The sequence below is a fragment of the Labeo rohita genome, chromosome 9, assembly GCF_022985175.1.
Source record: "Labeo rohita strain BAU-BD-2019 chromosome 9, IGBB_LRoh.1.0, whole genome shotgun sequence".
In the NCBI taxonomy this organism is placed as follows: Eukaryota; Metazoa; Chordata; class Actinopteri; order Cypriniformes; family Cyprinidae; genus Labeo; species Labeo rohita.
In genome coordinates, this window is record NC_066877.1 from 22297721 (window position 1) to 22359740 (window position 62020).

Genomic DNA, 62020 nt, shown 5'->3' on the forward strand with positions numbered 1-62020 from the left:
TATTTATTTTTTTTTTTTTAAACCTCTTTCAGTGTTTGCTCTTACACTAGTTCTTTCAGTTTTCCCTTGCAGATCTGACGTACAGGCCCACATTCCACACATGCTGACAGACTGTTGTGATGTTTTTCTCTGGTCCTTGCGAGAGATTGTAAAAAGTTTAGGGGTAAAATGCGAACGTCTTTCCCTGCTGTATTCAGCATGCTCTCTGATGTACATAAGCTATCATTAACACTGTTTATTTAAAAGTCAGCCAGTGATGAGACCGTTTATTTTATCAGGACGTGAACTTCTGTCATCAGGAAATAATTATGACATATTCATCAGTTTGAAGCTCTATAGAGATATAGCTGTAGTAAACAGACAAAATTCCTGTATTCTAAGTAGATTAAATCACAAAATGGAATTGTACTTATAGCAACTGTAACCTATTCTCAGTTTTAAGTTTGGATTTCATCAGATTTTGGCAGTGAGGACTTGCAAATGATTCCAGCTGAATCAGTGGTTGGTTGTAAATCCTGTAATCTTCAGCTGCCTGACCATGGCCAAAACCCTTAAACCTCCCATTTTGTCCACAGCTGAAGTATAAGAAGTGTCACAAAACTCTTCTCTCAGGTTTATCTCTTAACACTCCTCTGTTTGACAACTATAACTAGCAAGACCATTCCTGGGGTCAAGCCAAGCCTATAGCTAGAGTCAGGAAGTATATTTATTAGGTTGTTCGGCTCAAGCTGTGATCAGTGAACATGTTAAAAGGGCATTAGCTCAACAAATTATGTGAGCCACGTGTTGGAGATAAGGAACCGATAAACATTGCATGCTTATGACTGTATATTTTATGGCGGGAGACAGGAAGTTCATTACTGAACTGTTTAACCAAAATAAGTTGTGCTGTTTAAAACAATATACTTTGAAAAAAAAACAAGTGTTGATTTTCATACAGAATATGAGCAACACAATGCTTCCATTAGGTGAAGTATTTTTTCAATTAATTTTCTCTATGACATTAAATAAAATCAGTAAAGAGTTCAAAAACAGTCCATGGGCCAAATCAAGCAGGTAAGTAAAAATTGAAAATTAGAATAACATAACAGAGGTACAAAGACATTTGACGATGGATTACGGAATATATATACATAAAAAATAATATATTTTAAAATAATTTGAAAATATTATGATGGTCCTGAGCTTTTTACTACATTTTCATACAAACACATAGTCCTGTTCCAAACTCTTGCCATTAATTTATGTATCAGGATTCTTTTGGCTGTATCATGATGCGCAAACTAACAGAGCACCTCAGTGTTTTGGGAAACCAGGCCATGAGTTGTTTAGTTGCCTGCATATCAAGCTGGGATAGATGAAAGCGTATTATCATAAATCTTATCACATTTAAGCATTTGATTAAAAGGGCAATCATACAAGAGTGAAGTGGTGCAGTGATAAGAGCAACACAGATTATGTGAATGTGAGTCTGATAAGGAAGCAGTACCTTCTCACTGTCTACTGGTATGCCCTGGAAGCAACAGGAAATCACTGAGCTTCCATAACACTGAGTCACAATGCCTATGCAACCACACCTCAAGTCAGAAGAAGTGGCCAAAAGAGTGAAAGACTGAAGAATTAGACAGTGTTAAAAATCTTGGAGTTGGTTAGATGGTTTTTAAAGGCTGTTGTATTTTATTCCAAATAAAGTGCTCACATAGTTGCATTCTTTACAAAACAATGCCACATTTCTGCATTCATTTCCTTCCCAGATAAGCTCTGTTTTAGTTCTGACTTGACTTTCATTCATATGTGATGACATGCCTTTCCTAGTTCCAATTCTTCAAATGACTGAATTCCTCATCCTCTCACTGTTGCTGAGAGAAATATGTCTTTCCTTGCTTCTCCTTCTTCCATTCCATTCTTCTGTTGACGCAGTTTAAAAGTTATATGTCTGTGTGGTTAAAGACAATGATACTAGCAGTGGTTGCTAAGCTATGCCTTTACTTATGTGTAATTATGTTCAACTACTTCTTCTTTTCATTTTTCTTTAGGGCAGTGTTAGAGCCTCTCTTGTCCTTGACACCACCAGCTCACACTGTGTTTATTGCGGTTGATTCACTGGACTCGGGGTATTGTGGAGGTAATGGAGCTGGAGAAGGCTTAATATCAGGACCTGCGGCCACTCAGAGTTCCTCTATTGCAGAGCTCTTGCTCAAATACATACAACTCCTGCCCCCCTGGATCTTGCTGGTGTGCTCTGCACGCCGCCAGAACAAAGCCATTTGCAAGATGTTCTCAGGTACAATATTAAGCACAGTAAAATGTGAGATGATTAGCTATTGGTTTTTTGTAAGAGTTGTGCTTGTTCATCTTAAATAAAACTGTGTACAAGGACTTTATGTTCTGTGTTTAGAAACCCATTTAGAAAGAAATGAATAACATTGTATGGCCGCGCAAACATTTAGTATTCCCAAACATACAGCTTATTACTCATTTTTTCTGTGCTTTTTGTTCTTATATCAATATATTATGGCTTTGTAGTGCTTTGTTTTTTACTAGATGAAATGACCTGGTCTTATGAGATGAGGGTCCCACGCACTCGTTAGCTCTTGTGGATGACATCTGAAGTATAGCGTGAAGAGACTAAAATCTATTGTATGCTAGTTGTGTGTATATTTTTGACTTTATAAACACATTTGAATGCAAGGTCCTTAACTCTGGCTTGGAAAGCCTCGAGGACCATCATGGTTTACCTCTGCCCACGAGATGAAAAGACTGGAAAGAAACAACTATTGTAGGACTACACTGTTTGCTAAAAGCATGTTAAAATTATTATGACAAATGCTACTGTTGTTGACTTGTATAGTAATTTAAGAGTGGAGTATAGTAAAAAAATGTTTGGAATTACACAAATGTAAAAAAATACAGTGAACTTGAGTACTTCCCATGATGCTTATACATATTGTGAACCCACTCGGAGACACTGAAAACACTATAATGAAACTCACATACAGTTGCACAAACAGAACATGCTGCTGACTGCATATTTAACTAAAACCCATCTTTTTATTGCATAAGGCAATTTCGGTGGCAATTGTGCGGCCCTAACAAATCATGATGCTATAACCATTGTTTGTCACTCATTTTGTTGTGTACACTGCTCTGATTCTATCTCTTGCCTCTCTACCCTGCAGGTTTTAGGAGGTTGTGTCTGGATGATTTAAGAAAGCCTGCAACTGTACGAGATATACAGCAATATATCCTGCGGAGGCTTGACCAGGACGGGCCATTGAGAAGACAACTTACACCAGAGACGGCTGAAATGCTTAATCTTTTGCACATCAAAAGCGGTGGCTGCTTCTTGTTTCTTGAGCGAGTGCTAGATGGTGTTGCACATGGTCTAGTAGGACTTCGTGAGATTCGGGACATTCCTGGCACACTGAATGGCCTTTACCTTTGGCTCTGCCAGCGACTCTTTCCTCGAAGGCTGTTTGTCCATATTAGGCCTTTGCTGAATATCCTTTTGGCATCCCCACAACCACTAACAGCTGAGCAGCTCTACACTATTGCTAGAAGCCGTGACTTCTACCTTGGGATTGGAGACTTCCAAGCACAGATGGGAGCACTGGCATCTCTGTTTGTGGATGGCCCTGAGGGCAGTAAACTCCTCTTTCATAGCAGCTTCGCAGAATGGTTAACTGATGTTAAATATTGCACACAGAAGTTTCTGTGTTGTGTGAAGGATGGTCACCTTTCTTTGGCCATGTCTCTCTCTTTTCGAGCCTGTAGTTTGAGTACAGAGGAGACTTGCCAGCTGGCCCACCACCTCCTCAACAGTGGACTCCATGAAGGGGAACCAGCTCTCCTGGCACTGTGGTTGCTGTGGACTGGAGTTCCAGCTCTTAATGGTGCTAGAAAAGACTGTTCTCCTAGTCATACACCTGTATTAGTTCAGCAAGATGTCCTTCAACTCTTAATGAAAAGTGGAATTTACCCGGCAACCTGTTCCCCAGACAATAGCTCCAATGTCGGGGTTCACTGTGTTGGAGGAGGTGGCAGGATAGTTCGGCGAGCATTACAGAGGGAAGACTCTGTGAGAGCACTTCTTGACAGTGGAATCAGTGTGAACCGTACAGACCCATCAGATGGACGGACTTTACTAGCAGCTGCAGCCCATGCTGGACTTGAAGATGTAGCAGCATTGCTGTTATGCCGTGGAGCAGACCCTTTACTGAACGACAACCAGGGGCAGACTGCACTGACGCTTGCTGCCAGACAAGGCCACGTTGGTGTACTGCAGATGTTGCTAGAGTGGGTGCAGGAGCAAGGGAGCAAGAGTCCTGCAGGACAAGCCCTGCTGGAGCACGTGGACAGTGAGGGATGGACTGCTCTTCGCTCTGCCGCATGGGGTGGGCACAAGGAAGCTGTGCGTCTACTTCTGGAAGCGGGGACAGAGATTGATGGCTGTGATTCAGACGGCCGAACAGCCTTGCGAGCAGCAGCATGGGGTGGACATGAGGAAATTCTATTGACCCTCCTTGATCATGGTGCTGAAGTAGACCGCTCAGACCGCGAGGGACGTACTCCACTAATTGCTGCAGCCTACATGGGTCACAAAGAGGCAGTCGAGATCCTTTTGAATGCTGGGGCTGATTTGAATCTTGCAGATGGGGATGGACGTACTGCTCTCTCTGTTGCTGCATTGTGTGTGCCATCGGCAGCTGGAGGACGAGGGCATGGAGAGGTCGTAAGCCTTCTGTTGGAGCGAAGTGCTGATCCAGAACATAAGGACAGAGATGGCATGACGCCTTTACTATTAGCCTCTTATGAAGGGCACGAGGAAGTGGTTGAACTCCTCCTGGAAGCTGGAGCTGATGTAGATGAAAGTTCTGGATTTCATCCCTCTGCTATCACGCCTCTCCTTGCAGCTGCAGCTATGGGGCATGCTGGCACAGTTAACCGTCTGCTGTTTTGGGGGGCAGCGGTGGATGGCATTGATGGAGAAGGCCGCACTGCTCTCTGCTTGGCTTCAGCAAAGGGTAGTGTTGAAGTTGTAAGAGCACTGCTGGACAGGGGTTTGGATGAGAATCACAAAGACGACCTGGGCTGGACTCCATTGCATGCAGCGGCTTGTGAAGGTCACAAAAGTGTGTGTGCAATATTGACAGAGCAAGGTAGCATGGCACGTGTGGGCGAGCTTGATGTAGAGGGTCGTAGCCCTCTTATTTTAGCAGCACAAGAAGGGCACTGCAGTACAGTCAGGCTACTTCTGGAGCGGAAGTCGCCCATCGATCATCGTGCATACGATGGACACTCTGCACTCAGTGCAGCTGCTCTGCAGGGACATCGAGAGATTGTGGAGTTGCTCATGCGTAGAGGGGCTGACACTGATGTCCGTGATGCTGAAGGAAGACCTCTTCTTTATTTGCTGGTCATGGAGGGCCGTTTAGACATGGCCACTCGACTCATAGAAAAAGGTGGTGTCCCTCTGGAGTCAAAAGATGCAGAAGGGCGAACTGCACTCCATGTAGCAGCTTGGCGAGGAGACCTGGAAGGTATTGAACTGTTGCTGAAATATGGAGCTGACCCAAATGCTAGAGATCTTGATGGACGGCCTCCTTTGCACTCTGTAGCATGGAGAGGTCACGCAGCTGCTGGCAGGCTGCTCCTTAGGGCTAAAGGTCTTAATGTAGACCTGGCTTGCAAACAGCAGGGTGCCACAGCACTTAGCATTGCTGCTCAGGAGGGGCATGCTGAAATAGTCGCCATGCTTTTAGAGAAAGGTGCAGAATCAGACCACGTGGACCGTTATGGTCGCAGCCCAGTCAAGGTAGCAGGAAAACAAGGTCATTTCACAATAGTGCGGCTTCTGGAAAGCTATGGCGCAAAGCCCTTCTCAGGTCTTATACCGTTTACACCTAGTGGTGCTCCTAATCATTCTTACCTTTCAGCCATAGTCAAGACTCAAGCATCCATTAGTTCAGGAGAATTGGGTATTGATGGAATCCCAGCCACATCTTCTCCATCTTCAACCTCAGTTTCTGCCTCCTGTTCCCCAGCTTCCACTGCAGAGCGTTTCCACTCCATGCCTGCCTCACAGACTTCCTCCTCCACCTGCCACTCCCTGGCCACAGTGCAGACCGTGCCTGCTGACAGCCTAAATTTCATCCAGCAGATACAACAACATTCGCTTCCTCGTTGCCGCAGTCGGCCATCCACCTTGCCTCTACCTGGCTCCAATCCTGCCAGTCTTCAGGGCAGAGCTTCTAGGCACAATCAAAAGGCTGTTCTCAAGAGCAGTCCCACAAACGAACAGTGTACGTTCAATGAGCTGCTGGACTCAGACAAACCCTTAAAAGGGCTTGGATCATCGGGGGATGGCAACTGCCTCTTAAAATCTAAAACTCCTTACATTATAGAGGATGTGATGGAGAAGAACCTCAAACAAGCTGGAGGAGTAGATCTAAAGTGGAACAACGTCATGGCCTCCTTAGGGGTGATGCCGAACCAAGACGGCCCAATTCGACAAACAAATATTAGGGAAAGCCCCCCTTCGGGGTACCCACATTTTCACTTCCAATCCCATGTACAAAAAGAGGATTGGGGTGGAATTCAAAAGACATCTATGTCTCCAACCATTGACCTTTCAGCCATTTCCCCACATAGTGCCTTACATGATGAGTCTGCGTTTAACATGACAACTACTGACCCCCAGTTAAATCTCAAACAGGCAATTAAGCTGCAGTTTGAAGGGCCAACCAGTGCAGCACTTTACAAGCGGGAAACCCCTCTCTGAGGTGAGGCATTACGTTTCTCAAAGAATAGAACATTACATTTGTTGATTGTCTTGTAAAGTTAGTTAATTGATTTACGACATAGTCCATAGTGTCTGTCATGTAGGGATAGTTCAACCAAAAATAAAAATTATGTCGTTAACTACTCACACTTGTGTTGTTCCAAACTCGTAAAACCTTTGTTTTGATATTTTTGATGAAATCTGATAACTTTCTGACCCTGCATACTGTAGACAGCACTGCAACTGATACGTTCAAGGCCCAGAAAGGTAGTAAGGACATCTTTAAAATAGTCTATGTAACATCAGTGGATCTACATAAATTTTATGAAGCTACGAGAATACTTTTTATGTGCAAAGAAAACAAAAATAATGACTTTATTAAACAATTTTGTCTCTTCTGTGTCAGTCTTCGACACGCATTCATGACACAGACTGTTTTACTGATGTCCTTTCTACCTTTCTGAGCCTTGAACGTGGTAGTTACATAGGTTTTCCAAAGATGCACAAAGGTCTTACAGGTTTGGAATGACATGAGGGTAATTAATGACAGAATATTCATTTTTGGCTGAACTATCCCTTTATCATGCGGTTGTCAGATATGCCAGATGGAAGTGAACCCCATACTGTGCTTTCAGCTGCAGTCGTTATGATTGTGACTTGGAATGTCTGGAATTCTAATGACAACTTTGTCTGTTGTAGGCAAACCTGGACATTTAGGAGTTCAAGGAGGCGAGGGTTGTGTGGGTAATCACTGCACTGTGTGTGGGAGGTGTTGAGAGCAGAGTCGTAACACACTGACCTCCACCTCTCTTTAACCCATTGACCCCAAAGCACAAAAGAAGAGGGGAAGACATAGGGAGCCTAGAGGAACCTGAGTTCAAAGGCTCAAGCTGTGTACATTCCAGAGCTTTTCTTCCTCATCCCGTCACAATGGAGAGCAGCTGGCACTCTCTCATGCTCTGCCATACAATCACAGGAAAATATTTTTACATTAAGAGGGACACTCATGGATATTTGCTTTGCTGGTGTTGTGCATTTGCAAAAGTCAACATATACCCCGGGGATTTTTGTGCACATAACTCGGCATGAATGACACAACTTTTCATAGACAAAAGAGCTATTCACTCTTTCATTTTCATACACATTGTGGCTCAGCAGTGCCACCTTCATTTTATGTTGGTGAAATATAAGAGCTAATAAGAATTCTGTTGAAACTGAAGCACATCCTACATTCAATGTCATCTTTTCAGGTGACTTGCTGTACATTGACTCTTTGATACACCCAGACTTGGACTTGCTGAAACAAAAAGGGCTTTTTCAAAGCGCCACTGGCGCTTAGTGGCTTTATATTCCAGACATAACTTGTGTAAGTCATCAGCAATGTTTGTCTTTTAAAGATGTGCTACATTTGGCATACTATTTGTTTCAGAACATAAACTTGTCCATAGTTGCTACTCCTTATTTACCTTATTTTTTTAAATTACGCATTCTGAACCAGTTGACCTATCAACAAGGTAAACTAATATTTTAAAGCTTCATTCCAACTGAATTACAGAAAGAGATGGGAAAAAGAAAGTGAGAAGTTACTGTTCTACAAGCAGATTAGCAAGTTAGGGAGGATGATATGACCTCCTATACATGCTTATCAGAGGATGACTAGATTTGAATGGAAGGTCATTAAACCTTAAAGGAGGTGTGACAGCAGACAGATGTGAATTTTACACTTTGCCATAGGTAATTTATAATGTTTATACTGTTTTGTATGTGAAAATTTATTGAGATGCACTAATTAAAACTGTATATAATATTGTGTGTCTGTGTGAAAATTTGTCTGGAAACAAGGAGGAAGCAAACCCGTTTAGTTTGAATGCAACAGATCATTTAGCACATCTGTCCCTCATGTTTATATAGTACTTATACAGACAGTGAGAAAGAGCTAGTTTGTGTATGAGTTTGCTTGACCCTCTGGAAAATTGTGCATTAAAATATTACCAGCATTTGTTAGGCTATCATGTTGTATTATAGTGTCAAGAGGTGCACATGACACCATAGTTTTTTTTTTTTTTTTGGTCTGGTGAGTATTAAATAAACAGTTATAATCATAGTACACTTAAAAATACACTGCTTATATATGTATATGTCTGTGTGTGTGTGTGTGTATACATATGTATATGTATCAGATATGTATATGTATCAGAGGTTAAAAATTCCTTCATAATCTATTATTTCCCGTCATTTTAATTTTCATATTTTAATTAGAATAACACATTTATTTTTAAATAATGAACCTATCGGCCGACAGCGCAATATTTAAAAACTAAATATGCTAGGGCTGTGTAAACAAAACAAACAAACAAAAAAACGATTTCTCGTTTTAATAGATTCTCATTTTAATGAACCAATATCGATTCTTAAATCACAATCGATATTTTGGTCTATACTGTTTTTAGTGGATGAATGAACAGTAACTTAGTGCACTATTCTTCCAATAAATAGCAATAGACTAGACCAGTTACTTTTGATATGTAACAAAGTCTCAGATTTCAAATTCTGTCCATTTCATTAGGAAATTCAAGCAATAAATACCGCTCTTTAATGTGGCATGATAGATCGTTATAGCGCATAGGAAAACATTGGTGACAGTTTTGTTTTTGTTCTGAATCCCCTGCTGGGCTGCCAGACTGGAGCGCACTGTCACCACCTGGACAGGGGTGGGAGTTACAGCTACAATTTACAATAGAGCACCCTCAGTGCAATCTGTCAAAATGACGGAAGGCCTTCAGATTTTTCTGTCACTGTTAAAAAAATTCCCTCAATGACAGACAATTTTCGGTTAACGCGACCTCTGGTATGTATATATAAGCAGTGTTTCCTGGAAACTGTGAGCAAGGGGGTTTGAGATACGTTTTCTCTTGTTTGGTGGGTTATTTGGTCAAAAATATCAGCCCAATCAGCAGCAACATGTATATAAACCATGCGGTATTAAAGAGACACTGATTAATGTAACATAAAAATAGCATACATATTTATATATTTTGCTATTGTTTTGTGGAGTGACACTTTCATAAACTTTTCTACACTCTTTTTATTATATAATGGTAAATATTACAATATCATAGCACAACAACAGTGATCAGCAATAATGATAAGCCTAATACTCACAATAAAATAGATAATAACACAGTCTCGGAGGTAAGAAGTGCATTATCCTTCACCTGAAATGTTTGTCTTTTCATCCTGAAATGCGAGGCAAATGTTGGATCACAATAATTAGGAACCACAGGTTCCACAAATACCTTCACTCGATTTGGGATGTTCTCTTTTATTCTGGATGGCAAGGGCGTATGTCCCTGGTGAAAAAACCAGCATATGCTGGTAGGTATGTTTTGATGCTGGGATGCTGGTTAGGTATGTTTTGATGCTGGTTTAAGATGGTCCTTAGCTGGTTTATGCTGGTCCTTTGCTGGTTTATGCTGGTCATGTTGCTGGTCAAGGACCAGCATAAACCAGCAAAGGACAAGCATAGACCAGCAAAGGACCATCTTAAACCAGCATCCCAGCATCAAAACATAGCTACCAGCATATGCTGTTTTTTTCACCAGGGGTTGCAGTATTAAACACATATTTATACCAATTTCATCAGGCTCCGAAACTTCGTCAAAAAGAACATAAAGAATGGCCTTCTCAGCCATAGTTACAACTCTTGTGTCATCAGAACAGGATGTTCAACGCACCACCGTTTCCGTTTTAAAAAATGGTTTGCAATGCTTTGTCGGGGATGAACGCAAGGGTAGTTCCAGGCCAGTGTTGCCAAGATTTCCCGGTTATTAACTGTATTAGTTTGCTATCAATGGCTCAAGCATCTGTTACTAGATCTAAAATGACAATGAGGTGTGGTAACCATATATAAACGGAATAATTTGTCACCGAGGTGGTGATGCGTATTATTCCTTACATATACATTAATATGTGAATTTTCAAACCTTAAATCAGCAGGTTTTTATTTTGACGTCAAGTAAGTCTCCGCACTGCGGGTTTTAGTGCTGCTGAGTGAAATGCGTCAGTGAATAAAATGTCACAGTTTTGCACATAGATTTATGCTTGAATGGAAATCTTACTTGCTTGTTAAGTTTGATGTCACGGGTCACCTCTTCCGTGATTTCCGGGTCCAAACGCTCTATCAGATGACAGGAGAAAACAACAAATGGTGCTAACTATACACTCACAATGTGATATAATACTACCAAAAAATTATAATCTTACCCTTTAACTCCATACCGAAATCCCAGATAGCCAGACAATGAAAACATAAATAATTAATATAAAAATTATTTGTGTTTGGGATGCTGTGAGCACGGAGACTGTAGTGTACACCATAAATGTGAAAACGTTTAGTTTAAATATTTAATATAAATAAACAGCATAAAGGGCTGCTGAGATAGTATTCTCAAGAGAAATGAGTTGGGGCTTGAACCCAGAAACAGCATTCGTTGGACACATTACATCACCGCTTAACAAGCGGATAGTGTTTTCATGACACATCATCAATCGGCCAAATTGGCGCCACTGAATGTAAACAATGCCACTGAACCAAACGAAACTCACATATTTTGCTGAATATTGCTGCTGAAAATGGTCAAGTATTGTCATGTTTTGGGCTGTACTAATCAGTCTGACCGGGAAAAACATTTGGAGTGCAAGAGAGTGAAAAGAGTGCAAATATCTGTCTGAGGAACAAAAGGCGTTTGTGACTTGCCAAACTGAACTGGGATTTCCAGGGCAAGAATCTTGACAACATTGTGTTTGTTATGATTTCTGGTCAGGTAAAATATTAGGCTGATATCTTAATTAATACTGCTCGTATCTTTACCACCTATTAATTTTAGTTTGTCAAAATATTGGGCCCCTTCCTGCTTACGTTCTTCTCTATATGATTTAGCAGCTTTTACACAGTTTTCCATGGTTTAGACACCATAAATTAGCAAAACAACGTATTCAGTAGTACATTAACAGTGCAATCCATGCTGTTGTTTACATTTGAATATCGCCAATATGGCCATGCATCCGGGTAACTGACCAAATCATGACGTAAGTGCAAACCCTCTATACAGTAATAGAGTTTAGTCAAGCCTTTAAAAAAAAAAAAAAAAACAAGTTGATCTAAAACGTTGATTGTGTAGCAGCTGTCAACTATGTTGGTGTGCAAATGAGAGGTCTTAACTTATTTACATAGCGCACGTACCTGCGCACCACTTATGTGCACCTTTGACAATCTCACAGAAATCAAGCTTGATAATATATAGTTAACCCCAAAATATATAGTCACCATCATTTATTTGAAAAGAAGTATGGTTTTCTTTCTTCCATGGAACATGCAAGAAAATATTTAGCACAGTTAATTTTTTGTGTTTCACTGTAGTGTAGAGAAACGACTGCAAATGTGGTTGTCGTGTGTCGTGTCTTAAAGGCATGAGGAATTAATAATCTTTGAAAGAAAACATTTTCAGTTTCTAATGATTTAATCTTAGTCACTCTGACAGATACTTGCAGTGAAAAGAAAAGCTTGGTTTTGAAAAATATGAGGATGATGATAGACATTTTTAGGCTTTGGGCCCAAGAATTGTGATTTTTTTGTCTTTTTGAGTTAGTGAGTAGCATATATTTCTCCCATGCTCTGTGTACTAACGTTGCACACTCTTCATTGAGCTTTTCCTTATTTGTACATCCTCAATAATGGTTAACATTTGTTTCCCCACTCTCTTTCACTCTCTCTCTCTCTCTGTCTCTTTCTCTCACACACACACACACACTCATCTCTCCCTGGAAGGGGTATTTTTTATTGCCCCTCTAAAGTTTACTTGCTACTTCCATAAATCCCCTCAAAGCAAACAACTGTGGCAGTGTGTGCAACAACAAGCAAAATGCCACTCTTTTGGCACAGAGACAGACACTGTTCATACTGTAATACACACACAGTAACCATATACAGCACAAAACACCCACACTTGCCACCCATATTCACAAAGCTGTTACACACAAACACACACTGCAAGAAAATGTTTATTTATTCTTACATGGGGAAAAAAATTGTAATTTTTTTAAGACAAACACAACACAAACAATAGACACACACTGCTCCTCTAAAGTTAGTCATGTAGCATAAAGCTCCATATTAATAATTATTTTTTATCCATAAGTACATTATAGGTTGCATAAGGGATCTGAAATATGCAGCTACATACTGAGGCTTGTGGCAAAACTGTTACTGTCACAACAAGCTAGACCTCATAAACGCTGTATCAAAAAGTTGACTATGTCATTATCATCTATTTAAAAAATTCTCTGAGACATTTTAATGCCTCAGACTGCTGAGACATTTTAAAGCATATCATTTTCATTTTGAAAGTTGGTTATCTATGTTCTTTCTTTTTTATTTCAAGACATAACTAGTGTTTTCCCTATCTGGGCTGATGTGGTTTGGGGTTTGTAGACAAACTGCAAACTCAGGCATTCCTCTATAATGAAGGACAACTTGCACCCAGTTCTTTTATAGGTGGGATTTTTTTTCTAGAGTAGACACTGCAGGATACATTTTTATTTGAGAAATTTAAGAGCCATCCAACATTCCTTTCTGAATATCATTCTTTACTGGAAGACGTATTCATTGCAACCATTAAATGGGACCTCTCACATGAGAAGATGGTGGTGTAAAACCATGTCTTTCTGTCTTCAGTTGCAAAGAAATTAAGTTTTTTTTAAGGAAAACATTCCAGGATTTTTCTCCATATAGTGGACTTCATCCTTTAAGATGAAACTAACTTTACAAAAAATCCAAAGCGACTCAGGCTGCATTTAAAATACACATTTGATTAGTTCATTCATTCCCCTGTAAATCAAATCCATTACCTTGTTGTTGCTAAATATATGATTCACTGTTTTTAGCTACAGGCATTTTTATCTATTAAAATATTTATGGTTAAATATTCTATGTAAACGGCAGATAAATGTCACTTCCTAAAACAACTCTAGAATGGAACAGGTGGAACAGGTTTCTCTTTCTGGGAAGTTCATCTACCCGTGTTTTCTCACAGTTCCACATCGCACACTATTGTGATCTGACAAATAAACAGATTATCTGCTATAAACATGTTTAAACCACTGGTAAACATTATTCATTGCACATGAGGCAAAAAGGGATGTGTGGACTTGTGATGAAAACCTTAGTCGAATTAATTCCGGTTTCAGTCACACACAAAGTCAAAGACAAGGCTCCACTTCCTGACCGACAAGGAGACATCACATCCTCTGACAGTGTAAACAAGGGAGAGGAAAACCTTTCTATTGAATAACAAACCATTTTTAGAGCAAAGGAAGGATATCACAAAACTTGAAACATATTTCTATCAAGTTTTTTTTCTGTGGGAAATAAGGTTATTTAAGTGTGTGCATGTTTGTGTAGACCCTTCAAGAAGCGAGATATCATTTTTGATTAAAGTATAGCAATCCTGTTTTTTGCAAACAAGCCAAGAGACTGTGTTTAGCCTACATTCAAACTGAAAAGGAGTAGCAGACTGGGTGTGTTCGTTAGTCAACACATTCCCTGTTGAGCTCTGAGAGACTCTCAATCATGCAGCGAGTCATTCTGAGGATTCTAGAACTAGCAGGAAAAAATTCCAGAATTATTCAAAAGGTTCACTTTTTAAGATTTCACCATACCAAGAATATTTCACATTCATAAGTTACATTCCTGTTGCTATTCAAGGGCCAAGTATATCAGTGATGGACAGAAGCGCTCAAATAGATAAGTGTCTTTAATATTATATTTGAAGAACAAAGACATTTACACATATATAAATGTATATACTTATGACCCTGGACCACAAAACCAGTCATAAGGTTTAATTTTTTGAAAGCTGAATCTTTCCATTGATGTATGGTTTGTTAGGACAGGACAATATTTGGCTGAGATACAACTATTTGAAAATCTGGAATCTGAGGGTGCAAAAAAAAAAAAAAAAATCACCCTTAAAGTTGTCCAAATGAAGTACTTAGCAGTGCCTATTACTAATCAAAAATTAAGTTTTGATATATTTATGGTAGGAATTTTTGGCATAAAAGAAAAGTCAATAATTTTGACCCATACAGTGTACCGGTGCAACTTATGACTGGTTTTGTGGTCCAGGGTCACATTTTAGAAAGCATTTAATGTATATATATACACATCAAATCATCCTTTAAGATTTTTTTCCCCCAGTGAACATGAGCCTTATATGCTTATTTGGAGTCCATTATGCACTGGTGTTATGAATGTTTTTATTTAAGCATTTTTTAAATTTCATTCTTCAGTTCACTAAATGATCCTTTCCAAAGCCTTAAAGAAATACATTAACATGTCCATGCATCATTACTGCCTCCTACTGGCAAGGTTCTTCAGTATCAACAGCACATAGTGTAATCACAAAGTCAAAAGAGAGCAGTAGAAGAAAAAATCACCAGGGATTCAAAACAAATGTCAAAGCACAACACACAAACTCCCAGGTTAGTCAACCTGCATTCGATCTGACTTGTCTATAAAAAGTAAATACAGTTTTTCCAAGCCCTTTTGTGACTATGTGAAGTGTTTTGAGAAGCTGTACGTATACACACACACACGTACACACATACACACACACACTTATATATATAACCTCCACCACACGAAATATTACTTGGACTGCATCCCAAACTGATCTGTGCCTCACATTCATGGGTTGCACAAGTAAAACTATGCATACTGATGGGTAACTATAAGACTGTGACTGAGGATTAAATTTAATGGTTATTTGGCATGTATATTTGAGGAATTTCAATGTTTTTTTAAAAAATAAACAACTAAATAATACTCATCTCTGCCACTCTTCTTGCTTATTGTAGGTTGTCAACCATTGCTATAGACTATGCAATATGACACTGCACTAGAAGCAAACAGTAAATTAAAGGGGTAGTTCACCCAAAAATTAAAATTCTGTCATTAATTAGTCACCTTATTGTCGTTTCAAACCCGTAAATCCCAAAGTATACTTCACTTTTTACACGTATGCCAGGGATAGCATACAGTGCGCTGACAAGAATTTCGTCATCAGAATAGTATGTACATACTGTATACACACCACACAATTTTTGTAACCGTGAATACTTCGTACATGTAGGTCGCACACGTGCATCAAAATTATTTTACAGTAATCAGTTGTTCCACAAGATGGCAACACTGTCCCGGGTCGTTGTTTCACAGATGAAGCTTTCTAGAGTGCATGTGTCAACCACCCGTTTTCGCTCACAACATCAAATGGAGTATACTTTGAAAGGCTATGCGTTGTTTGATGAAATTCGAGAGCTTTCTGATCTGGCATAGACAGCAACGCAACTACCACGTTCAAGGCCCAGAAAAGTAGTAAGCACATCGATAATATAGTCCATGTGACATCAATGGTTCAACCGTAATTTTCTGAAGCTACAAGAATACTTTTTGTGCGCAAAGAAAACAAAAATAATGACTTCATTTAACAATTTCTTCACTTTGTGTCAGTTATTGACGCGCATTCACGAGAGTACCACAAAGCATGTGTGTGCATTCCTCTGCTTGTAAACAAGGCAAAGTTCATCCAGGTTCGGCTCCTATGTCAGCAGAATAAAGTCATTATTTTTGTTTTATTTGTGCACAAACAGTATTCTCGCAGTTTCATAAAATTACAGTTGAACCACTAATGTGACATGGACCATATTATCGATATCCTTACTAATTTATTGGGCCCTAAATGTGGTAGTTGTGTTGCTGTCAATGGAGGGTCAGAAAGCTCTGAGATTTTGTCAAAAATATCTTAAACGAAGGTCTTACAGGTTTGGAACAACATGAGAGTAAGTAATTAACAACAGAATTTTCATTTTTGGGTGAACTATCCCTTTAAATACTAAATATTAATTTAATTCAGTGACATTTTGCTTCTGAATTGTGAGCTTCATTTGTACTGAAAAATCTTAATGCAGTGGTGCATGCTGTCTGACACAACTAGGAGATCATTAGGTAAAAGCGCCAGTCCACGAGGGCTGCTCAGTCCCTCAGACACAATCACTCGTCCTGTCCCTTCAGAAGGATACAGAATCACCCGATGTTTTTCTCCCCAGTCTGCCACCAAAACAGACCCATCCTTATCGATGCAGAGGCCCCAAGGACAGGAAAGTACGGGCCCTAAGCTAGAACACACACCCAGGATTCGTAGGGTGTCCCATCCTGGTCCTAAGATCTTCACACAAGGCTCCTGCCCCATTTCACTGCCTCGCTCGGATACCGCAACCAGACCAGAGTGTAGGCATGCTGCGACCAGATAAGGCCTGTGGAAACCTGTCACCACAGTGCGCTCCAATCTGGAACCGGTTTTAGGTTCAAGTTTTAGCGCTGTAAGAGTACCCTTTCGTATATCTGCAACTAGGAATTCATCTCTTTGGGTCACTGTTACTCCCCTTGGTGCTTCCAGCTCATCTCGAGGTACTCCTGCAATGTAGGGTCCACCTCCAAATGTTTGGAGGAGGCGCCCATGCCGACTAAGGATCAGGAGAGCTCTTTCAGCTGCACAACTCAGAGCAATCAAACCCTTGGCGTTAACAGCCACATCAAAGTAATTGCGACAACGTCGCGAAGAGCCTCCCAAGTCACTACTTGGAGAAGTCACTTGTTGTAGGACATTGCCAAGGGCATCAGTTACCTGCACACGTGCATTCCCACAATCCACAAGAAACAGTTGACCTTGCGGTGTTGCGTGGACTCCACTGGGCAAAGTGAGATCAGCACGTCCTGAGCCTTGTTTACCAAACTGGCGGACAAGACGTACCTCCTCCGGTGCCAATGATTCGGCATCCTCCTCTAACTCTAGAAGGGCTGGCTCACTCCTCTCTCCACGCAGTCTGTTCTCGTTTAGAGAATTCTGCCGTCCTGATGTGAAGTGGTTCAGTCGTTTCTGAGATGAGTTATCAATAACAGACATAGAGAGCGAACGAGACACTCCACTGGAACAAGAAGCATAATGTTGGTTGTTCTTCTGAGAGAAGTTGCCATGACTTGGACAGGATTTAGTCCGTGATACATCATTTCGTTTGGAGGACATGTGGCTCTTAGTTACAGTCCACATGCTTGACTGGTGTGTTTTGGTTTCACTGAGGGGTCTGTTACAGTAGGAAAGGTCAGCAGCCGATCTGGAGAGGCGAGCTGTGGGACGCAAGGAGTTGGTAAAATCTCTGGGAGAGCTGACAATAAAAGTGTACCCAGAATCTACACTGTCTGCTGGGGATGGTGCACGGTTTTGCGGGTGGTCGTCCGAGGATGCACTTAATTGAGAACAAGACCTGCCACGAAGGAAGTGGTTGTTGTTGCCTTGACTAGAGATGATCTCTCTGGGGGTCTGTGGTGAGGAAGATCCAGTTCGTCTGGCATGATTTTTATGGTCGGACTGATGCAAGAACCAGCCATCTTGTTCTTGGTGACCTTGTTCTGGAGACAGAGAGAGTTCTCGTTGTCTTCTCACTCTCTGCGATGCAAACTGTGTGATTGGTCCATTTTGTATACGGGCTAAATCCTCACCCTCTGACTCACCATGACTAAGTGACGGCACAGCCAGAAAGAGCTCATCTGCTTTGCATTCAGATGAAGGAGATTCACACTCATCCTCCTGTGATGAATCACGTTCACATTGGACTTGTTTAGAAGATCTGTGACGCATTTGTGGTGACTGATGTTTCACCTCTTCTCCTGATTCCTCGTCACTTCGGGCTGACAAGCGGAGCTTCCGGACAACCCTCAAGTTCCCACTGCTAGTGGATGAGTGCCTTGGATTAGGTCCTGGAGATAGGACTTGGTTTTGTCCAGGACTTGTTCCATCAGGTGTGCTCTGGCCCTCTCCACTGGCATAAGCCACACCACGTACTTCATTGGCATGGATGGGACACATTTGCCCTTGCTGCCCACAGCCTCCAATGGGAAAATGGACATTGTGGTCTTGTATTTTGATGTCACCAAAAGTTACAGCGTTTGGTTGGGCACTTGGTTTAAAAGATACACGTTTGAGTGTAAGTGAGACCTCCCAAGGTTGGACTAGTTCTGCAACACCCTTAAGAAGCTGGTCCTTCTTCGTATCCCCCTCTTGATCTTTATTACCATCACGTCCACCACATATCTTTATTAGCTCTCGAAGTTTAATGACTTTATATAACCGCTGGTCAACCAGTCTTTGTCCAACCCTTACAGCTGCTCCATTGTCCCTCTGCACCTGTTCCAATCTTAGCTGTACGTCCCGGTGATCCTGTTCTACCCTTTCCAGTAGACGGCGCTCCTCTCTTTGTGCTCCAAGCAGTGCACGCTCTACGCCTCGACCCACTGTCTGTGCTTCAGTCACTTGTTGCTCCCGCAGTCGCCTGAGGTCTGTTTCACATCTTGCTAAATCACATAGGGCCTGGGTAGCCCAACATGGTAAGGGAAATGAAGAGGCTACAGGAGTAGGCTTTGGGTCCTCATGACCTTCTATGTCTGATTGTGCCAATGGGCTTAGAGGGGGCTGTGGAGATGTGCTAGGAGAAGTTTTGTTGCTCACTGGAGATCCTGCAGACATCTTTGCAGAGAATGTGTTGAGGCTATTTTAGGAGGCTTGTATCAAGGCCTATTTTAGATCTGTTATGAAAGGTACAGAGAAAGAGGGATTAATACTGAGGGTATTAGATAAATAAGTTGCATTGCACTAATTTGAATTTGATATTATGGCATGTTACCATGGTAATCAAATAAACGTAATTTCAATACGATTGAAATGTCTAATCATATTAATCATATTCATATAATCATATATTCATATAATCATATCATATAATCATATTCATAATATGAGATTAAAGGGATAGTTCACTCAAAAAAGAAAATTCTGTCATTACTCACCTTCATGTCGTTCCAAACCCGCAAGACCTTTATTCAACTTTGCTCAAAATAAATTAAGATATTTTTGATGAAATCTGAGAGCTGCATAGACAGCAACGGTACTACCACGTTCAAAGAGAACACATTTTGTGTGCAAAAAACTAAAATAACTTTATTCAACAATTCTTTTCCTCTTAGCTTCATAAAATTTAGTTTGAACCAGTGTTGTCACATGGACTGTTTTGTCAATCTTCTTGGTACCTTTCTGGACCTTCAACGTGGTAGGACCCTTGCTGTCTATGCAGAATCAGAAAGTTCTTGGATTTCATCAAAAATATCTTAATTTGTTTACAGAAGATGAACAAAGGTCCTACGGATTTGGAACGACATGAGGGTGAGTAATTAATGACAGAATATTCATTTTTGGGTAAACATGTTATGAAAACTTACCACAAGATCTTCTCTTAGGTAAAAATTTTAATCTTCATTTTGCAACACTTATTTTATTAATTTTACTGTCAAACAGATTTACATGCACTCAAATTAGCCCATAATTCTAAAAGATCTCAAGGGCAAAAGTAGATAAGAAATCCAGCCTGCAATCAATGTGCTGGGACACATGATCAACATTTCATGAAGCATGTCTACGGGCCGCTTTTGAAACTGACCTTTACAATATGTGGCACTGCTATTACTAATTTATACGTTATTAAGTATTCTTGTCATATTTGAGTCTCAAAGTGAAAAATAAAATGCAAGACCTACTTCAGTGACTTATGTGAATAAAACACCATAATGCGTTTTTCTGGTCAAGCAGTCATGCATTATCAATACTGTCTGTACTGTTTAGAGAAAAAGGAGATGTAGTTGCTTTGCTGCAACCTATGGCAACCACAGTCATAACAACAGCAGCTGTATTATAATTAGCATAACATAGAATTATATAGCAATAATGTGCAATATATTTTAAAATAAGTATTAAAGGGTTAGTTCACCCCAAAAATGGAAAGTCTGTCAATAATTACTCAGCCTTATGTCATTCCAAACCCTTAAGAGCTTTGTTCATCTTTGGAATACAAATTACAAATACAAATTTGGAATAAAAAAGTATTAAATTATTTTTTTAATAAGATCTGAGAGCTTTCTGACCTTGCATAGAAAGCATCAGAACTACCACGTTCAAGGTCCAGAAAGGTTGTAAGGACACTGATAAAATAATTCATGTGACATCTTAGGAAGCTACGAGAATACTTTGGGTTAGAATATTAATTTGTGTTTCGAAGATGAATGAAGGTCTTATAGGTTTAAAATGACATGAAAGTAAGCAATTAATGAAAGAATTTTAATTTTTTGGTGAACTATCCCTTTAAGGTCACAGTATGTGCAAGAGTAATGTAAGTTCTATCTGATTCAGCATTATCCAGTTTTTATAACAATGTTATACAATTAAACTTATAATTGTTAACACCAGTTATTACATCAAAATATCCTGTTTGGCATAATATCTTCAGAAATATTAAAACATTTAAACAAGTAAATCAAAGAAGCAAATAAATAAAACGCTTCTGAAATTTTTGAAAAAGTTGCTTCATCTTACCATTTTTTATTGTCATAGCTAAGATGTTTCTTGGAGATAACAACACAACACTCAACCCATTGTTTCCGGCTGTTGTACTGACTGAAAGTAGGAAACCTTAGGCGGCTTACTTTGGGAATTTGATATGATTTGCTATCTTGTGGAACAGTTGCTGTGCACATTTGAGAGGGCAAACAGTGAAAACAAGACGATGCACATTTTGTTTGTCTTTTCTGACTGCCTTTATATTACTGATGCAACTATATATGGAACATTATTGTGCTACTGATTATTTATTTGGCTTTTACTATAAGTTCTCTTTTATTACTTTACCTATTTAAGAGTTGCAAAAAACATATCTCTTTCCCACTGTACTGATGTGCATGTGATAAACAAAACTTTGACCTTGATTGACAGATGGAAGGCCGAGAAACTCTTGGCAGAACTGATGAATTGAGGGAACCAAGGAATGGCTAGAGATAGACTACTGGAAAACACACAGAGAAAGTGTGGCAGACAGACAAATGTGAGCAAAGGAGAGGGAGAGACAGATAGAAGAAAGCGAGTCAGAATATTTCTAGCACTGAGGAGATTATTAGCATTTCAAATTCAGGCAGGCAGGCAGTGAACGAAGGAGGACAGCATATATGTGGGAGGCAAAAGACAGACTAAAAAGAAAAAAAAAATGTCATCACAAAATTGAGAAGTGCACTTGCTCTCTTGCTCACTTGTATTCTCACTCTGCAGCCTTCTATCTCAGCTCTTCAGGTCCCTTCAGGCCCAGTGTGACATCAGGCTACACATCAGCACAACGCTCTAATACTTAATTCATGATGAGCTTTAAAGCAGTTGAGTCCAAAGTGTGCATGTGTAGTGGGAGGAAGAGATACTGCAAGTAAAGAAAATTAGGTTATTATCAGAGGACATGAATATTCATGCTGTGAATATACCGTCTGATAGCAAGTGCATACTTGAGATGCATGATAAACATAATGCAGCTGCTCTTAGATTAAAAAAAAAAAAGAAATGCGCACTATAAGTGGGAAAAATGGCAATACGATCGCCCCTGTGTAATGTAGTACAATGTTTCCCATTATTCCCATCTGACACAGTACCTACTTCATGTAATGCTATTTTATAGCACTAGTCCTGATTGGTTTTATTCAAGAGACAATATATTGTAAGGGATGAGGGACAAGGTAGAAATATAGATGTCAGCAAGACGTGCCAAGCAGGAGAAAATCTGAAATAATGGCATAAGGGACTGTTCCCAGTCACTCTATATGCCAAATCAGCAAAGTTTTCTCTCTGTGTAGTTTAAAAAAGAAGATTCAGTCTAAGAAGATTTATAAATTTTTGTCTGAGAACGCCAATGTTGTCTTTTCCGCAGTCGTGAACTTACGTCTTTTGTATGCTAATTTAGAAAACTGAAGATTAAACCATTGCATTGCAGTAGAAATGTGAAGAGTGAACAGTCCTTTGCATAATTGTAACACTGCATGCTAAGTCATCTGATACGGTGCATGTGTTTGTGTGTTCTCTTGTGTCTTTTCTGTAGGTATCTTCTCACATTACTTCTTACATTATCTATGAGGGGCTGCGGCAGATGAACTCTGCGTATTGGCTTTGTACAAGAAAGAACTAAAGCAATCAACTATTGTTTAGTGTGCAATAAACAGATAACAAACTAAATGTGTGTATATATGCAAAAGCAATTAACTATAAATATCACTCCACTAAACAAACTGCAAACTGGCAGTGTCAGATAACATTATGGATAACTGCCAACTACATTTTTACAACCAAATAAATGTAATTCACAATGATACTGCTCTGAAAAACCACTGTAAACCATTTAAAATACTGTATTTATTTAAACCACTTTTAATGCGCCAATAGAAGAAAACAAAAACATCAGCGTGTTTCGAAAGCAGTGTTCAACACAAAACTAACCAGAAACAAAAACTTGGTATTTGACTATATAATTCTAATCCAAAAATATTTCGTCTTTAATTATAAAAATTAAATAAAAGTTTAAAGTCTTACCTGTGGCTGTCACCTGCTCCTCTGTCACTGCCCTCCTCTCTCACAAGCTTTTTTTCTTGCTAGTTGTCCCACTGTTGCTAGGAAACGGTACAGAACTAATTCAATTAACTAGCAGTAACCTTGGTTTCTGAGATTATGAGCTGACCTGAAACAAAATTTCATGAAGAATTAGTTAAGAGAAAAATTAAAACCATGTTCTAAATTTAAAACTATTTATTTATCACAGCGTGAAATTAAAAGAATTTCAGGACCTGCGTGGAATTTGATTAGCCATCATTCAGTTCTTCTGCACATGCACGATTTGAGAAGTTGACGCTAGTAGTTGCCGAAAGTCAAAGGCAGTCTGCAGATTTGAGTTGACAAATTCCGCAAAAATAGTGTATTATGGTCACAGATTTCGTTTTTTTTGTCTTCAGACTTTCATTCCATCCAGTCGGTGGATATCAGACATTATTTTCTCCATCTTCTAGTAACAAGGCACATGTTCCTGCATGAGTTTGTTGTGATCGGAACAACTTTAAAGTCTGGTAGTGTGTGATCCTCAGTCCTGTAGTGTATGACGGTCAGTTTTCCATTGTCACTATTTACAAAGTCAGTAAGTGTATGATGCCCAGTGGTTTAAAAATCTGTTCAGATTTTAAAGGGGTCATTGGACGCAAAGTTAACTTTTTCATGTTGTTAATGTGTGTTGGCAGTGTATGTACAAATCAACCCTATAATGATAAAAATCCATGCAGTGGTTTTTAATTAATCTGCAAAAATAATATCCCCTTTTTCAAATCGAGCCATTCTCAGATGCCTGTTGGCCAACAGAGGCCGCTTCCATGATAACTTAGTTGATTGACATGAGCGTCTTACCTCAGACCCGCTGTCACAGTCCAACCTCCACTGTTTTTGATGCTGGAGCAGGGATGAAAGTTGGACAAGAATATCTCATTGAGCGATTGAGGTGTTGTGTTGCTGGATGTAATAATGAACATAGTGATCGTCATTTACTCTTAACATGCGCCTCCCGATCTAAACAATGCATCTATGTTCGTGCAAATCATTCGTGATCCAGCTTCACCTACAGCAGAAGTGAGTATAAGGTTTTTTTTTATGAATCTCTGCAATCACCTTTCCTAATAACGTGCTAGTTAGCAAATTTAGCGGCTAAACGAGGCTAAATGCAGCTAAAGTAAACAGGCTCGTCACTCCACAAAGAGAGGGGCGGGGCGAGCAGAGCTCATTAACATTTAAAGCAGCCTCGACCAGAACAGGATGCGTTTGGAAGAGCTGATTTTGGCAAAGTAAAAAGGGTGTTGTTTTACACAACCTTTAAGAATTTTTAACCAAAGTATATTGTAGACTTTTCATTAAGACCCTCAAGAATCATATCAACTTGTGAAAAATGGGCAGCCGATGATCCCTTTAAAAAATCGTGTAGTGTATTCCAGGCAGCTTATTTTTTTACACTAAAGTAAGCCGTTTTCTGTAAACGTGAGAGAGTTTCGGTTCATTTGCGGCTGTAGGAAAATAAAGAGAACAATAACAAAGTGCAGTAAATGGTAAAATTGTTTGCGCTGCAAACCAGTGTGTTCATAATTAAGATAATACATTAAAATAATATGGTAAGACACACCAGTTTGCAATATCAAGCAGCAAAATGAGCTGAAAAATAAGGTGGATACGTTAATTTCAATAGAGCAAACTTTGTGTTATTCTACATTATAATTTCCTGCAATCATTTCAAATATATCCATCCTCGTTATTTTCCTACGGCAGCTTATGAACCGGATGTCTCACACATTTAAAAAAACAGCTACTTCTGTATTCAAAAATAAGGTGGATAGCAGCTTAAAAAAAAACATAAGTCTCGCACATTCACAGCAAACGGCTTATTTCCGTGTTAAAAAAAAAAAAGGTAGAAAAACTCAATGCAGTAATAATTTCTTAGGTATGCCTATGTGTTTTATGTTTTATTAACTTTAAAAACTGTTTATACATTTATTTCCATTTTAAAAAATTAACAAGCAAGCACTTGCAAACCTCAAACATACAAATCTTGATAATGCTTTCAGCTTAATGACTGACAGAACAGACTGAGCTGTCAGAATAAGAAAAGAAAGCTCAGCTATTGGATAAGCAGCTCCATGAGTCATATGTCTAATCAACAAGATGGCAATCATGTGGGAGTTTGAGGACCTTCCACATAACACAGACAGTGGCTGTAGCTATATCAAAGTGTGCTCTTCACACTGTACATCTTTGAAGTGCATATAACTAATCAAGACATCTGATAAAGCCCAGAGACTGTAGAAGTCTGCATAGAAAAAACTGGTTGTAAAAAATGGCTTTTATGGCACCTCAGGAGGCTAAAGATTGCCAAAGTTAGGGTTCACGAGTTAAACTTCACAACATAAATCATGGAATAATCATGTGCTTGATTGATTGATACATCCCCATGAAATAATAGTGAATGAAGCCGAGGCCTAATCAAGTTCATACATGAATAATGGCTGTCTCAACTATTAAATGTACAAGTATGTAATTAACATTTCCGAATAAATTGACTCAGTTACAAACTATGTGAAGTGGCAAAGTGTATGACTTTGACCACAGTTAAAACAATTTAATTAAAGGGGGTGATTGCACAATGGTTAAGTAAATAATCTACCCTCCCTCAAGTCATTTAAGTCAGTATGAAACTCCAAATGTGTGAGAGAGCAAAAGTTGTGAAGGCGTGATGGTTCAAATGTTTCATTCAGATCAAGGCCAGTTTGCCACATCTTTGAATGAGAACCCATTTGATTCATGATTCTTCAGAGAACATTCTAATATGCTGAATTGGTGCTTAATGAACGTTTATTATCAATTTTAAAACCGTTTTTGCTGCTTAATGTTTCCCTTTATATAGAAAGACCAAAAGAACGTAATATTTATTTATTTAATAATGTTTTTTAATCTGGAGGTCTATTTGGAAATAATTTAATATGAAAAGCAAAAAGAATTTTATCATCACGGCACTTGCGACTTAAATATACCAACAAATTTTACTCTGTCCTTCACACAGCATGAAAAGACAAAAAAAAAAATGAAATACCTGAAAACAGCTCAAGTATATCAGATCTTGTGACTAGAATCTTTGAATATCTTAACTTTGTGGCGTGAGCTGACGTGTGAAAGACATGAAGTCTTTGTTCTTACAGAAGAATCCCCAGTTTCAGATCCTTTCTCCAGTGAAAACTTCTATCATAAGATGAGGAAGAGATGATAGAAATAGGGAGGAAGAAAATCTCAATGATGAGCATAATTGCTTGGAGTAAACTAGGTCATTTTTCTGACAAGCCAGTATTTAAGGTGTCATCTAATCTGCAGCTTAAAACCACTCTACGCACCAAACACAGTCAGTGTCATTTATTTTTAAAGACCTGATTCATCTAAGTCCAAGCAACTGATCAGTCCAAATTGTGTATTCAGTACATTCAGTATGCATTCTTTTAATCATTACATCTAATGTATTTGCAATCAACTACATCTTAATCAAAACAAAAATTATGACTGAGAAACTTCTGAGAAATAAAGACAAAGAAGCCAAAGGTATTGCCAGGTAAAACATTTATAAATTAATAAAAACATTCCCTTTTAGTGTTTGCCTTTGAAGGTTTTATCGTTGATTTAAATCTCCATTAAGTTCCACTTTCCTCCTTCATTTTACACATAGAAAAATATTTTGATAACATTCATCATTTTGCACAAGTTTCCATACAGTCCAGTACATCATTGAATCGATAAGGGGTAAGTAAATTATTGAAGAGTGGGGTTCCAGATTGCAAATTTAGTTTGTGTTTGCCCCCAAAAGTTTAACCATCTTCGCTTACTCAGAAACACAGAAACCAGTTTGCATAGATAACAAGCCGCAGAAGTCCTTGTCAACATCAACGTTTCAAACAAATGGACAGTGGGGAAAAAAAAAAGAGAAAACCAAATCAACGTAAAAATTGTGCAACGTATATTGATCAAACAAACACTTTTCATAAGCATACACAATCAATGAGCTCCTGATTTTTCTAAATCATATCAAACACTTATGTATAAAAAGAAAAACATGCTATCTGCACGACATCAGGCATATAAAGAAATGGGCGTTTCTTGTGCATTGGTATCTTACGACACACATAAATTGTATAAGCCTACTTGATTTCTAACTTAGAAACTGAACGGAAGTATAATAACCGCTGTCTCCATAGAGATAAACTGAACACTAACTTATATGTACCGTTTCATCATTCAACCTCTTGCTCTTTATCCATTTCATCTCTCACCCACACAGACATTAGAGCATGTTTCAGAGAAAGCACAACTTATTTTTCTTGACACTAACATGGTCTACCATTGTCCTTGAATGTGAAATTTTCATGCTAAACATTTCAGAGTTCAACTAACAAATGCAGAGAACCATCACGCTAATGCACCACACAAGACCTTCTGTGGATGGGTGGATAGATAATGAAGGGAAAATGGATGGATTGACAATTCAGCAGCTAGAGGTAACCAGAAAAAATATATAACTGTCTTTCAAATTGTCTACTCTTGCATCTAGAATGTATATATATAAAAAAAAAAAATGCCCTAAATGGTATTTGAGTGAACAGATTTTCTGAACAAACACGGAACGAAACAAGCATGGAACGAAAACTGAGGTAATGCACATATGGCTTATGCATGATTAAAAGTCTTGGATGGATGATTTCAGATCAGCAAGGGGCAAAAAAATGACATTGTAAAAACAAAAATTAAAAAAAAAATACATGCACGCTGTTGAAAACACTCACAAATCTCATAAATCCACATGCATGTTCTAACTTTCATTCTGAAAATTAAAGTGTCTAAAGTATTTTGGCAATAAACAAATTAAAAAGTGGCGCCTGAATTCACTCATACTCCATAACACTAGCAAAGTCATGAACAGAAAAAACACTTGGATTCAACACTAAGATGGCTTATGATTCACATAACTTGGCTCACTCCTTAAAGGGACAGGTCATTATTAGGCAAGCTTCTCTTTGCTCATACCACTCTAAATTTTAAGACATTAGCACCTAGTCAGACGCCAAAAGGGACGCTAACATCCAGTACAGAAGGAGATCTTTGTGGGCAGAAAAATCAGTGCCTTTCCCACCCCCCGAAAAACTGAAGAGGATATGTAATGACATGCTAAATGAATGTACCATTTGCATTTCCCTAAAACGGCCAGAAACCCTAAAATGAGAATGAAAACTAAAACTTTCCATCTATGCTAAATTTGTCAGGCTTTTATCAGGACGGAGGTTAAGAAAATGAACCCTCTTCCCTCTTTACGGGCTCTTAACGTCACTCTAGTTGTTGGACAAAAAGAGTGTGCTAGAGATTGGCAGAATTGGTCTTATTTTTTTTTCCAGAGATATCTCAGTTAAGGGGCAAATCCTGCTGCGATACCGAGGATTTATTGCCCAACGTGATTGGTAAACAGTATCTAACATCTCGTCTTTAAAAAAAAAAAGGGCCAGATGATTATTTCCGATATATCCTGGTGTGATCTCACAGACTTATATTTCTATAAAAGACAAAATAACCGTTTGACTAAAAATGTAAATGGCACTTGCGCACCCATAAAAGTTTAAAAGAAGTGTGTAGTGAGTCTACTTTAGCTAGTCTCTGACTTAGAAACATTGGGAGTGCAAGTTTACGGCCAAATTCCTCCAGCTTAAAGGATGCAAGTCTCTCTGAGTGTACAAAAATCATTATACACATAGATATTTTATATAGACTATATACAAGATTTATATGCACAATTTCCTAAAGCTTAATGGATAAGTGGTCCTGTACAATTAAAAAAAAAAAATTACATTATGAACATGAGTTTATTAACAAGAGATGACCTCTCTTTATCTTTATGATCAACTGATTTCTCCTGTCTATTGAGTGCATTATTTTTCCCTTGAAAAGACTGTATTTGCTTGAAAAAAAACTCAGGGATGTAATAGTCTACAGCTCAGTGCCAGGAACAGTGGATAAAGCAAGTTTAGAAGAAACTTTTGGCCTGGTGTTATTCCTCGGTGCCTTGACTAGGTGGGAAGGGCAGGGCTACGGCATGCTCCTGTGTGAGAGCTGCTAGCTCTTTGAGAAACTCTGAGAAAATAACAGCACAGTAGACTGCGTTTTTCACCCTTAGTGCCTCTGCCTGCTTTTCCAGGCCAGAGGCCCCACCGGCTGCACCACCCCGAAACAAAGCACTGTGCAGAGATTGCCCTCCGTCTCTCACGTGGGCAAAAGCCAACTGAGCTGCATGGCGAGCTCTCGTAGGACTGTTGGTGTGCCTCAGGATGAGATCGCCCAGAGATGGTTTTCGGCTTTTAACTGTGGGAGAGAAAAAGTGACAGAGAGAGAAAAAAGGAAAAACGGTAAGTTAAGATGACTTGCGCATTATTATTCCACCTTAGGGCATTTCAAAAATAAGTTGAAAGGCAAGCGAAATGTCTCCTTTAAATTGGCTGAAAATAGTGACAAAATTCACAGGGTATGTGAAGAATTTCTAAATCAAATGTAAGACTTTCTAACATCTGCACAAATAAAATTAATATTGTGTGTTTATACAGAACAAATACTACTCAATATACAGTATACACATGTACTGACACTGAAGTTGTATTATATTAATACATACACATTAGAAGTCGATCAAGAGATTTGACATTTAAGGAATGTTCTCCATATACTGGACTTCAATGGTGCCCCAAAGTTTGAACTTGCAAAATGCAGTGTAAATGCAGCTTCAAATGGCTCTAAATGATCCCAGCCAAAGAAGAACGGTCTTATCTAACGAAACGATCTGTCATTTTCGAAACTAACTGACAATATATATACTTTTTAACCTCAAACGGTCGTCTTGTCTATTCTCTGCAAAGTGCATGCGCAGTCTGTGTAATCCTGTCAATACAATTAGGGTTGATCAAAAAATTCCCATCTCATTTTCTTCTTCAACTTTAAAATCGTTCCACATGGCTAATATCGACCCAGTGTTTACAAAGTGAACATGCAAAGAACCTCAAATGCCCTTTACAAAAAAAAAAAGGTAAAACAGTGATGCAGGACGATTTTGAAGTTGCATTTTGTAAGTTCAAACTTGGGGGCACCATTGAAGTCCACTATATGGAGAACATTCCTGAAATGTCTTCCTTAAAAACATAATTTCTTTACTACTGAAGACAGACATGAACAATTCGGATGACAAAAGGGTTAACAAATTATCTGTAAATTTTTGCTCTGGAAGTGAACTTCTTTAATGTGTCTTCCTGTGACAGGGTGGCCCAGAGAGAAGCCATAAGAGCTTATGTTGAATTAAATGCCAGATATAGTTTGTGTAACCAAAATACCAAAAATATCCAGGTAAAAATGCATGCATAATGCAGGAGTTTTAATTATAAACAAGCCTGAAATACACAGGACTCCTATTTTAAATGTCTATTTTTTTTACTACTTCCAGTTCACGAGAGCACGACGACAGAGACTAACACTCTCGTAGCTTCATAACATTATGGTTGAACCACTGATGTCACATGGACTGTTGTAATGATGTCCTTACTACCTTTCCGGGCCGTTTGAACATTTCAGTTGTGTTGCTGTCTATAAAGGGTCAGAAAGCTTTCGGATTTCATCAAAAAAATCTTAATTTGTGTTCTGAAGATGAACAAAGGTCTTACGGGTTTGGAACGACATAAGGGTAATTAATTAATGACAGAATTTCCATTTTTGGGTGATCCCTTTAAAATTTCTGGCCTTTTTTAAAGCAGCCTTCAAGGTTTATTTTGTGATATGCCAAACTGTGCAAGTGTATTTTATCCTTTATAAAGGCAAATGTCAGAGAAACGTCTCATCAAAACATCTTGTATTCAAATGACTTTTACAAGTAGGCACAATAAACCATCTCTCGTTTTTGTTCCTGAGAAAATTAATTTCTTTTCATCCACCTACTTAATGAGTCTGATCGCCGGAGGCTGGGCACTCCCATGGGTGAGTCAGACCAGTCTAACTTTCCTCTTGCAACTAGAAAGCGGCGAGCCTTTCTTAACATGGCAGGAAAATCCTCGTGTGCTGCTGCAAATGCTTCAATTCGGTTTTTTTACTGATCCCAGCACCTGAAAAATAAAAAGAGAAGAGTCAAAGTAAAAAATGCAATGCATTTATGTTAAAGTCTCAGTCAAATTTTAAATTTATTGCATACTTCAACTTTACTCCTAAACAGTTTTTTAACCATAAACGTAAGAGACACTCAAGTCAGAAATAAAATAAACAGTTTTTGAGCAATCAAATTAATTTAAATCAAAATAAATTCTGATTTAATATTTCTCATCAGAAAATGTACTAACCAATATAAAGAGCAACTGAAAATGATTCAGTCTTTGCATATTTCGTATTAAAGGGATAGTACACCCCAAAAAATTGTGTCATTAATTATTCACCCTCGTTGGTCCAAATCCGTAAGACCTTCATTCATCTTTGAGACAAAAATGAAGATATTTTTGATGAAATCTGAGAGCTTTCTGACCCTGCATAGACAGCAACGCAACTGGCAAGTTCAATGCCCAGAAAGGTACTAAGGACATTGTTAAAGTAGTCCATGTGACATCTGGGGAGTCAATCTTAATTTTATGATTTTCGAATATAGTTACACTGCTGTCTATACAGGGTCAGAAAGCTCTTGGATTTCATGAAAAAAATCTTCAATTGTGTTCAAAGTATGAACAAAGGTCTTACAGGTTTGGAACAAGAGGGTGAGTAATTTCATTTTATAACTTCAGCAGTCATGCTGATGGATTTGTCATATTTCTTCTTAATGCATTACCTGTATGAGTGATTTAACACTGGGCTGAAACACCATGTTGGCGTTGAGGAGGAAAGAGCGAAGGAGAGGCTGAGGGTAACAGGCCAGCTGGAACACAACACCCGTCAGCAAAATGTTCACATATAGGGAGTTCTGCATCATACTCTCCAGTTTACTGAACAGGACTGTTATAAATGGACCTACACAGAGGGAGAAGCGGAACCAGTGACTTATGGTTAGCACTTGCTGAATTTGCACAAGCAACATAAGCACTCAAATCTTTAATTTGGTCATCTCTACAACGAGAACCTGTGTACGGTTGAGCTAGAGGTTGTCCGAGGGGTCGTGCGGGGCTAAATACCCCAGCGGCAGAGCTGTCAGGCTTCGTTTCACTGGAGCGCTGCTCAGTCTCCACTGGAAGACATTCCTCATCCGTCAGGCTGGGAGCAGGAGCAGGAGCAGTGCGAATCTCCCGAGAGGACTCCTCCGAGCTGCGTGAAAGAACCCTCCTCTCTCTTACACGTTCCTCCAGCTCCCTCAGCTCTTGGTGAAAAGCCTCAATGCTGATTCCCTGGCACTTTGTGTCTCCAGACAATGGCTCCGATGGCGCCCGCTCCAGCAGCTCCTCAATCAGACGCTCAACGGACTCCGGACCCCGAACTGTGGAAGTCTCGGTCAAGGCAGGAACAGGAGACAATCTCTGACTCTCACTTTGTAGACACTCTTGGGTAGAAGAGGGCACGGAGGTTTGATGTTGCAGATGTGGCTTCACCTGCACCTGAGATGATTTCATTGCCGATCCTACGTGGAAATCATTGTAGTCGACTGGACCCACTGACCCGTTCATCCCTGACTCCACCACGCTGTTATTTACATCAGAGTCCCTTTTCACTTTCTTAACCTCCATTCTCTCATCCACACTATCTGTGAGCTCAACCTGCCCCATCCCATTATAGAGCGCTGGATGAGGTGCAGATTGGGATACGGTTTCCAAAGCACCTGTTATTTCTGTAGAGACGGATGCAGAAGATGAAGATTGTAGAGGTATGGAGCTGGGAAGAAGGCTGCGTTTTTTACTGCGGGGTGTGAGACTGATACAGTTCTTGCTGATGGTAACATCCCACTCTCCACTATCCCGATCTGAACTGCTCCACTCGGCACGTGCTGCAGCCACCACTGCCGCCCTCTGCTGAGCAGGGTCCATTATGGAGAAATGCTCTTGTACCATACTGAGGGAGGGGTTGGATGTAGGAGGAGGAGGTGGAGGAGGAGCAGAGTTTGGAGAGGGATTTTCTCCATCGTAAGGGGCTGACCAGTCTCGACAGGCCCAGGAGCAGAGTTCAATTCCCTTCCGAGCATCGCGCAGATACTCCAGGTAGCCAGTCTCTCCTTCTGAAGTGTCTGGGAGTTGGTGCATGGGGCTGTCAGGAGACAGAGGGGAGGAAACGCTACCGCGAGGAGAAGAGGGGGCGTTCTCCGAACCAGACGAGGGGGGGTTGGCTTGGCCTCCAGAGCTTTGCTGTCGAATAAAGAGAGCGAGGCGGGACGGAGTGTTGGGTCTGGGGTGAACCGGTGACTCTGCAGTGGGACTACCTAACACTGTAGAAAAACAGAGAGAAATGCGTTTTGTAGACATGAACAGCATCAAAGTTTTTGCAGCACAGTCTAAAAGCACATGTCTGTAAATGTGCCTGACACTGGCTTACCCTTTCCCCAAAAGGCAGGTTCATCATCCCGCTCACTAGAGGGTGCTGCAGTGATTCGGCAGCATTCTGGTATGAGGGAAAGGAACTTGTCAGCTGATTTGCCATAGAGGTCTGTTTCTCTGACTGCCCTTCGCTGACTCAGCATTACATGTGTGCATGGCAACAGATACCTGCAGACAAAAATTACATAAACAGTTTTATTTTTCACACACAAATAATAATTCTTTTAATCTCTTTCCCAAAGTATGAGCAATGCCAAATTCCTAATAAAACCACTTATAATAATTTTATTACATATGATACACTTATATAATTTACATTACTACTAGTTGCAAAAAAAAGGGTAAATATGTTTAAAGTTTTTGTAAGAAGTGTCTCATGCACACCAGGCCTGCATTTATTTGATCAAAAACACAGTAAAAACTGTAATATTGAGAAAAAAATTATTAGTTTAATATGCTGTCAAATGTAATTTATTCCTGTGATGGCAAGGCTGAACTTTCAGCAGCCATTAAATCAGTCTTCAGTGTCACATGACCCCTAAATTACTGTAATATGTTGTTTTAATAAAGTGGTCTGTTACAGATATGAGATATATGTTGTTGTTTTTTTGGTGTTATAAAACAAAGTATTTTTTTGTGCTTGTCCTTGTTTGTAATGTCCTGCAGTTTGCAAAGTGGTTTGTCCAAATCCATCTATAAACAGCTAAAGCTTATTTTCTGTCTGCTTTCTTGATTGCAAATTGAGTCCCACACCCAAGCACACAAAATACCTGAGAACAAGCTGGAGCATGAGGTCTTCACAGTTGAGACTGAGCAATGTCTTGAACAGACTCAGAGAGACCATGCACAGCTTCAAAGAGAGGGAAAGAAAAAAAAAAAATCCAACTTTAGCCACATCACTCCACATTCCCAAGAATATACTGTCTTCAATGACCACCCTACAGCACTGACAAAACAGTGTCTTTTCTATCTATACATGGACCCCAACTATAGCGTGTGTCAAACTAACCCGTGAATTGCTGCTGATGCGTGTGAGTAGTGTATCAAGGATGGTGTCGTTGTCATGGCGATGCAACAGAACGAAGCGCAGGAAGGTTTTAAGGAGGGAAGTTTCTGTGATACTGCGTAAAAACAACTCCAGGTATGCCGTGCTTGCTATCATCTCATCCACTGACGACTGACAGAGGAACCATGAAAGAGAAAGAAAAAGAGAGCAAAGAGATCAAAACAAGTGAAAACAAATACTATTCCAAACATTGTTTTTTAATGAATGAATATGGAAACCATCTATGCCAAATATGGCTCACATCTGCAGCCCAAGTTCAGTGTGGTTCACCTTGTGCAGAGCGGGGCCCATGACTGGAACCAGGAAGCCGTTGTGGAGGTAGTCAAGGAGTTGGCAGCGCACAAGAGGGTGTGCCACCTGTACTACAGCGTTGCAGAATTCAAGACTGTTCATGAAAAGCACTAGAGAGGAGACGCCTATCCAGTCCTCCCTCCGCAGGGCGTGCCAGTCATCGCCCCGTACCTCAATCTTCCGTGGCAGGGATGAATACAATGCACTCAGCCCTGTCGCTAGCACCTGAGAAACAGAAAAATAGATGGCACAATTATTTCATCGAGTTTACCATGCAAATTCTGCATTTTAAACACAGGAATGGCTGTAAAACCGAACTGGATGTAAAAACATTTCCTTCATGCACATCTGAAAACACAAAGGAAATGAAGCCTATTAATTTGACAAGTTGCAACAAATCTATTTGACTAATGAACTGCATTAGTTACATAAAAACTTATACATAAAAACCACTGCTTCACCCCGTGTATTAACACACTATGGAAAATATCACAGTAACACACAGGATCTTCATTTTTTTTGACTACACTCTAACAAAAATTATGGCTATTATTCCAAGCACAGTTATTGTTATTCCTATATTTTAGTAAGGAATAATGATACACTCACATTAGTCATTTCTGCAAAAAATGTCAGTTAGTCAGTAATGACTAAAGGGCCCTATGATTTCCGCAATGCGGAAAACGTGGATGGACTTGCAGAATCCAGTCATAAAAATGTCATGGAATTTGCCAAATTTTGGATTAATAAATCAAAACTAGGTCAGCAAGATTAAAACGAATGCCTGTGAATATTAAGCTGCAAAAATACTATTTAAATATGAATCCTGCAAGTTGTGCATTTCTCTTTATGAATGAATGGTGCAGAAATATGGTTTTGTTTACTACACACATACTGGAAGTACTACTAAAATTATCAACATTTTTTAAGGAATATTTACCAGAATTTATTTCCCAGAAAATGCAAATACACAACAGTATTTCTTAAAAATAACTAAATAAATAAATAAATTCATTTAACAAAATAAATAAAAAATTAGAAATACTTTTAACATTTAATAAAACCATTAAAATCTAGAGAAAAATAAAACATTTCAAAGGGATTAAAATGTAATTATTGCTAAATTTTTAATAAACTGCTGTTAAATTGTGTACGTTTCATGATTTTAGTTAATTAGACATGCTTTTTGATTAATATTTTTTAATTTAACCATTAAATCAGAGTCTAGAAAAAATTAAATCCCCCCCCAAAAAAACAACAACAACAAAATAAATCCAGAAAAATTAAAGCGGAAAAAAATGAATTTGGGTAAAAATAAGGGCCATAATAGTGTAGCACTGTATGAAGCACAGCTCACACAGGTTACTTTCAAACAAAGGAGCATTCTCTTGGTCAATATGCTATATTCACATGACCAAACTGAACCCCATGCCAATTTCCCAACCATAACGATTCCTACTGAAATGCATGGATTGTCAAACATGGACATTTTAAGAATAATGGTAAATAACTTAATTCTCAATTATGTTGAAGAACATGGCTCATTGCCAGGGCTTATTTTTATATGTGGAACTTCACCATGCTTTCTAGAACCACAAAACAGGCCACCAAAGAAACTGCCTATGCATCTCTAGCATAAAAATAGATATTTGTGACACAAAGTAAAAAAAATAAAATATTGAGAGACTGAGGCACTGCAGCAGCATGGAGTCCTAGATGAGACCTCCAGTCGCATGTGTTAAGTGGGTCAGATAAAGGCTCATATATTATTCTCAAGAGAAAAGAGGACAGAGGAGAGGAAAGCAGCACATCCACTGAACCCAACTCTGTAGCACAACTGCAGATGACAAATGGCCTTTTCATTCCACAGCAGCCAGAGAAAATACTACAAGACTTTATATCTCCACTGAAACTGCTCCAAAAGGCACTTACGAAATACTCAAGTGACATTTAAAATTGCATGGCACTGACATCATAACAAGAACAGAAAGGATATTCATGAAGACATGCTAACAGTAAGGAAAGAAAAAGAGGAATAAATATATAAGACTGAATCTTCTCTCTCCTCCATCCTTCTAATCATCATCTAAGATATAAGCACATTTTCAAAAGCAAGAACAGAAACAACATCAGGTAAGCGCACAAACATCAACACACTCATGCTTACTGGGCAAAAGTAGGAGTTCTCTGCGATGTGACGTGCAACAGCGTGGTTGCTGGCAGAGGTTGCCATGACGAGCAGCAGTGCGTCACGGGCCTGCTGCCCCAGAGAGCCATCTCGATGAATAAACGGCACCAACAAGGAGAAGATCAGCAGGTTAGTGGGTCCCTGCTGTACCGGTCCACACCTAAATATCAACTCCAAAACTGCAGTTTCCTTCGCCATGCACACACATACCTGACACAAAAAAAACATTATTTATTTACAAATAAGAAAAACACTTATTAATATTTAATATTAACACAAAACGACTAAACATTACAACTGTATGCACCCTTTGTTTAAACTCATTTGAAATTTTTGGATTGCTATGTCAGATAACTAATAAGAGGATTTCCACAACACACACACAAACCAACTGCACTAAACTAACCCTTAAAGGAGAAGTCCACTTCCAGAACAAAAATGGACAGATAATGTACTCACCCCTTGTCATCCAAGATGTTCATGTCTTTCTTTCTTCAGCCGTAAAGAAATTGTGTTTTTTGAAGAAAACATTTCAGGATTTTTCTCCATATAATGGACTGCTATGGTGCCCCGATTTTGAACTTCCAAAATGCAGCTTAAATGCGGCTTCAAACGGTTGTAAATGATCCCAGCTGAGGAAGAAAGGTCTTATCTAGCGAAACGATTCGTTATTTTCATAAAAATAATACAAATTATATACCTTTTAATGTCAAATACTCGTCTTGTCTCGCCCTGCCTGAACTGTTTTTGTTCTGGTTCATGACAGTTAGGGTATGTCGAAAAACTCCCATTTTATGTTCTCCCTCAACTTCCAAATCGCCTTATATCGCTGTTTTACCTTTTTCGTTAAGGGTGTTTGATCTTCTTTGCAAAGAATGGGACGGTACTTCTGCAGCGATGTAGGATGATTTTAAAATGATTTTTAAGGGTTAAGTTAAGGGAGAAAATACGATTGGAGTTTTTCAACATACCCTAACTGTCTTGAGTCAGAAAACACAGAGTTCAGAGAGAGCAAGACAAGAAATGTTTCCCTCAAAAAACAATTTCTGTACGGCTGAAGAAAGAAAGACATGAACATCGCAAATGATGAGTCCGCAGAACAGGTTTTGTGCAGGCCTGGTCATGACTAACAATAAATGGTTCAAACAGGTGTCAGCATCTGACTGTCAAACACCTGATTTAGCAGCAATACGAGGCTGGACTCTAGGGCAGGAGGGCAGCCCAGCTGGGGATCCACACATGCTCCCAGCAGGATTAGCAGCGGTTGCAGCACTGCACTGTGGAGGAGCAGGGGCTGATGTGACTGTCCGATTAGCATCTCAAACAATTTCAACAGCTCCAGCTGGCTGTCTGCATCCATACCACGGCGCACATGCCACTGTACCAATTCATCCAGAATGTTTTCTGCCACCACCATCTCCAGAATAGGACCCTTTGCTGCAGACACAATTGTCACATAATCAGCCTCTTATATATTACACTAAACTTTGCAACAGTACAAATGTATGCTCCATGGAGCGCACAAGAGAGTGTTTTAACCTGGTGATTCAATGTCTCCACCTGCTGGTCTCTCTTCAGCAAGCAGGCACAGCATCTGATCTGTGTGATTGCGAACTGCAGTGAGATCATCGGCATAACCGCCCACTGAAGACTCCCTCTGTTTCAACACCCCTGACACCTGACAAAGAGACAAGAAAGAGTTAAATTCTATTTGTAGTAAGGTCAAAGAATAGGTGTCTATGTTGATGCAGTGGAAGACAATCCAAATAAGAGAGCACTGATGTACACTAAGGAGGAAAACCTGTTGACGTGTGGGTGTACCTACTGTATGTATTATATTTGAGCATAAAAGGTTACTGACATGCCCTATAGACATAAAAGCATAAAGGCAATTGTTTTCACATAAAACACTTTATAAATCAAGCAAATAAACCAAGTATTTATGACTTAGTATTATGGAAAGACAACTATAAACCTTTTAGTCAAAGCAGCATGCAGAATATTCATTTTAACCCTATAAAGCCCACATTATCATGTTTGATACATGAATTTACAAGCTCTCTGTATTATCAACATGATCAAAAATTGCTGAAAAACCTGTTGTACACTATCTACTACATGCCTGCTACCCTCTGACTGACAGTATAATTAAAAAAATGTTGACCTTCAAGTCGCAGGACACATCTTTTTTGCCATGAAATCTTTAATGATTTTTTTTTTATAAAGAATAACTTTTATATTGTAAATAATATTTCAAGATGAACATGGACTGAGCAACTTTACTTAATTATCCATACATCTGTAAGTTTTTCCATCCTTGAATGTGAGCTCCATATTCTCATTATATCATAATACAAGAGCCATAAAATCCTGTATCAAATATGAAGCAAAACATATATGCAAGCTTTTTTAGTTTTTATTAACAAATATTTTGTCTAAGCATTTAATAAACTCTTTTAGTTATAAAAAAAGAAAAAACAGACTATTATTTCATGTCAGGTTTTGCAGGGTAAAAGTAGTATTTACAAGAAAAGTTAGGTTCCAAGATGCTAAATAAACCAAGAAATGCTTCCAAAACACAAAAACAAAAAGGGAAGATGTGCTCTGTTTTTACATTATACATGTTGTTTTGTCTATAAATGCTAAAGAGAAAGACAAAGACATACGTATGGTTTGCCAACAAATTAAGAAACTTTAACAGGATCCCTCATGCTTTATATCAGGGATAGGTAACATCAGTCCTGGAGAGAAGTAGTCCTGCAGAGGACTTAATAAAACACCTTACCTGCCTATAGCCCTAGTAATTCTGAAGACCTTGATTAGCTTGTTCAGGTGTGTTTGATTAGGGTTGAAGCTAAACTCTGCAGGACAGCGGAACTCCAGGACCAATGTTGCCTATCCCTGCTTTATATGCTCATGTTTTATTTAAATAAATCAACAATTACTATGTATTATAGGCACGTAATGTAGGATGCTCTGATTAAAATAACTAAAAACCAAAAACAGTGTTACATATTTTGTTGACTTGTCCTTTGTGTACCAAGAATGTTTAAACTCAAAGAAATAAGCAATATTAACTAGTGTCTCGTCCCCTTGATATCACACACCCTTGATTTTTTTTATTTTGTGGAAAACGTGGAAACACCAAGACACTTTAATATGCTTTGCATTTTATTAGACAGGTGACAAATGCATTATAACAGAACTCAGCCCATTCAAATGTATCTAGCAAGGATGTAACGATATCAAAATCTCATGATACAATAATATTGTGGTATGAAGTCTACAATATATTTACTGCGACATTTAAAAAAAGACAAATGAAGAATTGAAAATGAAAACATTTAAAATTTTTAAAAGTTAAATTATTCTATTTAATGCACTCTGATAGTTCAAAATTAAGAGTTCCAACCCATGTTCTTAACTAAGAATACTTGATTAATTAGAAAAAAGTCTGAATTCATACTGAACTTTAAAGGGCTTTTACTACACTTTTAAGCTTTTATTTTGACAGAAACAGCAGTATAGCTTTTATTTTAAAGGAAAACACCAGCATCAGTGAAAACGTGTCTCACTACAAATCTAGTGAAACGCTGTAATCATCTGTCGTGAAAATAAAGCTTAACTGGTGGCCACTGCATTCCCAAAAGCATGCTAAACTCACAGCATATGCAATAAAGGAGTTCACTGCATTCATTCACAGTGAACAGATTTGTTCTGAAAACACCAGATCACAAGCTGATCGCCTGAACGAAGTGCACGCTCTGCTTTGAAACATGCAGCGAAAACAGGCTTGATGAAGGGATTAAGCCATATTGTGCTTTCGGTTTTAGTTCGTTTGACAGATACTGAGCCAAAGCATAATGGCCTAATACACAACTTTCAAGACCTTTTATGTTAGAACAAAAAGGTTGAATATATTTTTAAAAGTACACTTTTTGCCCAGAAGACCTATCGTTTCATATCATCATGTGACCACGATAATAACGAGATGTTAGCGATACTGACAATATATTTCGTGCCTAGTATCGGGTATGATAAATAGGGATGGGTATAGTTTACATTTTATCAATACTGATACCGATACTGATACTGCTTATTGATACTCTTTGGTGCAAAAAGATATCGTTGAAGAGTCGTTGAAAATTTCAAGTTATTTTATTACTGCTGAACTTTAGCAACTGTATTAAAGTTCTTCCATCAAGAGCAGGGAGTTATTTTCCTCCTTGTCTTTTATTTTAACATTAAAGGAATAGTTTTTTGACAGTATTCGTACAGTCAAAGAATAACTAAGAAGTAATTCATGTGATAGTTTCACCAGCCTTTTAGTGTACACACACTTCAGGTGTAAATGCTCTGAAAAAGAGCATGTTAGAACGGCACGCGAATGAAACGTTTAACTGACAAGGCTAACGCAAATAATGTACTTTTGTGACTGCAAATAAGTGCAGTGTCTTGTGAGTGCAACTCTACCACTGAATTGATATTTGATTTGAATGTATGTCGCGAGTAGATGTTGAAGCTGGAGCCGGGAGACAATGTAAATACAGCGCATTGCATGAGATAGATGTGTTTTGTTAGTAAATGTTTCTTTATATTACAAGTGTTGCCTCCTTTATTCACTATTACACTACTGCATATATTGCATCTGACATTGGTGTCACTTAGTTTTGTAACGTGAGCCCACACTTTCGAACTTTTCACTCTTGCCGGCGTGACTGATTGTCTGCATGCAAATGCACACCACATGTGCATGGATATCAAACGCACGTCGAGCAAACATCGGCCACATCACTCAGTGAAGGAAAATGACAAGCAGCGACTTCTAATTCCACGTTAACATTGAAGTATACGGAGATAAAACAAAGTCCTGAAGCTTATCAGTAATCCGGTACTGACCTAATAATGTACAGGTCCAAAAAAAAATACCTAATGATAAAACAGCGCTGCTTTACCCCACATACGCATGACTGGAAGGAGTGGAAGCAGTTGAATGTGGCATAATAAACGCCCTGCTTATTTCAAGCCATGTGTCGTGCTTGTTTCGTGCCTTATTTTGCTTCCACGGCTTTCAGCCCCACCCTGCTTTATACTACAGTGACGTTAATAAATCTTAAATGCATTAGCTCATCCATGAACATAATTTCTACCCAAGTCCCATCGGACTGCATCGGCTGTGGGGAGATGACAACTCCCATGATTCCACACTCAATTGCGACGTCATTAAACTACACCTTTATTTCTTTGTTTGTTTTGAATGTATGCCCTCTACCGGCGGAAATTACATACTGAGCCTTTAATACAACAATTTTCTAAACACATTATCAAAAAGACAACCATTTCTTTGAACGACATAAAAAGTCACAAACACTGCATACAGTGATAATTTATAGTCAGTGGACAAAATTTAATTTATATTAATATATTAAATTTAAGTTGCACTTTATTTGCACAATCAGTATGAAGGAAAATAAGCCTGGTCTGTGTCTCACCTGTCTCCAGTGGTTTTCAAACACCATAAGACAAGTCTCGGGGTCGGCAGTGCATGGGCTGGATGGGGCTGCATGTCGACCGGTCCGAGTGCCTGGACCTCTTGGATTTAAACGACTCAGCCAACTCATCTTTGATCCAAATTTGATCAAAAGGTCAACAGGGAAAGTAAAAGGGGGAAGAGAGGGAGGAGAAGTGTGGAGAGGGAGAGAAAAGGGAAAAGGGGAAGGGGGGGGTAAGGCGGCTTACAAAAGGCGTCCAAAAATCAAGAAGTAAAGAGTCCAGCTTAAAGAAATACGAGGTAAAATCATAGAAAGGATGGAATCCTGTTGATGTCTGCAGCAACAGTCACTGTACGCCAGTGATCAGTGTGTGAGCATGTGAGGCTTGTTTGCACTCCCTGTCATCCAGTTTGCTGTCGGCACTATACTCCATACCGATACATAGACTCCTCCACACACACCTGCAGGGACAGAAAGAGACCGAGAGGTCACTGATGACACATTCACACCTGCAAGTAAAAACAAAAACAGTACAGACACTCAGTATAAAGGTTACTTTCTGTGGGAGACTGAAAGGACAAGGCACATAACATAAAAAATTCTAACAGGGCTGCAACTACTTTAAGAATCGATTAACATACATGTTAATATTATTAATATATACACTATACTTTTCAAAGGTTTGGGGTGAGCAAGTCTGTTTTTTTCCTGGCAAGGACATATTTAATTGATCAAAAGTGAAAGGAGTAATGAATGCTGAAAATTCAGCTTTGCCATCACAAGAATAAATAGCATTTTTAAATATGCTATAGAAAATAGCCATTTTAAATTACATTTTTTTTACAGTATTGATCAAATAAATGACCCCAGACCCCAAACTTTTGCACTGCAGCGCAATTTTTTTCTTTCATTTAATTAAAAAGACATCTTTTACATCAGGATTTTATTAAAAATAAACTGTATTACTCATCTTGCCCAACGCTCACATTTGCAAAAGTGAAAACATTAAGGCTCCTGGCAGCTGGTTCATTCCATTGTGTAACATTTAGCCGTTTCTGAGAAAAACACATCATGCATGTATGTCTGAAGCCAAATTATGGTACAGTGTGTGAATATTAATTGAGTCGTGCAGATGTTGCTTGGTAAACTTCCTGGAGCAGCCAGTCAAGTAATTTAATAAATATTCATAATTCAAGCATTCCCCATTATAGGATTCATCATCTGATTAACGCACATTTAACATCTGCCTGCATTTAATACATGTGGGCTACTGGGCAAATGTACTTATTCATAAGCAAAAGCTTCACTTTATAAGATCTTCCATATAAAAAAAAAAAAAAAAAATCAAAAATCACTATTAAAGGACCAGTAGGGTTAAGTGCTCCTTAACCAAAATTTGCACCCTGAGATAAAGAATTAATGCTTGAAAGCAGAAAGGAATGAAAGGTTTAGTCATAAATAAAGCACACTAGCAGAGTTCAGCACACAAGTGGATCTCCATATCAGATTCTCCATCTAATCAATATGGTGTCTGGTGAAACAACTGCAGCCATAATACCACAGGCTAGGGATGGACGATATGAGCTTAAAAATTTATCACGATAATTTCTGGTATTTATTGCGATAATGATATCAATGACGATAATTCAGGGAAATCCTGTTTCTTTAGAGAAAAGTATTATCTTTCCTATTTTTACCCAAAATAGGGTGTTGTGAGCATTACTGAGTACACACGTAATGTAATGACCGTTTAATTCACTGGAATTAAGATAACATTAAGATGAATTCCTTGTGTGTCAAACACACATGGCCAATAAAGCTCTTTCTGATTCGGAAGCCAGAGGGCGTCCTTGTTCAGAAAATCCACATATGCTTTATAGCAGAAGTAAACGTACTGACAATGACGCTTCAGGAATCTCTAATCCAGTTATCACTTTAGCTGAATAAAACACAGATAGAGGAATTTTAACTGAGGAAACATACAACTGCTTAAATATATGGTTTGTCTGTGTTCTTCAAGCAGTCTTGGGTATTTGTATAAGGATTAAGTATATTTATAATACAATGCTAATCGGCATAGCCTTTACAATACTGTAAAATAGAATGATTTCAGCCTCATTCTGTGATATGAAACCACGGCTGCTCACAAAAGGTTATTTCAAGTTAATTTGGAGAAAAAGCATGCCAGTATATGATATCTTTGTTGGACAACAGGTTCGTAAACAGGCTCATACACATGCAAAACTGCATCGCACACTTGCTACTAGTAGAGTTAACGTTATTCAAGGCTCAGACCGATTTCAGTCGCACTGCATGGTTTTGACCAAACAAGCTCCAGTTTGGAGCTCCTCCTTTAGCGATATACTAGGTTCAAGCTCGCCTTCAGCATGTCCCTCCATCCGCACTGTCACACACAGAAATGTGTCAACAACTACACATTATCGTTATTGCAGGAAGACTAATTCTTATCGTGGGGAAAATTTTTACCAGTATATCGCAAAGGATAAGATATCGCCCATCCCTAAGGCACTCACAACACTAAATAGTGCAAGTGGTAGCCTACCGTATTTTAATCTATGCATTCAGCTGGCATTTCTGAAAACCCACCTGCAAACTGCATCTGTATCAGTAGGTTTCCTGTGATGGTACACACTCCCACAACTCTTCCTGTGGTCTTAACTAATGCAACAACACTTCCTGTTTTATTATCAACAACAGTGACTCTTCATATTGTCTTAGCATTCTTTTGAGACTTTAATTTCAGTACAAGCAACAAGGAGGACAAAATGGGTCAAAAAAAATTTCAAGGAAACACCGAACACATACAGACACTCCACCCTGCCATTCACTAAAAACTTCCTTGACCGTGACAAGAAGTAAAGCTTCCTTCCCTACAAGAACTCCCTCATCCCAAGAAAGACCATTCACAATTCCAATGACATAATGCTATAGAGGCTGTCTCTTGAGGAAATGCCCCATACCAGGGAGGAACCATGTGTCACAAACTCAAGGGGATACAAAGGATTCTTGGTACTGTAGACTGGATACTATGAGTCACAGGCAAATTCAACTACAGCAGGGTCCAATGTTCCAGACCAAGTTAAACAACATCTACTTACAACTGTACAATTTCTAGCCAGCAACTAAGCGGTATGATAGCTTGGCGCAGTTTCTCCTTTAATTAGTTTAGTGCCTTTCAGAGTGCACACAGCCCAGCTGAACACTACTCCTCTGACACTGTCTATCTCCCTCACAGTTACTCCCTCACCTTAAGTCAGTTACTCACTAGTAATGTCACAGCCAAATCATACTGTGTGGCAGCTGCAATTACTAAGTTACCATCAACAACACACACATACTGTATTATATTCAGCGCAATACAACTGAATCTGTAGGAATATGTAAAAACAACACTACCATGACATTTACAGTCTATAATAAACAAGGTTAAATTTAGGATCAGAAGTTTCCTAGGTTCTAGCATAAACAAATAAGACACTCAGTCTTTCTGCTCAAGAATATCATGAAGCAGTTTCACAATAAAAAACATGAGATTTCATATATATGGTTTCTGCATGTTAATAATGTAAAAATTTGACTTTTAAAGACCTTTTAAGACCAAGTGAAGCTCAAAGTTTGAAATACATCTTCCAACAGATGTCCATTACTTTTCAAATCATTTTACAATAGAAAAAAAAAAGCTGAAGGCTTGAATACATCTGCTCTCAACCACGATAACATGGAAATAACTTGTACTGTACCTTCTGATCACACTGCAAAAAGTGTTCTTTATCAGTGTTTTTGTCTTTTTTCTTATTTCAAATGTCTAAAGATTCCTAAATCAAGATACATTTATCTGACAAGTAAAATAAAAAAACATTAGAAGTCTTGTTTTACGGGAAACTGATCAAAATGAAGTGGATTTGATTAAAACAAGAAATATCAAATATCTGCCAACTAAATTTCAGTTTTTCATACTCCATTAACAGATGTTTATTCTTCTTGTAAGAACAAACTCACATTTTGTTACATTTCTCAGAAAATAAGATTTCATATGTTCAAATGTCATCTGAAGTAAATGTGTTTTGATTTAAGGATGTTCAGATATTTGTGCTTGGAAACAAAACAAAAACACAGAAGAAGAGTTGTTTTTTTTCCATTTCTTTTTGAATAAGACTGCTAAGATTAAGGCCTTAATTTCTAAAAGATAAGTATGTGACGAGATCTCGTGGCACAAGATCTCGCGAGAATGTGATGATATCCTCCAAAACGTTCAGCAGTGTTTACACGATTAATCGTTAAATGATCTATTTAAATACCAACGCGATCTTATTCCTGAATGACAACGATTCAGCAGTCTATTACGACTGTTTTACATCGCGCTGCTCACGCTCCAATGGCACTTACAATGTGAAACACGTGTTAAAGACATTCAAATCTGCATTCATGCTGCTGCTGATCCAGAAAGAACAACACATAATGATCATTATTTCAATGTTACAGAAATAACATTTTATTTCTATAATAACATTTAAATAACAGAAGTACTGGGATAAAAGTTTATAGTTTGGGTATAAACATGTATTGTCTACAGTAGCGATCAAAACGACAGTACCTTAACAATTGCATGTATTGTATCCTCTTCCACCAGGTAAGTATATCACTGAATCGTTCATTCAGGAGGTTCCAACAGTGAAGTCTTTATTAACTGAGACACTGACTTCCTTTTTTGTTTTTTTTTTTTTTTTTTTTACATTTTCTTCAAATATATTTTTAAAAAAGGCTAAAGCAATGAACATTTTGTCCAAAATGTTCTAATCATTTTTCTTCAGAATCGTGAAAAAAAAAATAAAAAATTTAAGTTTATCCAAAATCATTCAGCTTTAGTTTACTTGTTTATTACTGCATATACTTCATTAAAATAGAAGTTTAATTTCATAAAGTACAAGTTTATTTCAAAATGCACCTATATTTTTATGCATTTTGTGTTTTTCGGTTGAATAAAATACTATTTTTCTCTATATTTCATCATTGAGGATTTCTTCTGAAAAAAAGTTTAAAAATCCCGTCTCGTCTCATTCTCTTGTCTTGTCTCGTCTTGTGAGATAAGTGTCTCATCACACCCCTAGTAAAAGGGTGAATTTAGGCTTTTTATAACCTGCAGAACCCCTGCAGATGCCATGTTTTTTTTTAAGATGTATTTTTTGCATTTTATGCCTTTATTTCGACAGGACAATTAGTGGACAGAAAGCAAAGTGGGAGGCAGAGAGGGGGACGGGATCGGGAAAGGTCCACGAGCCGGGACTCCTGAAGCTCAACGGTGCATCAAGGCCATTGGGACCAACACAGATAGTGATACCTCTCACCTATATTTAATATTAGCTGCCACACCAATGCAAAGAATAATTTATGTGCCTCATCCTGGTCATACTTTATTGACATTGCCACTCACCTGCTAACTCACAAAGACATTCAGAATACAAGTTCACCAAGTTTTCACTCTGAAATCGATAATTTTGTTACGTTTTCACAAATGCTTTGCTGGTTACAACATTCCAGCCTAGCACAACTAGTGGTGCTGTAATGGGGCTAAACAGCAGAGATTATCTGAGCAGTCCAGAGTCAGTCAGCTCTGCCTGCTTACTGACTGCTTAATGCCCCAGGGAGAACAGTCAGCTCCTTGTGTTTCACTGTGATTTCTTTATCGACCCTGCAACCACAAACACCACAGATGCACACTACTGGCGTATCAAGATTCACATCTATATGTCTTTTAAAAACATTAGCAAACACAAACTCTTGTGACTCACTAACAGTCACATGCAAAGTGTTTCAGAAATTGCTTTGCAGAATCGATATATCATTGGTGAGGACGACCATGCTGAACTGCAAGAACATCCCCCAAGCAGTAAGGACAAGTAGAGGAGACACCTGCATCATGTGCACAAACATGCACTCGTAAGTCATTAACGCAAATGTGTACTGCTTACTCTGACTCGTAAACACCAAGGCTCAACAGTAAGGAGAGGGGTTCAGGCCTTTCCATTGGTTGATTGTGTCAGTGTCACATGTATGTCATCAATTCATTCATGTTCTTGCACTTAAAAACTGCAACACAGAACAGCACAAAATACTAAACATAAATGTAATATCCTAATGATTTTTGGCATTAAAGAAAAATCGATCATTTTGACCCATTCAAAGTATTTTTGGCTACTGCTACAAATTTACCTGTGCTACTAGACTTTTTGTGGAAAATACAGTATTTGTGGTATATCTATTTTTATATACAACACACTGCTGCCAAATCAATTACAAAACAATTGTAGCAATGGCTTTGCATGTTGACCTATAATATAGTGCAAGGCTGTTTGAGAATGTGATAGAAGGAAAAAGGGGGTGGAGAGAAAAAGAGAGAGATAGAGAAGCAAATGGAGAGAGCTCTCTCTCTCTTCTTTACAGCCCTGAGGTCAATGAATCATTAGCCAGGTGTCTGTCTTGGCAGCTCTCAGGTAAAGTCTTAATGGTAGGTTAACAGATCAGAAGCAGGTAAATGAGCAGGTGTAATTACTAGAATCACATCAGTGCATTCTTTTAGCTGATGAAGTGGAGAGAACCTAATGTTACGGATATTCTACTACCACTAAGTAAAAAGAAACAGGTTTAATAAGATAAAAGTTCTTCTATTTGATCACTGTACCCTTCATCAAGACATGTAACTCAGCCTACACTAGGCTGCTTAAACAAGGCTGTTTTTTCTCTATTACTATGTTGTTTCACATTACTCTGTAAATCTAAGCCAAGGTTATTTAAAAGAAAGTACATTAGAAACATGTCTTTACCACCAAATGCTAATACTTCCTTATGATTCTGTTTTTAGACCATGTATTTACTTCCCTTTTGGAATGTTTCATATTTAAGCCAAATAAAGGCAAAAATGGAAAAGATGAATCACAAGAAACTATAAATGACTAAATTCATTGGAATCCAACTAGAGAGTGTTGACCAGTGATGGTTGGAAATAAAAGAGAACAACAGAATAGAGCAGGAGAGAAAAATGAATGGAAGCAAGTTTGTTTGCACTACAGGTCAATTCATTCCTTGGGTTTTAATCATCCAGAGTTCAAAGTTCAGTCATTCTGACACTGAAATGAGTTTAGGACTGCTGTAGCACTTGCTGAAGGGAAATAAACCGGAACAAACAGCTCAAAATGACTCCAGCAAATGCGTAGATGTATCTATAACAACATTTTTTTTTAAAATTAACATTAACTTGATGTACTAATATAACAAAAACTGAGATAAAAAAATTATAAAAACCATATAGACCTACATATAAAAAAAAAAAAAAAAATTTCATTAACTAAAAAAATAAATGAATAAATAAAATAAGAAACCATAAAAGTATAAAAACTATAAAATCAAAAAAATAATTAACAACTATAATCTTATCTCAGTTATACTAAAAATAACACTGGACTTAATCATAATAGACACAAAAATGTTTGCAAAAATGGCCTTTACACAAAATTTGTTACAATAAGATGTAGGATAAGAACGCAATACTGCTTTAGATAATAGTGATTAATTAGTAGATGAGAGGAATCCCAGAATCCTACAATAATGAAATACTAATATAAAACCTGTTGAATGTTAAATAATACATACCCTATCACCAGAAACAATGATGAGAAACTACTAGAGCATCATTATGTTTCTGCAGACCCCTCAAAATCTCCCCTTCCACTCATAACCCTGCCATGATCACCTAAATGTAGAGCATGTATTAAATACAAGAACCCTTAAAAACAAGGCCAAGGACATAAATACTGTCTACTCTCACATCTGTTGATAAATACAGCAACTTCATGCACAGCCTTGATAAAAAGCTCAACATGAATGATAAAGCTTCCACTGCTGCCACCCAGTGATGTAGCCATAATCATATTCATAAGGGATTGTTTTCAACCACACATCACATCTGTATTGCATAAACTATCATAATGAGACTTAAGGTTTGACTCGTTTAAAAACAGGTTAGTTACAAAGGATAGACCACATGATTATATATGATTTGGACTGAAACGATGCATCATAATTGCCACTGGCTCCAACAGCCAAGTTTTGAGTACTCAAGTTACACAACAACATAACTGTCATTTTGAAGCCTGGGGTTCATTTTAACGTTACCTGTCAAACTTGGGACCTCTACACCACTTACCACAGTAAAACTGTGCAGGTCAAAAGCCACCTATAACAGCAGAGTAAACAACACGACAACAGAACCGCTTTAGTGCTTCATACCAATAAGCTGACCTACAAATAGCTAACCAGCTGTCAATCACATATTCAAGTCTATGTCAATGTAGCTCTCTCTTTCTCACTTTCAGTACGAGTATGTGTCACGCTACACATTCCCACGCAGTGATGTGTCGTTTTAAACACATACACTGGGCAGTGAACGGTTAAGAACCGTTATTCTGTGTGGTTATGTCAAGTGGATAACTCAAATCATACCCAATTCTCCTCACGTCTCCAACATTACCGTGGTTTACAGGGTCTCCGCATATTTTCTTCCACTGGCATTGGTATTTGTGGTCTCATATGTGTGGAGTTTTACCGTTAGCCGCACAGTGAGCTCGCAACGGGTCAGATTTGATTTGACGCTGTCCGTTGAGCTCGCAAGCCGAGCGGGAAACCAACGGTGACGAGACCACACAGCACGACTCGACCGTTAAAACCTGAGCAAAAAATACTTACGTAAGCGAGTGCTGTTTTCCGCTTTGTCCTCAGCCGCAACCTGTCTATCCTGAAACGGCGAATCTCAGATTTGTCAACCTCTCCCTTCGTCCCGCAGCCATCTTTCTCCTCAGATTCCACGGACACACCCACGCGCACGGGACGCTGTGACGTTACACTAGAGGGTGGCGGCCACGGCGAGAAGTCTGTTGTTTTGCTCGGAGCGCCACCGCCAGCGAAATTGGAGAATTGATAAAGTGGCGTATGAATATTAATTAAATCACGATGACGTTGCGTTGGTTTGCAACCTCTAAGGAGCGACCAGACACGGCACGTAATTAATATTCATGAGTTGGCAACAGCATGGTAGGTAAATGCGTCTACCGCTGTGCAGAGCACGACACCTTTGATATAAATGCTGCCACCAAGTGGTAATTACATTATGTATTTTTTTTTCTCCCTGATACAGTTAAAATAATAAAACAAAGGATTTCAACATACTTTATTGAAAATAAAGTATAACATAGTTTAGAGACATAAACTAAACATCATTACCTGTCAAAAGATTTTGAAAAGATTTTTAATGTTGTTTAAAGAAGTCTCTTCTGCTCACCAAGCCTGCATTTATTTGATCCAAAGTACAGCAAAAACAAATTGAAATATTTTTACTATTTAAAATAACTGTTTTCTATTTGGATATATTTTTAAATGTAATTTATTCCTGTGATTTCAAAGCTGAATTTTAACATCATTACTCCAGTCACATGATCCTTCAGAAATCATTCTAATATTCTGATTTGCTGCTCAAAAAACATGTATTATTATTACATTGAAAACAGCTGATTAGAATTTTTGTCAGGTTTTTTTAAAAAAAAAAAAAAAAAAAAAAAGTTCAGAAGAACAGCATTTATCTGAAATACAAATCTTTTGTAACATTATAAATGCCTTTATCGTCACTTTTGATAATTTTCAAAGCATCCTTGCTACATATAAATAAAAAAAAAAAAAAAAAAATATATATATATATATATATATATATTATTTATGTAGCATTTATAAATATATAATGTTACAAAAACAGCAAATGAACAGCAAATCATCATATTAGAATGATTTCTGCAGGATCATGTGACGGAAAATTTAGCTTTGATCACAGGAATAAATTTCAAATAGAAAGCAGTTATTTTAAATAGTAAAAAAATTTCACAACATTACTGCTTTTGCTGTATTTTGGGTCAAATAAATGCTTTTGCTGTATTTTGGATCAAATAAATGCAGGCTTGCTGAGATTTTTAATGTTTAAAAAACACAAAAAATCTACTGTTCAAAAACTTTTGACTAGTAGTGTAATAGAGCTAATTTGTGTGTTTATGTGTGAGTCCATTGTCTCAGGTTTTGGATACATGATGGATCATTTTGAAGATACTAAAAACATTTTCAATTTCAGTTTTTCTCAGGCACCCCCACAGAGTTAGCAGAAATCTGATTGGTTCACACAGATTTGCTGAGCCAGGAGGAAACTGCTTACCTGTTCCTCTGGAGGAATGTAGTCATGGCAATGAGCATCACATAGCACCTGTGTTATATGGGTGGGGTGGCTTGTTGTTGTGACGACACTGCTATGTGGTCAAACAATGGTTGTGTTTCCTTCATCTTGTAATGTTATAAACTTTCTTACCATCATATTTTTTTTGTAAATACTAAACATGAACACAAATCGTTGGGCAAGGCTTTTCGCATGGCAACGCATGAACAAGAAAGATGAAGGGGAAGAAAATAAGGAACAAGAACCAAAAGAAAAGAAGAAAGAAGAGACAACCAAAATAAAGTGAGTTTTAGTTTAAATATTTTATCATCACATTTGTTACTGTAATGTTATGATGTAAAAGCTTTACCAAGTTTAATTCTGACAACAAACAATGTTCCAAACTCACACAGATTAAAGACATAATTACTTTTTTGGGCACATTGTTTTTTTTTTTTGTTGTTTTTTAATAAAAGAAACTGCACTATTGTATACAAAAACACTAACACAAAATTTTCTAATCTCTCAGTTGGAAGGAATGGGTAATTGATCCATCTGAAGAGTTTTACTATACATGGTTGCAAATTATGATACTTCCTATCTGCTACAACTGGGTCATCATAATTTTCAGGTAGGAAAACACTGAGGTTTGACTATGTTGAGCTATATTTGTACCAATGTCGTATATAATAACTCACTTAATTTTAGAAAATGACAACATTAACAAAGACAATAACATTTTAGCTGTAAAAACGATTCCAAATATGCTGATATGATATGTTTTGGATTTCAAATCCTAACAGTAGCTAGTTCATTTTATAAGATGTCATTATACTTGTGTATACAGGGAGAACTGATGTTAAAATGTCTGTGTTTTGTTAAAAGGACATGTTTCTATGCAGCTGAGGAGACGTTTTTGGCAGTATGGCTCACCTTGGATTATATCTGTGACATGTTCTTTGTGCTTGACACATTTATTGGGTTTCGCACAGGTAAGTGTGCATCTTGTCACTTTATGTGTTTATAGAGGGTCTGCACTTACCTCACGATTTGGTCAGTTACCTGGATGTGCGGCCATATTGGAGATACTCGAATGTAAACAATACCATGGATTGCACGGTTAATGCACTACTGAATATGTTGTTCTGCTGATTTATGCTCTGTAAACCACGAAAACAAATGTGTGGAAGCTGCTAAATCATATAGAGAAGTACAATATTTTGACAAACTAAAGTTAATAGGTGGTAAATATACATAAGTTATTAGCCTAATATTTCACCTACCTGACCAGGAATGATAACAGCAAACAAGAATGTTGTCAAGATTCTTGGCCTGGAAATCCTGGTTCAGTTTGGCCAACCACAAACAGATTTTTTTACACTCTTCTACTTGATTTGTTATAACTTTTGGCGGTCTATAGTACTCCAAATGTTTTTCCCGGTCCGACACTTAGTACAGCCCAAAAGAGACAATAATTGACCATTTTTAGCAGCAATAATCAGCAAAATATGTTTGGTTAAGTGGAACTGTTTACGTTCCATGTCGTCAATATGGGCGATTGATGAAAAACACTGTATTTATTGTCTTTGCATACATTTTCTGTTTTGCTTCAGCATAGATTGACTCAGAATTTCAAAGAAACTTAGAATTTTAATAATAGAATTTTACAGTATTTGTAAAACATGAGTAAACTTTTTTGGGGGAACCTTTTACAAATTAAAAGCAACTTGAGGCACCATTTGCTGTTCCTCAGATCGCCACTGGAAAACCTCTAGATACTTTTGAAAAAAGGCTTTCCTCTTTTACAGGTTTTCTGGAGCAGGGTATCCTGGTGCGAGACTTGTCCCTTTTGAAAACGCGCTACATCCGCTCCCCTCGCTTCAAGTGGGACATCGCCTCCCTGTTGCCCACCGATCTGCTCTACCTGAAACTGGGGATCCACACACCTCTAGTTCGGGTCAACCGCTTCCTGCGCACGAGCCGTTTGAACGAGGCCTTGGACCGCATGGAAACGCGCACATCTTATCCGAACACCTTCCGCGTCGCCAAACTCATGCTGTACATTTTCGTGCTTATCCACTGGAACGCCTGCGTCTACTTCTCTCTGTCTAATTACATAGACTTCGGTGTGGATCCCTGGGTGTATCCCAACATCTCCGACCCGGAATTTGCTTCCACGAGACGCCAGTACTTCTACTGCTTCTGGTTTTCCACTCTCATCCTCACCACAGTGGGTGACACTCCGACGCCCGAACGCGAAGAAGAGTATCTGTTTTTGATCGCAGACATGTTGATCGCCGTGCTGGTGTTTGCTTCCGTCGTAGGAAGCATGGGGGACGTGATATCAAGCTTGCGTGATCGTGACAACGTGTTTTTTCCCAATCACGAGCTGGTGAAGAGTTACCTGCGCAGTCGGCGCATCAGCAAAGAACTGCAGAAACGCGTCAACGACTGGTACCAGCATCTGCACATCAACAAGTGGGTCTTCCTGTTATGGTCTGTGAGCTTAAACCACACAATTTCATGACACTTAAAGGAATTGAAAAATCTGTCATTAATTAGTCTCCCTCATGTCGTTCCAAACCCGTAATACCTTCGTTCATCTTCATAAATGAAGATATTTTTGATGAAATCCAAGGGCTTTCTGACTCTGCATAGACAGCAATGTAATTACCACAGTCAAGGCCCAGAAAGGTAGTAAGGACATAGTTAAAATAGTCCATGTGACATCAGTGGTTCAACCGTAATTTTATGAAGCTACGATAATACTTTTTAGTGAGCAAAGAAAACAAAAAACTATTGCACGATTATTAATCCTTAAAATATTGAGATCTCGATTCAAACACCCGCGCGATCTTTTTCCTGAATGACAACGATTTAGCTGTGTCTATTAGGATTGTTTCACATCGCGAGTGTCAGTGGAGTGTGAGAAGCACGTTTTGCCTCTGCCCATGTTAATGAATTAGAGGGTCGGGGTAAATGTGAACGCAGAAAGAGCAACACAAACAGTCTTTTTAACCACATTACAATCATTATTTCTGTGTTACAGACATTTAAATAATAGAAGTACTGGGATAAAAGTTTATAGTTTATAGTTTGACTCCTTCATTAAATGTTTTTTTTTTTTTTTTTTTTTTTTTTTTTTAATAAATGAATATTTGTTTTTAAAAGACTTAAGCAATGAACAGTTTGTCAGAACCACTAGTAATAAATTACATTATTTTGTTTAGTTTTCTAATCTTTTTTCTCCAGAATCGTGAGAAAATCATGGGCTCCAATTTATTAAAAACAACTGTGATTCTCAGTTTATCCAGAATCGTAAAGCTCTTGTTTAAATGTTGTTTATTACTGCATATAATTTATTAAAGTGGAAGTTTAATTTCATAAATTTCAACATGTACCTACATTTTTTTTTTTTTTTGCATTTTGTCTTTTTCAGTTGAATAAAAAACTATTTTCCCTATATATTTTATCACTGAGGATTGAAAAGTTTAAAAATCTCGTCTCGTCTCGTGTCTCGTCTCATCTCGTGAGATAAGGGTCTCGTCACACCCCTACTTAATGGCAAAAGAGAACAAAAATAATACACAAAGTGGCTAGCTTTCCTCAGAACTAATTTTTAGCTTTTTTTTCTTAGTAATATGAGATTAAATGCCTTAAAGCTGTTCCTCTCTTATTAATATAATTTAAATGTTTGTTCCATCCAAATCGTCTCATGTGTCTGGAACAGAAAGATCACAAGGGAGAATGAGATTCTACAGCATCTTCCACTCACGCTTCAGACAGCAATTGCCGTAAGCGTGCATCTGCCCACTCTGTCTAAAGTCACCATCTTTCAGAACTGTGAAACCAGTCTGTTGGAGCAGCTGGTACTTAAACTCACCCCACAGGTTAGAAAACAGATGGCACACCTGGACAGGATTAAGTCTAACATTAGAGCCAGTTGAACTGAGACTTGCATGTTTTACTTTACCTCAGCAATATTATGTTTATACTGTTGTCATTATTCTTCTAATCATCACTATCCTCTTTAGGTGTATAGCCCAGGAGAGTATGTATGCAAGAAAGGTGATGTAGGTCATGAGATGTACATCATCAAAGAGGGAAAACTGGCAGTGGTCGCAGATGATGGAGTCACTCAGTTTGCTGTTCTGGGGGAAGGAAACTTTTTTGGAGAAATCAGTATCCTGAATATCAAAGGTAAGAAATGCTAAAGATCTGTGCAGTATTCACTACATTCAGTAATCATATTATATATATCCAATATATTCAGTAACAACATGCAGTATATGCATCAACATGGTGATGTGTAAAGGTTTTATAATTTCCTTCTACAATTGAAGATGAGGGGAAATATAACTTATTTTGACTTCTGGGAAACATGTAAGTAACTTCTGTAACTTCTAAAGAACGGTATTAAAAGAAAAAAGTATGATACTAAAGCAGAAAAAGAAAAAAATGTACACATCTTCATTCTGTTCAAAAGTTTGCACGCCTCTGGCTCCTAATACACAAAATATGCTGAAAAACCAAAGAATTTGTGGCACCTAAAGGATTTTTTTGAAAAACAGCAGGCAGTTCAACTGTTTAGGACAAACAAGGGACTCATGAATCTATGAATCTATTACAAAAAAACACAAAATTTTGTAAAAACAAAAAACACAGCTGTGGATCATTCAGGTAACAACACAGTATTAAGAATCAAGAGTATGTACACTTTTGAACAGGGTGATTTTTATAAATTCAACTATTATTTTCTCTTGTGAACTATATGTAAACATCTTTTATCTTATTCAGGTCAGTACTAAATAAAAAAATATCATGCATTTTGCATGATCTCTCTTATTTGGTAAAATAATTAACATTTTGCAGATTCTGTAAGGCGTATGTAAACATTTTGACATCAGCTGTATATACAGCTATATGTAGCTGTATTAAAACACATAATGAATAATAACATATATTGTTAACAGGTAACAAATCAGGAAACCGACGAACCGCCAACATTCGCAGCATTGGTCACTCAGATTTGTTCAGCCTTTCAAAAGAGGACCTGACTGAAACACTTCTTGAGTACCCTGCAGCTAAACGGCTGTTGGAAGAGAAGGGTCGTCAGATCCTTACAAAGATGGGGATGCTGGAAGAGACAGACGAAGCGGAGGGAGAGGTGGAGAAAACAGAGGACAAGGTGAAGCGCTTAGAGGACAGCCTAGAGACCCTGCAGACCAAACTTGCTCGGCTGATAGCTGAACTGGAGTCTAGTGCCCGAAAAATGATGCAAAGAGTGGAACAACTAGAACTGCAGACCGAAGGATGGGAAGGCATTGTGGCCGAGGGTGCACAGGGAGAAATAGAAGAGCGGGAAAAAGTCAAAGAGAGGGAGATTGGGGATGGAAAAGGGGAAGGGGAGAAGGAAGATGAAGAGGAGCCAATAGTGGAAGGGGAGAGAGGAGAGGGTGATGGAGGAGAAGAGAGCCTGGGAGAAAAGGAGAAGAAAGTAGGAGGGAAGGAGAAAAGTGAGCAGGAGAAAGAAGAGACAGGGGAAGAGATAATAAAGACAGAAACAGAGGATCAGAATAGAGATAAAAAGTAAGTAGAAAATATATCTAAAAGATTTTTTTAATGTTTGGTTGTGCGTTTATTCATCATGGATGCATTCAAATGATCAAAAGTGACTGTAAAGACATATAGAATGTTTAAAAGATTTCTATTTCAAATAAATGCTGTTCTGATTTCCACAAACATATTCAGAATGATTTCTGAAGAATCATGTGACACTCAAGACTGGAGTAATGATGCTAAAAAAATCAACTTTGCCATCACAGGAATTTTAAAAATTTTAAATATAATAAAATTTCACATTATTACCATTTTACTCCATATATGATCATGGAGCCCTGATGAGCAGAAGAGACATTTAAAACATTTTAACAGTAGTGTATATCAATGTACCATACTATGAATATAATAAATTTGTGGCATATAGATACAAATGGCAATCTGTACTGTTATGAGTGCAGTTTATGAGATACATTAATAAAGGAAAGTTTATATTACACTTTGAGAGCATTGTTTTTTTTTACCTTACAAAAGAAAATGTGAATAGTTTTGTTTATTATAATGTAATGTAATGTTACTTTACATTACATTTACTGATATATTATATATTATATATAATTAAATTAACGTAATGTTTTAACCCGTTGATGAATCCTCATTTTTCCCAGACATGAAAATATCCAAATGATGTGTCATTAGTAACCCTTTGAAATAATCAATGAATTTTTTTATTCTCTTTTTTTTCTTTTTTTTTTAGAAAAGTGTGTGGAAAATTGTCTTTAATGGTCGGTCATAATTGTGACCAGTGGCATAATGTGTATACTGAATTAACATACTTTTGCAGTCATAAAAATTGTTGTATATCTTAGCCCAGCTATTTTAAGCTGTTACTATTATGCATTAAAAAAAAAACCTAATACAACACTGATAGGAATACTGAAATAAAAAATCTTACTGAAATACTGAATACTGGAAAAAAAAAAAAAAATACAACCATCAACGTATTTCAAAATGTTTACTTTTTTTGTAACACATAAATGACCATCATCAGACATATGACCATCAACATGTTTACTCATGCATTCATATGTGAATCCATATAGTAATATTAGACACCTTAAAGATAATGTATAACAAAAATCTTATAATCATATCTTTGTTAACATATTTTACTAGCCTTTCGTTTTTGAGCTTTGATGCAGTCATCATCTTCTCAAGGTGCAAGCAGGAATTAAACTACTTTGGTCATATGACAATTTGCACTAACCATGTTAAACTGCACATATTGAGACTCTTTATTTTTTCCATCATTTGCAGGAAGTGCACTAAAACATCAGCCAGTAAGGTTTATAAATGAAAACCTTTTTTACAGTCACTATTGTGACCGGTAACGCCACTGTTAGCGTTGCTTAGTTCCAGATGTGACACTCTATCGAGACGCCAGGTGGCAGTACATACTCCACTTTCACATTTACCAGACGACATCCGTTTGGAGGTAAAAGTCTTGTACTGTATGTTTTTTTTAAGGAATTGAGCAGCTAGAATACTTAAAACCTGTTATTAAGGTTTAAGTGTATATTATTATTATTATAATAAAACAACTCCACGGAGGGACAATAGTGAGAACTCCAACAAGAGTCCACCTGAAGAGTTCAGTGGCCCAGCTCAGATGTTAAAGATGTTCCCAGGCCTGGTTTTCATGGTGTGAAATTTCCTATTATGGAGAGTTCATTGTTTGCTTAGTCTCCTTACAACATTTATGTGTTTTGGTAAAGAAAATGACAAGAATGTAGGAAATCCGGATTCTGTGGATTCAGTGTACCACTCGGTTCACTGCTGTTTATCTTTGCTCATTGTGCTTCTGGATTACAAACTCCACTGGAAGAGGAAGAGCTGCTGTCAGCAATCAATATACAGCAGTGCAGTTTATAATCATCTCGCCGTTCGTAATTGAGTAAGTCTGGAAATGTTCTTCTTCAATTAAGCAACAAATTAAGAATACTAATTAACGTTGGCTCAAGCAAATTATTATGCATGCCTAAATATAATATATTATCCTTTTAAACTGTTAGTACTGACATTACTTTCAACTTGGTTTCTGAGTGCCGTGAATTGCCAAAGCGAAAGCCCACGCTCCCACTTCTGCTTTGGGCTGATGAAGTCCTCAGAGAGTAAGTGTGTTTGTTTTGAACACATCACAGAGCATGTGCATGTCTTATCTTGCTTAATAACAATTCAAGTGATATCAAATACTGAAACAGCATCTTCTTCTCTCTGTTTGTCTCTCTCTGTGTGGTGGTGGTGTATCAGGGCCTGTCTCAACTACACTCCTGCACCGGGTCCTGCTGTGGTAGCAAATTACTGGGCCTACCACTGGGTGTATAGTGTTACCCACTAGTGGAGATCTCCGTTGTCCTCAGGTTTGTCTCGACTGCAAAACAGCAAAATAAGAGGCTTTGTCTCTCACATATCTGAAAAACAAAAAAATAACACTACATTTTTAACGTAAGAGGAACACGGCCATTTGTAACTTGAATGTGGAAGTCTTCCATTTCTCACATTCCAATAAAAAAGGTGAAATATGTTAGAGAATGCATTCTTAGTATTCCTAATATAATGAATGACTTTTGAACAACAACAACAACATTTGTAATATAACACTAAGAATTGATTTATACATCTTCCTGCACCAAAGAGGAAAAAATTACATATTCAAATGAGATAAATTCAATATATTCATACATCTCAGTGAGATTTCGCAGGTGTTTGAGACGCAAGCGTAAATGTTGCCGTTATTGCTTTAGATGCCCAGATGTTCGCTGCCAAAGAGGGTTTGATATCCAATAAAACTACAATTACAACAGGAGACACAAAACCGTGGAAAAGAATGTAAGGCAAGAAAAATTTCCCAACCTGTCTGTAGAATAGAAATAATAGATAGCGTCATATTAGATCATGTTGTGTCCGCAGTTTTGGATGATGGTATGCTCTCCAGGTGTTCATTTTACTCCCTGAAAGTAACTGACCACTCGCTTTAGCCACATGATTAATTTTGCGGCCGTCAATCACAATCTGTCATGGATTATGTCAATTTAAAGCGCGTAATTCTACATCAACAAGCCGAAAAACAAAGCGGCCTCGCGCAACACAGACTAGAGCAGATGGCACGTAATTGCCTTGAGGTGGAAACGGGGCGTCCATTTTACAGGTCTCGCGGGACCCGGTCGCAGTTCTCCTGTGAAAATACAGGTGCGTTTGTTTTTGTTTATCTTT

The 62020-nt window shown here is 38.2% G+C and overlaps 3 protein-coding genes across 3 annotated transcripts in view; 2 read left to right on the forward strand and 1 right to left on the reverse strand.

Moving 5' to 3' along the window:
- The window catches only part of ankrd50l (ankyrin repeat domain 50-like), a 15088-nt gene extending 6500 nt beyond the window's left edge, over positions 1-8588 (forward strand). Inside the window, exons 4-6 of the mRNA XM_051119489.1 lie at positions 2037-2284; positions 3180-6782; positions 7481-8588. Coding sequence (XP_050975446.1) covers positions 2037-2284; positions 3180-6781 — 3850 coding nt within the window. The 3' untranslated portion in view covers position 6782; positions 7481-8588. The remainder of the gene's footprint in view (positions 1-2036; positions 2285-3179; positions 6783-7480) is intronic.
- Positions 8589-26917: 18329 nt separating this feature from the next.
- On the reverse strand, positions 26918-51825 carry fhip1b (FHF complex subunit HOOK interacting protein 1B). Its single transcript, XM_051118896.1, is given in 14 exon segments — positions 26918-29715; positions 31330-31477; positions 31479-31493; positions 32201-32379; positions 32489-33778; positions 33886-34055; positions 34658-34737; positions 34897-35064; positions 35224-35469; positions 37412-37642; positions 38607-38869; positions 38972-39110; positions 42925-43385; positions 51685-51825. Coding segments are annotated over 13 exon segments (3369 nt in total). The 5' UTR covers positions 43054-43385; positions 51685-51825; the 3' UTR covers positions 26918-29404.
- Positions 51826-53324: 1499 nt separating this feature from the next.
- Positions 53325-59208, forward strand: cnga4 (cyclic nucleotide gated channel subunit alpha 4). Its single transcript, XM_051118898.1, has 7 exons — positions 53325-53491; positions 53718-53819; positions 54074-54180; positions 54997-55666; positions 56919-57078; positions 57223-57388; positions 58162-59208. Exons 1-7 carry the CDS (start codon positions 53370-53372, stop codon positions 58779-58781), a joined length of 1947 nt encoding a protein of 648 aa, XP_050974855.1. The 5' UTR covers positions 53325-53369; the 3' UTR covers positions 58782-59208.
- Positions 59209-62020: the final 2812 nt, after the last annotated feature.

Coding starts and splice junctions, on each gene's coding strand:
- cnga4 (XM_051118898.1), top strand. CDS start 53,370: ATGAACACAAATCGTTGGGCAAGGCTTTTCGCATGGCAACGCATGAAC. Junction 53,820..54,073: donor TGGGTCATCATAATTTTCAG/GTAGGAAAACAC, acceptor TTTTGTTAAAAG/GACATGTTTCTATGCAGCTG. Junction 54,181..54,996: donor ATTTATTGGGTTTCGCACAG/GTAAGTGTGCAT, acceptor CCTCTTTTACAG/GTTTTCTGGAGCAGGGTATC.